The sequence below is a fragment of the Vigna angularis genome, chromosome 4 (assembly GCF_016808095.1).
Source record: "Vigna angularis cultivar LongXiaoDou No.4 chromosome 4, ASM1680809v1, whole genome shotgun sequence".
NCBI lineage: Eukaryota > Viridiplantae > Streptophyta > Magnoliopsida > Fabales > Fabaceae > Vigna > Vigna angularis.
Genome location: NC_068973.1, coordinates 33,562,865 through 33,621,165, shown reverse-complemented (window position 1 = coordinate 33,621,165; position 58,301 = coordinate 33,562,865). Strand labels below are relative to the sequence as shown.

Sequence of the window (58,301 nt, the reverse complement as noted above, 5' to 3'; positions counted from 1 at the left end):
CCAACAATACTTAACCCTTTTCTCTACGCTCACATCACTTCCCCCTTCTCGCCAAACCGACCACGCCATCAACCTCCTTCCCAATACGCCACCTATTTCTGTTCGCCCATACCGTTACCCACACTTCCAAAAGGAAGAAATCGAATCTCAGGTTCAGAAAATGTTGGCATCAGGGTTCATTACACCCAGTACTAGTCCGTTTTCTTCACCGGTCCTTCTCGTTAAAAAAAAAGGATGGCACCTGGCGTTTCTGTGTTGATTATCGGGCTCTCAACGCTGTCACCGTCAAGGACAAATTTCCCATTCCCACAGTCAACGAATTACTGGACGAACTGGGACATGCGTCTTGGTTTTCCAAGTTGGATCTCTTCTCTGGGTTTCATCAAATTTTGATGCTTCCATCTGATGCAGCAAAAACAGCATTTAGAACTCACAATGGCCATTTCGAATTCAAGGTCATGCCCTTCGGTTTGTGTAATGCTCCTTCAACCTTTCAAGCTACCATGAACGACCTTTTTCGACCACATCTTCGACGCTTCATCATCGTCTTCTTCGACGATATACTCGTCTACAGCTCCACACTGGATGATCATGTTGCTCATCTCGAGACAGCCTTCAAGCTTTTATTGGATCATTGTTTCCGCCTCAAGGGTTCTAAATGTTCAATCGGTCAACAGTCCATCCAATACTTGGGCCATGTGGTTTCCTCTACAGGGGTTTGTCCAGACCCTACTAAAATAAAGGCAGTTATCGATTGGCCCATCCCATTGAATTTGAAGTCTATCCGTGGATTTCTTGGCCTTACGGGGTTTTATCGACGCTTTGTTAAAGGATATGCCTCTATTGCCTCTACTCTCACGGATTTGTTGAAAAAGGATAATTTCATATGGTCAGATGCTGCTACCGAGGCCTTTAACAACCTCAAGCAAGCTCTCACTAATGCTCCGGTGTTGGCTTTGCCTCGTTTTGACTTAGCATTTGCTATACAAACAGATGCCTCTGGAACTGGAATGGGTGCAGTCCTCTCACAACAAGGCCACCCTATTGCTTTTTTTAGCAAACAATTCTGTCCTAAATTGAGGAATTCTTCTACTTACATCAGGGAATTGTGTGCCATCACCTCTGCGGTACAAAAATGGCGTCAATACTTGTTGGGTCATCATTTCATCATTTATACTGATCAACAATCCATCAGGGACTTGCTCTCCCAAGCGGTCCTCACTCCAGATCAACAATCATATTTGGCAAAGTTGCTTGGATATGATTTTGAAATTCACTATAAACCGGGCAAAACCAATATCGTTGCTGATGCACTCTCTAGAGTACCTCCAACTCCCTCTACTCATGCCCTTTCCCTGTTTATTATTTCCATCACACAATTGGATTTTTTACAAGATCTCAAGTCTTCTCTTAGTGCAGATAAAGATTTCTTAGATTTCAAAGGGAAGCTTCTGACATCACCACTATCTTTCCCTGGGTGTTCCTTGCACGAGGATTTTATACTCTTCAAAGGGAAACTATGGTTGCCTCAATCTTGTAGTATGATTCCCTTGTTGTTACATGAATTTCATTCTACTCCTTTAGCAGGCCATCCAGGGATCACTCGCACACTATCCAAACTTCAAGCAAATTTTCACTGGGAACACATGAGGAAGGATGTGCAGGCTTTTGTGAACCAATGTATCACATGCCAGCAGACTAAGATACCCACTCAACGTCCACCAGGGTTGCTACAACCAATTCCTCCACCTTCTCGTTGCTGGGAGGATTTATCCTTGGATTTTATTATCGGTCTGCCACCCTATCAAGGACAGAGTACCATCCTAGTGGTTGTCGATCACTTCTCTAAAGGAGCACATTTCGGCACATTACCACGTTCATTCTCCGCTGTCAAAGTTGCTGAATTGTTTGTACACATGGTTGGCAAGTTACACGGTCTTCCTCGTAGCATGATCTCTGATCGCGACACCATTTTTTTGAGCCAATTCTGGAGGGAGTTATTTCGCCTTAGTGGGACCAAACTGAGAATGTCCACCACTTACCACCCTCAAACTGACGGTCAAACCGAGGTTGCCAACAAAGTATTGCAGCAATATTTACGTTGCTTTGTGCACCATCGTCCTTCCTCTTGGGGCAAGTTCCTTCCTTGGGCAGAATGGTGTTTTAACACCACCAAAAATGCTTCAACTGGCTTTACCCCCTTTGAAGTCATGTTCGGTCATCCTCCCCCGAGCATTCCTCATCTATTGAACATTGACACTTCCAACGCGGCAGTTCAGTTTGAGATTTCATCTAGGGATGCCATTATCAAAAAACTGCATTCCAATCTGAAGAGGGCTCAAGAGGCTATGAAACGGTGGGCAGACTTGCATCGTCGGGATCTCCAATTTTCAATTGGGGAGTGGGTTTATGTGCGCCTTCGTCCACGTCGACAACACTCAGTTACAGGTCCATACCTTGGTAAATTGCAGAAAAGGTTTTTTGGACCATTCAAAATTTTGGAGAAAATAGGTGAAGTGGCCTATAAACTGGACCTCCCTGCTTCAGCATAAATTCACAATGTTTTCCATGTTAGCCTCCTCCGACCACATCATGGGCCAACTCCCTCACCATCGCCCCTGAACCTTCCTCCAGATATTGTGGACAGCCAACCCATCCTTATCCCTGCAACTATTCTGGATTGGAAGATGTCTGAGGATCAAGACAACCCCCAACAATTGGTACTCATACACTGGCAGGGATTACCTCTTGAAGAGGCTAGCTGGGAACTTTGGTCCCAAATCCAGGCTCAATTTCACCTTGAGGACAAGGTGCCTCTTCAAGAGGGAGGAGATGTTAGGCCCATTACTGATGAAGAACCTCAAGGCCCAACACAGGATCAAGAAAACGTGGACAGAGGAGAATTACCCAAAAGAATCAGAAGGAAACCCACACACCTCAACGACTACGTGACTAATTGATGATTTGGCAGTATTATGGTTCTAGAAGGATTTAGGATCATAACTAACTTTATTCCTTTTGCCATTTTTACTTTTTCGTGTAGTATGTATGCTGTTATATAGAGGTACACTAATGATTGGAAAGACAGCGAATATACAACAAAATTCTGTTTTCCTCTAGAATTCTATTATTCTCTCTGAGCATTAATCTTCTCTCTTTTCTGTTGAGATATCTTTCACATCAACTGCAATAACTATATTTCTAAGATGTCCATTTCTGAGTTCAAACTTATGTAGAACTTACAGAAGACCACACTCAACAGAAGTCCAACAATGTGTTCTCAAAGAGAAACAATGAACCAACGCACCGTAAATTCCTAGGGTTACCATCACCACCACAATGTCATCATCATCCATTGGGTCATAACCCATTCCAGATAGATCATGTGCCTAAGTGTCATGGTGAATTTCTTTCTGTATACCAGATGACGGATTCCACTGCACAAAATCATGGAACAAAAATTGTAAGAGAAGAAATCCCCTACAAGAACCTGCCAGGGATAAGTAGTTTTCATACCGGTCAAACCATGAAGGAACAGTAAAATTGGACAGTGTATGCTAGGAATCGTCACAAAGTGCTGATTCTATGTCTACACAATAAGCTTCAGAATTGTTAACTACATTTAAAAGCTTGTAGGTGGGTGCAATTGCAGCGTCAAAATGTCTTCTTGCAAATTGGGGATCGGAGATTAGAGAGAACCATGACTTGGATAAGCATTTGCAACATAACACAGATTTCGTAGGTAGCTTCAACTGAATTTCTTTCATCAAGTCCTCGTATACAGAACGCGGAGAATCAATCTTCATCTTCTCACTTTTTCTGTCAGCAGTCTTCGTCTTCTTCCTTTTTCTGCCACCAGTCTTCACCTTTGTTATCATCTCCTCCACTGTAGATTCACCACTCTTATATGAAACATATGTACAGATGAGAATGGTAGTTTTTTTATTTTCCTTTTTCAAATTGGTTTCAACTTTATATCTTAATAATCTACATCAATTTGAGGATATTATTTTTTCTTTTTAAGATAAATTTTAACAAGATTGATATGATATCTTAATCTTAATTTCTTGCTAGCAAAAATGACAATGTTAAAAGTATAATTTTTTTATTTTTATATTAAGAAATTACATGTCTTTATAATGAATAAAACACAACTTAATGTTTTAACTTAATGTTTTAACTTATTTATTTTATATTCTCCTTATACTTGAAAGTCAAAATTAGTTGATACAAAAATTGGTATCGAAAGTTTCTTAGTCTCTAAAAAATTTTCAAAAAAAAATAATAATCTCCTCTTATTTAAGAAAAGTGAGAAAGATAAGTACCAATATTTCAAGATCTATGAAATGTAAAAATCCAATTTTAACCTCTTTAAATGTATAATATCCCATTTCGCATCTCTAAACATACAAAAATTTTAATGTACTTGAATAAATATGTAAAGTTCAGTTTTAATCTCTTTAAAACTTGTAATGTGAAATCATTACGTCACATGAAACTAAATTGACATTTGAGGAACATGTCAATGTTTTGGGCATGTCAACATTCAATCTATCAAAGCTATGCAGGAGAACTGACCTGTCTTTATTTCTAAAACAAAGAACAAAACTGTCATTTAAATTATATTTAAAATATTCAAGCAAACTAATTTGAGATGTTTCTTAATAAAATGTGCAACTTATAATTTTCTCACTCTAGAACCGAGATTAGGTTCTGAATTGATCCCATATGAAGAGAATCAAAACCCTATTGGCCTTAGACGATAAATAATTATTTTGTATGATTTCCAAGTGTAAATTGTTGTCAGCTGCTGTGCAATTTTATAAATTAAGCCAATGTGTGACCATGGAGAGAGAATCCTAGAATAAAACCCTCAACCCTTCAGAAAGAACAGCACAAAACCAATTAACACAGATAAGAGAAGGATAAGACCAGCCGCGACAGCATTAATGTGGCCAGGCTTCGCACTTTTACTATTTGAACTCTCTCCTCCACCATCATGTTTGCTCTTGTTTTCCATGAGATGAATTTCTGAATTGGAGGGCATTGCCAGATCATAGAAAGATTTAGTTTTGAAAGATAGGACTTCTTTTTCTGGCTCCAAAATTGTAGAGACATCCATTGGAGCTTTCATGGATAATAACTCCATGCAATGGTCCTTAAAAACCTATAGAATGAAAATCACAAGTGAGGACTAATATTTAAGAAATAGTAGTAACAAAGAAAAATTAAAATAAAAGAACAAGTTCATAAGAACATAGCAAGTAAAGTCATTATCATATTTCTTTGCCTTCTGCGATTATGTTGTTATCGGAACATAAAATCATGTAATGCATACTCCTCAATTCAAGCGTGTACACAAATACATGCATTCTTTATGTGCAAAGCACCAGGTTATACCTTATTAATTAGACAGTTGTTCAATGTATGACCTGGTGCTTTATTTCTGACAGAAATATTCCAGAATCACTAAATTATTGATATTGACAAGACAACAATGTCTCTTTATGCACATGTTTAAGGATCAGTTCAAAATTCTTAAGCAAATAACATTTTTTTCTGCAACAATACCATAATGAATAGTTGGTCTTCAAACAAAATCACGCATGGAAATAAATAGACACAAAATCTATTATTTCCCTACAGAAATGGAACCAACCTCGACAGTTTCAGAAGGCTGCAAATAATCACACACATACACCCCTGCTAACCAAGGTGCAAAGACTCTTCTAGGAAATGGAAGACTACATCCTTTTCTGCCAAAAAAAACATATGATAGGTTTAATTAATCAAACAAACCAAAGCATAGAAGCCAAAATAACAAAAAATGTATCAATTTAATCTATGTATTGACATGATTATTACTTTTAGATGTTTATGGTGGCAAAATCTAGAATGAGTTTCAGATTATACACATCTAGGTCACGGATTTACTCTCTATGTATGTATCAACGTAAACTTTAACAATCAATATACAGAAAATGATAATGGATGATTCATTTAAGTGTCAATGTGGCATAAAATCCATTGAGTGAGTGCTTGTTCCCAGCTTCAAATCCCAATTAAGCTACTTTTCCACTGCTCAAACTACCCTCCCTCTCCCCCCACTAGGCTATAGACCTCTTTGTAACAAAAACCGAATACAAATTAATAGCCCACACACTGTAATCATTTCAAACCACCAATGGAATTAATTGAACCTTGTCATCTGGATCACAAAAAGAAAAAAACCAAGAAAATCATTGTGAAATAAAAATCTGCTTAAGTGACAAATCAGACTCCCCTGTGAACTTCAGGAACTAAGAGTATACATCTACCCTACCCAAATCCTCCACAAGGCAGAAGCTTCATGCACTGGAATGAGTACTGTACCATTATTACAAGTTACCTACCTCAATGTGGGTAACACTAGTTGGGGAATAGGCTTTTCAACCGATATTTCATGTCTTGCTTCATCATGATTGTTACCAGAGTCAGCATCTACCTCATCACAGATTATATCCAATCTACTTTGCAGACTCTTAATGATATCTCCCTACACACAGAATTGTAATCCATGACAATACAAGACAACCACGAAAAGATAATGGTGGGGGGAGTTTAATTTTATTTATTACACACAAGAACTGGGGGATCAACAAATCATATTTTAGGGTAGAGGTTTCCAAACAATTTTCAACCTAAGACAACCCTTGAAAAAAAGGACAAGTTTGATCATAAAATCATGAACAGAATGAATATATATAATTATTGACTCACCTTTATATTAGTGACGGCTTGTGAAGTTGGCTCTTTTGAATTTAGATATGCAAAAGAACATATCATACCACTAAATGAAAGAAGACCAACAACATCTCCTTGGCTGCATGCTTTACAAAATATTAACTGTCAATATTAGAAAATGAAATTTTAAAACAACAAAATAAGAATAACAATAATAATAAGAATATTTATATGAAAGCGCCGAAGGCAAACATACCTTCAATAGATCTATTGTTCAGAAATGGTAGAAGCAATTCGACTTCATGCACACCATCAGATGAATATGACTCACTCTCAACAACCTAAAAATAGAAATGAATTTCTTATAAATAATGATATCATAAGGATTTTCTACAAATTGTGATAAAAAAATAGATTGGGGCAATAAACCCAAAACACAAGTAGTATAAGGCTATGAGCCTTTCAGGACAGACTCTTTCATAAGGACTTCTAAAAGAGAAAAATAAGAAAAAAAAAATGACATGAATTTCTTCATAAGCTAAAATTAGTTTCTGCACATGTTAAAAATAAAAATTTAGATATGACCTTCTACAAATTAGCTTAAGCACAAACTAATTTTAGTCACTAATTATAACTTATAAAGAAGTTGATTTCATTTTTTTTCCTTCTATTTTTCTCTCCAAGAAGTGTTTCCAGGAAAATTTGTCCAAATAGATTTCATGTCACAAACAGCAATTTTAAGATATGGCTTAACCTAAATGTAAGCTCTGGATAGCATTTTAGGTAGACAAACATTATGGTAATATGACCGTCTTAGATAAAATGAAACTGTTAGATATATTATTTTTATCTTTTATCTTTAGTTAGTTTGTTATTATTTCTTATTTGCATTTTGAACTTTGTTCATATTTCTTCTATTATAAATAAAGTATTTTATGTGTATATTCAACACAAAGAAGATTAATCTCATACATAGTTTTCACTATATCCAACAAAAACTTTAGTCCATCTCATTCTCTACAGAATTACCAAACATCATAGAATAGAACTGCACACTTGAGCAATAAGCAACATGGAATTCATATGAAATATATTCAAGACACCATATCCTGTTGCCTGCATTTGAAAATCAAGGTAATCAATAGCCTAGAAGGTATATCTGATATACTGAAATTCCTGTTTGAAAAATCAGTTGTGCTCAACAATTATCAAACCTCCACTAAGTCCTTTATTTAAGACAGTTGCGCTCAGCAAGATCAATACAAATGATTTTAACTAAGATAGTTGTATGACACTCTACCAAAGATAACGGTACATTTAACTCAATACCATCTAGAAGCTGATACAATAGGGACTTGGGTATTGTGGGTGCCTACGTCCCACATTAAGTAGTATGAGATACTCAATGGAATATTATATTGTTTGGTTCTTACCCCTTAATAGCTAGCTTTTGAGGATTGATTTCCCAAGCACTTACGTAAAGGTGTGAAAGTGAGTCAAAATGGCTCACATAAGTTCACCACTAGTTAAGGTAAAAACGAATCAACTTAACTTGATTCACTTGTTAGTGAGTCAAAGATTTTGTATATTATGTTCACCACAAACTAGTGGATTGACTCAATTAAGTATGTTTTGTTCCTCTGACTTGTTTCATATATTTATTGCATACAGTCAAAGTAAATTGACTTGATCCACCTATTTATAATAGTACAATCAAATTTTTCACTTATTTCACCAAGTATTAACTACAATTAGAAAGTGATATTATAAAGATAATATATGAAAAATCAAAGTATCAGCATATATAATTGGACAAACGAATAAATTAATCATCCAAACCACTCAAACACAATTCAACAACTTTCAAGTCTTGAAAACACCTAAGATTAACCTACATAATTAGAAGTAGTAAACAATTATAATAAAATAAAGATGAAAAAAACGATAAAGAGTTGTTGTTAGTAGGTTACAAGTCAATCCACCTTTAACTTGACTCAAATCTCTTTAACCCACGAGTTAAGTAAATGGGATTCAGTTTGACCCATATTTAAAAAAAAAACTATATTCTTTTTAACCCGACTGTCTCAAACCCATGAAGAGTTGGGTTGCCTCATGGGTTTGAACCTATTTTGACCCCTCTAGGCTTATGTACTTGTCATTATCACATTTCAATTAATTTTTTGGCTTGTTTGGCAAATCTTGAGCGTGCCCCCATGGGTTTTCTACTTGTGTTAGTCTGAAGGTAAATATGATGTTATAATTTAAATGTACTCTATCATTCCACCGATTGGTTTTCTAATACTCTACCACTGTTGTGCCACTAAAAAAGAATTCGTATATCTCTAACAAATTGCATTGTTACTGTAACAGCTTATATTAAGAGAGCGTGAATATCAAACTGCATGGGCAGCACTGATGATACACTTGTCCAAAAATATATCAGCTAAAGTATTGTAGTCATGCTCTGGTTATGAATATCTTCAACATTTATTAACATAATTTGTTCTAGATACCATAGATCTAGTAACATACTATTAAAAAAAAGCGAGTCAAGAATCAACTTCTAAATCCTACATCATAACAAATTCTTAAAAAGTAGATTTCAAATTTAAATCAACCTCATAAGACCAGTTTGAAATGTGAGATTTATTCTAATTTATATACTATAATTTAATCATATCTCTAGTTGATGTAAGATGTCCAGCACATCCCCTTGTAACATCTCAAGCATGAGACTAAATATGTGCACATGGTCTAATAGTGGATGACACACGATAACCCAATAAACCTTGCTAGGATAAACTATGCTATCATATTAGAAAAATGAATTTTAAGCCTAACTCAATCTCATAAAATAAGTTTGAAAGATGAGATTTGCACTCACTTATACATTATAATTTGACCATATTTTTAGCTGATGTAAGATTCTCAACATAAATAATGAAGCAAATGAGAATACTTGTCCATAATCTAATTATAAAAGCTTTCATATGACTTCACCATCAACAGTCAAGCAGAATACAGTTTCAGTATTTCATCAAGGAATTTTTAGGACACCAACATCAAATTTTACATTAATTCAATGTCCAACTCAAACAAACTCTGATACAGAAACTATCTTAAACCATGTAATATCCGGTGCTGAGAGCCGCTGTACTGCAATGAAAACAATATTGTGGGAGGCAAACACAGTACAAGCAGGGAATTAAATTCTGCTACTTATAGAAACTGAAGTTTTTTCACTAAATGGGGAACCAAATTGCTTCTTACTTCTGAATAAAGTTCACTAAACATAAACAGTAGCCTGAAATTAGAAGTAATAGGCTGACGAGAAAAACAGGTAATCGAGTAGTTACCAATTTACCGTCAATCAAGGCCTTTGCACCTGTAAGCTCTTTGGCATGAACAGATATAACATGACGAAGAACGTCACTCAATGTCTGAAACTTCGATTCACTGTCACGTAGAATGGGTAACCTTGCAGGACACAACAGAATACACCATATCCAATTACTCAAATTACCAACAGATTCAGCCGATAATCTATGAATTTCACAAATTTCCGGGAAGTTACCTAATGTTGAAGTTGTAAATGCACTTGTACGTCTGTAGGGAAGTTAAGACCTTCCCCATTTTAAAATCACAAGGTCGCAAACTACTTGATGTAATATTCGAAGACAATGAACAGTTTCTACAACTCCACCTACACTAATAACAACATTCGAGCATCACATCATAAACTAAAATAATAATACAAAATGGAACAATTATTAGTATTAGGGTTACCTTCTAGGACTATAACAAATATGAAGAAGCAGTCTCTCATCCCAATCACCCTCCAAACCCCGCGCTGCGTCAGCAACACCCTTCACTGTCTACAAGACAACACATACATAGTTAATCACGAAGTCAAATACGAATGGATTAAGTAGTGACCAATTGCTAACATACTTGGCAAAGCATCATGGTAGAATTCTTGAACGCGGCATCGCTAACCCAAACGTATAGGCCCACGACCTTCATGCCACCGACGAGCATTCTAGAAACCTGGCGTGCATGTTCGGCGACCCAGTCCTTGTCGATGAACAGGGAAGAGGAATCGGCGGGCTCGGATTTGGATTTGGGCTTTGGACCCTTCTTCTTGTCGGGCTCGATGAGGGCACAGGCGGGCTCACCGGAATCGTTGAGTGGGGTGGGAACCAAATCAAAGATGAAGGCGCGGCCCAAAGCGGAGCTGAACTTGCCGATTAGAAGACCCACCTGAAAGTAAAATCGGAGGTGGTAGTTAGTTAGATAGGTATTTGGGAGAGTGAGAGTGTGACAGAGATGGCATTGGAGAATGTGCCTCCGATGGAAGTGCGGATTGGCTGAGGCGATCCTCCGCCAATTTGAGTCGGGTTTCTTCTCCGATCACTGCTTTCGCCATTGCTGATTGTTCAATTGTTACTGTCACTAACAAGTACAATACTTCATAAATCTGAAACACATAAATCACCAGTTCTATGCTTCAAATTCCGGTCACTTCAGTCCTTGAACCCTAACCGGGTTGCCTTGTTTATGCAATGCAGGTTCAGACAATGTTTTCCTCTTTTGGTAAACCCTCATATCAATTTCTAACGTTATCTATTTAACTAAGGTATAATACTTGTTTTTGTCCCAATTTTGGTTCGGAATGTTTGAAATGGTTCTAATATTTTTTTGTTGTTTGATGTAGTACTAAAGAATGTAATTTGTATTCAATTTGGTCCTTTTTGCAAAGGTCTTTTAAATCGCTAATGGCTAGATGTCCAAATGTGCAATTACAGAGTGAAATGTCATGTATTGGCTTACGTGGAGTCTTTTGTGACGTTGTAAGTTGGATTTATTATTTTTTAAATTTTATTTTATGAAACCAAATTAGGGTTTTTACTTTTGTTCTTTGAAAGCCACAATGACGTTGGATGTTATCCAATCTTCTTCCCAATCTTGGTGGTTAATGAGCCATGTCTGCTTCCCAATCTTCTTTTTCTTGTTGCAATAGTTTGGGACACCGAAGTTATCATTGTTCACATGGTGGTGGTTCAATGGGGCTAGGGATAATCCCCATTTGCAATTGTGGTGAGATGACAGTAGTAAAAATGGCTAGAACTTCAAAGAATGCGGGAATATATTTTTGGGGTTGTCGTAACTACAAGGTAATATGAATAACCCCTATGTTGTTTATGTGATAGTAATTAACATTGTGTTTAAAGTTTTTGTTGTTCATGAATAACAGAGTGGAGCTAGTAATGTGATGTGTTGCAACTATTTCAAGTGGTGCAATGAAGAAAATGTTGATGAAAGGGATGTTATTATTGGGAGGCAAAGGAGAAAGATTTATGATCTGGAAAACACAGTCAAAGCTTTGAAGAAAAGGATCCAATTATTAGTAGCAGTGGTTGGTATTGTTAGAACATAGCTATGTTCTGTGTGTTTTTAGGATGATATGTTGTGTGTATTTTGGTTCAACTGATGTTATGTTTTAGGTGGTCCCAATCTGGTTGAATGTAGTGTTTTTAGGTCAATGGAGTTGAACTGTTGTGATGTTAAGGTTGTGCCTATGTCTTTTGTAATGAATGAAGGAATGAAATTTGTGTTAGTAATTAATTGTTCAATTTAGTCCCCATTTCCGTTAATTATTTGCAAATATGGTCCCTACGATGATGATTGATGTGTCCATAAAGCAATAAACAACAATATCTTTGCAATTAAATAAAGCATAAAAACGATATCTTTGCATAAAATAAACAAAGGTCATGGTTACATGTAAGGATTTAAATTGTAAAGTACATCAAAACATATCTAGTGCCATTTCCAAATGTTTAGCACACAAGTAACCAATTCGAACAAAACAAAAGTACAACAACATTATAACATTATAAAGCACATGGTTTTTTAATTGGTAACTTGTCCCTTCTTCTTGTATGAGTTTGTTCTTCTCTGGATTCCTTGTTGGTTGTGGAGGTGCTTCAGATTGTTGTGTCATTTCCTCAGTTGGTGGTTAGGGTGGTGGTTGAGATGCCTCTGGTAGGTCTACTTCATGTTGAGGACGTAATGGGAAATTATTTCTGTTATGTCCAAGTTGACGACAAATTGCATATGCCAGAGGTAACATCTGGTCATTAGGATCTCTACCAATAGTTGTTAATAACTCTCCCTTATACTTTCCTTTCAAAAAACATCCATCCAAACCAATAAATGGCCTACAAGAGAGGAAGTTAACCTTGCAAGCTTTCAAACAAACGTAGAACCTCTGAAATGTTGTCTCACCATTGTCACTATCTACTTTAACTTTTACTGTTGATCCAGGGTTACATCTCAATAATTCATGTGCATAGTCATATATTCTTTTGAACTGATTTTTATAACTACCTTCAATTTTGCAAGATGCAATTATCTTTGCCTTACGAGCTTTAGAAATTGTGACATTAGTATTCCATTTCCTCAAAGCTTTTGAGCGTATTTCATTTATCTTCAAATTCGGATTTTCATGTAGTGAATTATCTAATGTCTCACTCAACCACTTAGAATTCATCATTTTAATGTTGAATTGCCTACTGCAAGTATGATTATCCAAAAAAATTTCTCAATTGCCATGTCCTACATCCTTCCAAATACCCACAATAAGCCATCCATGGACAACTTTTTTGGGCACCCAAACATCTCACTCGTACCCTTCTGTTATCATTCTTAATAAACTTCAAATTCCTCCCACCATGGACTGCATAACTTCTAACAACATCCATAAACTCATTTTTATCCCTAAACTTTGTTCCCACTTCCCACTTGTATTCATACATACTCTTTTGCATAACAAATGTCCCAAATGGACCACAACTTTGTCTTTCATCACCTGCATCCTCACTTCCACTTTCTTCTGGAGTGGCCAAAAAATCTGAGTCCCACTCATCATCAGACAACTCCTTGTTATATGGATTTTTCTGGCTATGTGCAATATCATCTGCATCCTCACTTCCACTTTCTTCATTTTCATTAACTTCCAATGATATAGCCTCTTCTATATCGTCCAAAAGTACTTCATCAACATTTACATCAACATCCACTAGTCCTTCATCCCCTTCTCCTTCATCAACATCTGTTGTCCTTCATGCCCTTGTCCTTCATCACCATGCACCTCCCCTGCATCATTATACACACTTGAAGTAAAATCTTCAACGTGTACTTCTTCCTCCACATGCATGTGCTGTTCATCCATGTCCTCCGCCTCTATTTCTTCCTCCCTCTGCACCTGTTGTTCATCCTCCACCTTTACTTCCTCCTCCTTTCCCTGTACTTCATCATCCAAACCATGCACCTCCACTTCATCATCCAAACCCCGTACCTCCACTTCATCCAAACCCTCCACTTCATCCAAACCATGCACCTCCACTTCATTCAAACCTTGCACCTCCACTTCATTCAAACCCTGCACCTCCACTTCATCCTCATCCCCACCTACATGGCTATCTTCTCCACTGTCTAAACTTCCATGACAGAGCAAAAGAACTTGTTCACTTACTTCATTTTCAACCACCTCTGGCTCATCATCCACATCGTGGACCACAAACAGGTGAACTTCCCCAAAATACTTAGCAACGTTTACCATGTTCATTGCACCTCTGTCATCAATCAACTTATGCAGAATATTTTTAACGCAATAAAATATGTGAGTCACTTTAATATACCCCAATTCCTTAATAGCATCTACCACTTCGAAATAACTTCATTTGTCAGGGTCCACACTCCAATATGTCATTTCCCCACCAATATATTCAAAAGGAAAATCATTTACTAGGGTCCCACTATGGTGGACCACAACATTAAACCTCTCCTCAGACATCCCAAACGCAAGCCTACAAAATGAACTTTATGGGCATGGGACCACTATATAAACACTAAAAGTAGCTGCTAACAGGTATGGGAAACCAAAACCAAAGACAAAAAAGCGATAATGACCTCCACACAACCAATTATAATTCGTTACACGCAATAATGCCCTAAACAATTTACACAAATGTTAAAAAAAAATTAACTTTTCCAAAATCTAACACTCACAAACCAAGAATTTTCCAGCTTTTACAGTGTTGAACAAAAATGATAGATATGAATGCCAAAAAGCAAAGATTACGAACGCAAACCTGATTTTCCCAAAGATGAATGCTTCCAATTCGAACAACACATAACTGGTATTCTCTCCCAAACCTGTTCTTCCCAAAATCGCAGATTTCCCTCCCAAACCACGACCAAAACTTTACAACTAAATACCTTTAATTTATTTTTCAAAAGAACAACCCTGATAAAAGAAATACAATTTAGAAAATAATAAATCAAACTCACAACTCCACAAAGCACTCCACGTAAGCCAATACATGACATTTCACTCTGTAATTGCACATCTGGACATCTGGTCGTTAACGATTTAAACGGCGTTTGCAAAAAAGACCAAATTGAACACAAATTACATTCTTTAGAACTACATTAAACAGCAAAACAAAATTGTGACCATTTCGAACATTCCCAACCAAAATTGGGACCAAAATAAGTATTATACCTTTTAAGAACTACTGTACACTACGACAAATACAATTTTTAATCTATAAATTATATTTTTAAATTACAATATTCAACTTAAAATATAATGTTGACAAAATGATCATTTGACCCGGTTGATGTAAGTTAAATGGATTGACTCACTTGATTATAAGTTTTTTTTAAATCCAAAAAATTACAATTTTTTTTAATTCAAATTTAAATAATTTCACTCTAAAATAATGTTAAACTCTAAAAACAATTCAAAATAACAAATTAACATACAACTTAAATATAATTCAAAAGCAAACCCAAAAAATGAATAAATAATTTTATAATATTAATAATTTGTGTCACTTATCCATTTATATGATTAATAAATTTATAATATTTTGCGCTCTTTAAACATTTTTTCTTTATTCTCATTTACAATACAATAAAAAAATGCTAACTAATAATATTAAAACACAAAATAATAAATAATTAAATTAAACTAAATGGGTTGGTGATTCAACCCAGTTCACCTCGGGTTCAATCATGGTGAACCGTGTTCTAAATGAGCTGGGTTAAAAATTGACTCGTATAAAAAAATTTCAGTTTTTTCAAACCCAACCCTGCTTAAACTCGTGATGAGCCAAGTTGACCTGTGAGTTCTAACCCATTTTGACAGCACTGTAATATAGTATACAAATAACATTTATTTTTTCGAAAAAATTATTGAATTTAATTTTAGAGATTGAGATGTGATAAAAATTAAATAAACAAGAAAAAAAAATGTATTATGACAATGTGTTCCTTTGTGAGCATATATAAAAAAAATCCTAAAAGTTAATATTTGTTTTCAAATTTATTTTTCATTATATTTTTAAAAAAAGTTTAAGAGTGTAATAATTTTTTACATATTTTAATTTTTTTCACAAACTTTGATTTTACATGAGTTAGTTTCTATTAACTTTTTTTCTTTTACCGAGCATTCGTTAACTATAAGGTTGTATTCGTTTACATGAAATGTATTATTTATGCTAATTGGTGATGAGCGATTTGTGAGATTTATCACCTTCATTTTTGTGATTAAAAGCGAGTAATCAAGATGAGGAATTACAACATATGTGCATCCCTGAATCTTAACTTGGATTTGCAATGATTGTCAATGAAATAATTAAATGCCTCTCATATCTATGTTCATTTACTTAACAAATGCAAATAATAATAATATAATTTTTGTCTATCCATTAAATTACATTTTTTATCTGTTATATAGATTAAATTTTACATTAATTTTTATAAACTTTTCTTTCAAATAAACTTTTATTCACTTTTAAATCCCTTAAAAACTACACCAATCAATTTATTCTCAAATATTCTTAAATTTGTCCACTTTCTCTTTCCCAAATTCATCTTTCAAAACCAACACACCCTAAAGGAAATTGATTTATTATAATATTAAGGATTAAATATCAAGCATTAAAGTAAATTTGTTCACTGGTTTTGGCATAAAATTTGTAAGCGAACGAGTTAATGAAAGATTTATTTATTTACGTTTAAGTCTTTCAAGAATGTTTGATATAATAAATTTTGTTATTAATTATGATAGTAAAACTGAAATGCCTTAAATTTAAAAAACTTTGATAAATTTTAGTTATTAAACTTTGATTTGAAATAGTTCTGACTATAGTCTCTGATAAACATTTTCAACCTAACATGAGCTTGGCAGCTCGACATCATCAGAATGTAAAAATAAAAAAATTTCAATGACGGTAGAAAAAAAAAAATACAAACCACAAACCCTCGAGCCAGACCAGTCCCTTTTTAGCGAATTAATATCAAATTGGCTTAAACGAGCCAAATTGATCCTTTAGACAAGAATATATATTCACGTTTCTTAAAAATAAAGTAGAAAACGGGATTATTTTTCATAAACTAAATGCAAACATTATTGTAATAAAAAGAAAGTTTAATGTTTTGATAGGTTTCTTCCTTTCCTTCAGAATTTCAACTAGATCCTTTATTTGTTATTTATTAAAGAAATTAAGAAAAAATAATTAAATTGAATTGTTTATGTAGGGATTAGAGATTTTTCTCGAGAATTGTAAGGTTAATCAAACGTTCATTAATGGTGAAAGAGGAAGTTGATGCTCGCGGTAAGAGTTCATTGGCGGTGGACTGGCGTTGACGGCGGTGCTGGCAACGGACATTGGCGGCGGTGTTGCCTCTTCCCATACGGTGGTGCTGCCTTCTCGAGTAGAAAAATATCGAGATTTTATCTCAAAACAAATCATATTGGATAAACTTACATATAATTCCAATAAAAATATCAAACTTTTCTTCCAAAATACTCATGATTTCAATCTATTTAAATTTAGGTATATCAGAACATATGTAAGATTAATACTAATTTATCTTTCATGTAAGATACAACTAATAACAGTGCTAGAATTTGAGGCCTCACAGTTTCAAGAGAATCAACACCTAAATCTGAAAATTTAGTTTGTAGAGTCAAAGTGGTTTCGTCAATAGAAAGTTGCTTTGCAATTGTGCATTCAACAATTTGCAGAGTTTTTGGATGAGCCTTCGGCTAGTAAAGGGAACACATAAAAGAAGCCATTGTTGATAGTTTCTTCAAGCACATGTCGCTAGTCACCGTCAACTCACTCCTTCCCGTCAATGAAACCCCCAAAAAGGTTCCAAACCAATTTCACTCAAATTTCTTTTCAATAAATGAAAATAAAAACGAAGGATATGGATGATGAGAAGAGATCCAGTAGCATCTGTCGTCAGTGAGCGGATCCCGGTGTCTTCTCCGAGAGCGAACGGTCAAATAACGGTAACTCTCGCGGCGTCGGTACTGGCGTCGTCGAATAGTTTGGCATTAGCGCTTCCGATTCAACAGTCGTCGAAGGGTAACAGTGGGGGACGAGACGGCGGAGGAAGGGAGGATTGTTGGAACGAAGGCACGACGGCGGTAGTGATCCACTTGTGGGATCTGGACGAACTCAGATTCCAAAAGAACCTTAATTTGAGAAAGTATTCATATTTCTTTAATCCCTAATTTTCATAAACAATTCATTTTAATTAACTTTTCTCAATTTTTTTTATTTATAAAAAACAAAAATCAATGTTAGATTAACTTAATCCTTGCCACGTCATTCAAAACTGCAATATAACGATGTTTATTCAATTTAATGACTTTGTTTCAATTTTTGAAAAATAAAAATTTAATTGAAACATCCAATAAGTAGAGGACCTGATTGATATTTTTGAGGAAAAAAAGACACCATTAAACCTAAAAGAACGTCTAAGTAAGTTGGCAATTCAAATTGCAATTCCCACTCGAGTGTGTGACGTCACTTGCAAAGAAACGATGAACTGTGTGAACGAGCCGAAAAACTAGGTTTAGTGCCGGTAACCACACTTAATAATTGGACGAGGTGGGGTAATCACCTACACCCGTGTCTACGGAAACTGCTCCCCAAAATACTTTATTCGGCAATTCTTTCATTTTCCATCGTCCGCGCCACACACAATCATTCCCTCTCACCCTTTTGCTTACTCACCGCTTTGTCATAAGTCCACCATGCTTTCTCCGTCTCTAATCACAAACAAAAATTTAAAAAAAAAATTCAAACATTTTTTCACTTCTTTTCAAATTTCCTTCTTCATTTTCTCTTTCCACACACTAATTTTCTTTTCTCCTATTTCCATTTGAGAAAAATCTCCGATTTCCCGAAACGACTACCCTTTTTATGACCAACCAACCAATAAACCTTCCTTCATTGTCATACTCTCTTTCCGTTTCTATTTACTTTTTGTTTAATTTCAAAGAGTGAGGTTGGTCTCTTTCAGTATTTCTAATTTCTTGCTAAGAAGGAACTTAATAAAGTAATAAATATTAAGTTAAAAATTGGAAAAGTGCGAAGCTTGTGATTAACGTTTGATTCGTGAAACGCTTTTGGGGTTTGAAGAGTGTGCAATGCAAAAGCTGAGATTGGTGCAGTGAGAAAGAGAGAGAGATGGTGCTGAGGAAAGTGGGGAAGTATGAGATTGGGAGGACGATTGGGGAGGGAACTTTTGCGAAGGTGAAATTCGCTCAGAACACAGAAACTGGAGAGAGCGTGGCCATGAAAGTGCTCGACCGCAGCGCCATCATCAAGCACAAGATGGTCGACCAGGTACCACTCTCGATTAATTTATAAGCTTAACTTTCCTTTCGCTGAAAAATGTTTCATTATCGGTTTGTTTCTATTATTGTGCAGATCAAGAGGGAGATTTCCATTATGAAGCTTGTTAGGCATCCTTATGTTGTTCGCCTGTACGAGGCATGTGATAATTCCTTTCTGTTTTTGTAATTAAGGGTCTGTTTCGGTTCTTTTCAAAGTTGTCATCCAATTTGGAATCATGATTGAATTATGGAATCTGGTGTCAATTAAGGTTTCAGAAGTATTTTCGAGCAAGTAAAAAGAAAACCTGAGTCACGGATTTATGTTTTATTTGTTATTGTTTGGAAATTGGAGTGAGGAACAGTTGTGGAAGTATATTTTGAGAATCTTACTTACGTTAATGAGAGCTTTTCTAAAAGAATAGACATGCTAACTCAATATTTTCTCTGATAAGCCATTGTTGATGTTTTTCTTGTTTTGTCGCCACTCTCAGGCACTTTGTTATGCTGAAAAATATGGTTTTCTTCAGGTTCTTGCGACCCGTACTAAGATTTACATCATACTGGAGTTCATCACGGGTGGTGAATTGTTCGATAAAATTGTGAGTATCTCAAGATGAAACCTTTTATTGTAGGTTTTACTAATCACCATTCAAGATATTAGCGATGTTCATGATGAATAATATAATTGTGCAGATACACCATGGTCGTCTTAGTGAAGCTGATTCTAGAAAATATTTTCAACAGCTTATTGATGGTGTAGATTATTGCCACAGTAAGGGAGTTTATCACAGAGATTTAAAGGTTTGCATTGAGTGAGATATGAAAATTTGTCTGTTATCCTTATCACGACTTCTTCTAATTTTATTCTTTGCCTTGTGCAGCCTGAAAATCTCTTACTTGATTCTCTGGGAAATATAAAGATTTCCGATTTTGGTTTGAGTGCATTGCCTGAACAGGTGAGCTTGTTGCAAAAGTAGTTTTTTATATATGATTTTGATTCATGTAAGATACAACGATACCGAAGGGCCTCAAACTTATTGAACATTCTCACAGGGAGTGAGTATCCTTCGAACTACTTGTGGGACCCCAAACTATGTAGCTCCTGAGGTAAATACTAGTTTTCATTGATCCGCAAATGCAAAATACTGACTATTCTAATGCTGACATCTTCATTTTTTCTTTTGACTTTGTGGATTTAGGTACTCAGTCATAAGGGTTACAACGGTGCTGTGGCAGATGTTTGGTCCTGTGGGGTTATCCTCTATGTCCTACTGGCTGGATATCTTCCCTTTGATGAGCTTGATCTAACCACCTTATATAGTAAGGCATGAATTTAAGCATGTCAAATAAATAGTTACTGTATTATATATTGCATTGCAAATAAAAATATTTATCTTGCATATATAGAAATGCATCAATTATTATTTATGAGCCATTTGACATGATAATAAGTAGTAAAAAAATTGCAGTTATGGGGTCAAAATTTATCCATTTTTTTGTGAAAGAGTGTCCAAAGTAGCAAATTGACTCGGAATGACAGAGAATTGGAAATGGAAGTTTTCATCAGTAGTCTCTTGCATCTCTCAATAGATGCAGGTTGTTGTTCTGGCAAGCTATGAGTTCTCGTGTTAGCACTCCTCTATTCTGTGTTGAAAGGCTCAAGAAATATTGCATTATCTGAGGGTTGCGTTGCTAGTGTAGATTGTTTTCATCAAAGTGGAATTTGGATTGTTATTAATGTTGATAATTTTTCATTGTTATTTTTTTGTTTCTTTCTTTCAGATTGAGAGAGCAGAATTTTCATGCCCTCCATGGTTTCCTGTGGGAGCAAAAATCTTGATAAATAGAATTTTGGACCCAAATCCTGAAACTGTAAGTATTTGCATTACACAACAGGAGTTGAGGCACAACCTTTTTCAGCCAATTTAAAATTAATGCTCTATGGCCATAGAATCAGAAAATGACTTGGGTCTTTTGATGATATGTTGTGATACAAAGATATCTAAAAAAACTTAAGAGTGTGTGATGGCATATAGTTCTGGTTCATGATTGGGAACTATGTGAACATTTTTGCTTTAGAATTTACGTATTAAATACAAGAATTTAGCAGGTGTATCAATAACTGCCATCGAAACTGCAAAAGAAACTTGAAATATTTGTTTCGATATCGAAATGGAGAAAAATAATAAGAGCAAAACATGCTACAACTGAATATTAAATTCTTTATATATATATTTGTTTCGATATCGAAATGGAGAAAAATAATAAGAGCAAAACATGCTACAACTGATATTGATACACCTGCTAAATTCTTGTATTTAATACGTAAATTGAGTTGCCTGCTGTAAAAGATTTTGTACTTCATACAGAAGTGGTTGGAGAGTCTAGTCCCATAACATGTCCCCTAACAGAATGAGCCCTTTAGGCTGGACATGCATAGCTGGTTTGCTTTGTGCTGAAATTTAATTTAATTTGGAAAATGGGAGTGCCAGATACCAACTTCCCTCAATACTTAAGTTTTTATGCTGAGCTCGTTAATGGTTTTATTTCTCTATCAAGATCAATAAAATAAAATAATATAGCACATTCTTTTGATGTGGTATGACAAATCTTAATGAAACTTACGGAAAAATATCCTTCACACTTGAATTACTTATAAAATGTTGATAGTTATTATCGTACCTAAATTGTACCTGTGGAGCACATATGTTCTGTATTTCATCCTGCTAAACTTGAATTAAACTGTGCTTCATCCTGTAGTTCTTGATCATTGTTTCCAATACTGGCTCCACATTTATGGACGAAGAATTTAACTAGCACGAATTATATTTGAAGCTCAGGGATTTTTTCCATTATATGAATTGGACCTCATTTTTGTTCATGTGTAATGATGTACTGATACCAGTTTTTTTTATAGATTTAAATATTACTTCTTCATCCTCATTCTTTCTGACTAGTTTCCTTCTCTTGTTTGGATGCATGTTTGCAGCGTATAACCATTGAACAGATAAGAAATGATGAATGGTTTCAGAGGAGCTACGTTCCTGTCAGTCTTCTTGAGTATGAAGATGTAAATCTTGATGATATAAATGCTGCTTTTGATGAAACCGAGGTATTTTACATCTGAGTGTGTGTGCTCACACGGTTATCAGCTATATGTGTGTGTAAAAAATATCTGGTGTTTGAGCTAATCTGCCTCCATTTTCTGGTCTACCTATTCAATTTCATATTGTTAGAATGAATCTGAGATAGATTGAACACACTGTTTCAGGATTTTAATTTTAAAATTAGGGTTTTGACTTTGAAGTATTTGTTATCATTATTAGGCAGGGGACTTTATTCTTTTTTTGGATTATTCATTCTAAATTAGAATAGGATAATCTTATCCGAGTTTTGGTTATACTCGGTATGTGGATATATTCTCAGATTTGACATTTGTGATGCTTTTGATAACTGTAGTGAACTTAATATTTCCTTTATTTGGAGAATATTTAAAACATGAGACGGAGTAGCACTTTAGGATTGTTTATCAGGCGAGTAATTTGCCAAGAAAAGCACTTCTGGTTCCTGCCCTACATCAGAATCATATATAATGAGTGCCGTGTTGATCACTCCACAATTCTATTTGATAAACAAGCATATCAAAGAACCATAAACAATACTAATATTAGTAAAAGATATTTTGAATTATCTTATTCCTGGAAAAGCCATTTCATTACTGGTATAATTGAGTTCAATATAGTTGAACATAATGCAAATTAAGTTGTCATTTTATACAATTGGTGTCCCTTCTCTTCAGTGAAATAGGCCTGTTATCTCTTGTGGCATTCGTCTACTAATTATCTTCCATGTTTTGCTTGCTTACTGATTATTTTATCGCTGAAGGAACAGAGGGCTGATCAACAATGTGATAACGAGGACATGGGTCCCTTAATTCTTAATGCATTTGATTTGATAATTCTCTCTCAAGGTTTAAATCTTGGAACAATCTTTGATCGTGGACAGGTATTTAATTCTTACATTGCGTCGCGATGTGGCTCGGTCAGTAATCATATCTAAATGGTCAAATAACAGCCCCATGTACTATCCTGAAGTAAACTATATATGTAATCTTTACCATGTACAGGGGTCCCTGTGATATAAAATATATGACAACACTCACTTACAATGTTCTGTCATTTAAAGGTCTAATTTTCTTAAATATTTTCCATGATTAGCTTTAAGATATTTGATTTGTCGCTCTAATATCCTTGCAGGACTCTGTAAAGTACCAAACCCGCTTTGTCACTCAAAAGCCAGCAAAGGTGGTTTTATCAAGTATGGAAGTCGTGGCACAATCAATGGGATTTAAAACACATATTCGCAACTACAAGGTCTATTTACAGTTACATGTTTGATTTACTTGCTTTCACTGCTTTTGTTACTCTGGTTTCTTTTGCATCATAATTTTCTCCATTCACATACAGTTTTCAAATCTTTTTATCATCCGATGTCATTTTTTACATGAGACAAAGTTGGTCATCATCTGAAGTGATATTTGTATGAATTTTCAGATGAGGGTAGAGGGTGTTTCAGCAAATAAAACATCGTATTTTTCGGTCATCATGGAAGTAAGTTTCTATCCCTCTCCCAGAATTTCGACTGCTCCATGATATTATGGCTAAAAGAATAATTCTTATTTATCTACTTGAAGATTTTCGAAGTGGCTCCCACATTTTACATGGTGGACATTCAGAAAGCAGCTGGAGATACTGGTGAATACCTCAAGGTATGTTTTTGAAAACCCCAGTTTTACCCATGTCGATTGCTTTTACTTTTGATTTATGACGAAAGATGCACTCCATATTGTTGCAGTTTTATAAGAACTTTTGTAGCAATCTTGAGGATATAATCTGGAAACCCCCTCATGAAGCAACCAAATCAAGGATCTCCAAGACCAAAAGCAAAAGGCGATAGATTCATTACTCGTGATATGTGACTTGGTTGAAATAAAAAAAGGAAAAAAAAAAGAAGCAAAACAGAAGAAAACAATGTGGAAGACAAAATTGAAGACATGACCCAGCATGTCAAGGTTTTATAAATACGGTTTGTCTAGGTTTTTTCTTTTTTCTTACACTAATACTGTTTTTTTCTTTTTTATAAATTCTGCAAATACCACATCGGAAGGTACTAATTTTAGGCACTATGAAAGTCGATTTCTCCCTTCTCGACTTTCCAATGAGAGTTTTTTTTAACGAGATTGGTAATTCCAAAGTCTCACCATGTTACCTTATTACCATTATTATTTTGTTATTGTCAAAAGTTAGTTAATGTGAAAACGTGTCTCAATTAAATTGTTATTGTCAATATGTTTTTCTTAAGTTTATGATATTTAAATTTTCTTTCAAGCATTTTTTTTAAACAGTATATTTAATCAAATTTAAATATATAAACCAATTTATAGTATTCGTATTTAAAAAATATGATGTGACTATAAATTTTATTTCACTAATATTATAATTAGAATTGCGTAAGAAACTAATTATCAAGGATGGTGGTGGCTTATTGCTACGTATAGGATGATCGATTCGTTATGATGTTTCGTTTGTTGTCCACGGTATTAGTAATTCATTCTATGGACGAATAAAGTATACTAATATTATATTTAAAAAGAAAAACAATATGTAGTGACAGATTTAAAATCTTTTTGAAATAAAGTTGTGTGTGGGTTAATGTGATTGACTATAACTAGATATGATTAGGTATGAAAAAAATATACGGGTATATGTATTTGTGAATAAAATTGAATTGATAGATTGATAGTTAGTATTCGTTAGTATTTATTATATTTATTATATGTGAATAGTAAATAAGATGTATTTTAATATCGGTTTATAAATAGGTGAGTGTGAGTATTACATTATTTGTCTGTTCATAAAAAATAAAAATAAAAATTTAATTTATATTTTATTAAATTTAATTTAATTATAATTAAAATTAATTTATATTTTATCAGGTTAAATTTAATTAAAATTAAATTTTAATTTATATTTAGTTCAATTTATATTATATTTACATATATTTTTGTAAGTTTATTTAAATTTTATTTTAAAATTTATAGAATATATTTTTTTAAATATTTGTAACCTGTGAATTTTAAAATACTCTTGAGTATTTTTTAAATAAGTACCCATGCGAATAGTAGATGAATAACGAATAAATTTTTTTGTCACGCGAATCAGGTAACGAGTAGACACTATCAGTGTCTAACCTAATTCGTTGTCATCTGAATAATTTTAGTTAAGAATAGTGTTATAAGCTAATTACGAATCTCTTTAAATTTAACTTTTTGTACCAATTTATTTATTTTTGAACTTTCTTCCGTTTTGAAATGATTTTCTTAAAATGTAAAAGAAAAAAGATTTAAGAAATCATTCTAGAACGAATGAGGGGTGATTCAAAAAATACGTGGATTTTTTAAAGAATCTTCTTACATATAAAGTACTCATATGTACAGGACATTATCGTTTTTAGATATTTTTAGGGTTTAAAAATAATCTATACTGTATATTGTACTATATGTATAAATGGATCATACTTATCAAAATGAAATAATCGATGGTCCAAACATGGAAGAGATTAATCAATCTCAATCAAAATCAAGTAATCATTTAATTAATTTAAACAAATCAATAATTAAATTTGAACGGAATTGAATCGTGACTATGATTATGGTCGTTTTGGTCAATTTTATATAATAGAAAGAGAAAATTGTTTTGAGAGAATAATGATCACTTTAGTTAATGTTAGACAAGAGAAAGAGGAGCCCTTGCCCCCAATGCTCTTTTTTCTTCATTTGGGTAAGCTATTTTTTAACCAATTGGAAATATCTATTAAAGATGTTGTGAAGTTAAAGTTAATTTGAATTTAATGGGTTAAACAATAAATGATGTAATAAATGCGTACTAAAAGTTTAAATAATCATATTTTTAACATGTATTTCTCTATAAACTTTTAATTAAGGCTTAATAGCTTATTTTGTCTCTAGTTTTTCTGGATTGTGTCAATTAGGTCTCTCTTTTTAAAAGAGTGTCGAATTGGTCTTCATTTAGTAAATTTTGCATCAACGTCGTCCCTTCCGTTAAATAGAAGCAAACAGAGTTAAGGATTGATGATCTGACAGAAGACGTGTTATTTTGTAGATATATTTATACTATCGTGTTAGTGAATGTGTGCAAAGATGGAATTTAGGGGTGCACTTGGTATTTTCTAGGCTAGGCCCAAACCCTCTTTTATCTAAGGTTTATTTTTTTCTTTTTCAGAAACGAATGTCTCTTCTCCACCTTCATTAGCGGCAACTCTGCCCTCCGCATGACCAACGCCACCGTGCCTCCCTCTGCCCGGCCAAATTTGTCGTCGGCGGCACCGATCGTTGCCAAAGACACTGTCAGCCACTACGACGTTCCTCCTTCGTATTGGGCATTGTGAGGGTTGTAGGACGAAACAACGTCGTGTGGATGGAAGGTGTTTTGAGTGTGTTGTGATTGGTGTGGCATGTGAGTGTGGGGGAGAGAGGGTTTGGTTCCGTGATCGCGAATGAGCTATAACATGCGTTGGTCGTCAGAGAAATTGACAAGGTGGGTGTTGTTTTTGTGGATTCGGAGTCTCAAGAAATTATGAAAATTAGGGTTGGCGGGGGTGTAAGAAAGATGGGTTTTGTGGGGGTGGTGATAGGGTGGGGAAGGCGGAGTGGGACAGAAGGGGAAGGCGGAGCAGGGCAGAAGGGGAAGTGGGAGAGGGAGTAAGTGAGGCAGATATTCGGTGGAGGAGTGGGACGCCATTGCTGATTATCCATTGCTAACTACAACAATGTGTTTTAGAAGAAGAAGAAGATTTTATCTGAGGCTTCCTTCCTTTCTCTTCTCTGCCAATGTGAAAAATCAGAGACTAACCCTTTAGTAAAACCCACAATTTATGCTCCCTGCCCTTCTTCTGCCTCGCGACGGGGGAGAACGGCGCGACAAAGTGAAAGGTGTAGAGGTAGGGGATGGTTATTTCTGGGATGTTGACGAATGTCACATTGCTCCAGTTCCCGGTGGACAAGTACGAAATTGTGTCATTAAAGACGAGCTCAAACTGGCCGTAGAAGGTTCGCAGGGTGGAAAGCCCAGGGGAACACAATACTTTCCACGTCAACCTTTACTTTCACAGTCAACTTCTAATTCACTAACACGTCAGCACAATACATCTATAAAATCACTGTCTTCTGTCAGATCATCAATCCATTAACTTCGTTGTTTTTATTTAACGAAAGGGACGACGTTGACACAAAATTTACTAAACGAGAACCAATTTAACACTCTTTTAAAAGAAGGGACCTAATTGACACAATCCAACAAAACTTGAGACAAAATAAGCTATTAAGCTTTTAATTAAAGTCGAACTAATCACAGTTTAATTTACTAACAAAAATACCATTTAAACTTAATTACTAATATGTTTAAATTAACTAAATGATTAGTTGATTTTGATAAAGATCGGTCGGTCTCTTCCATATTTAGACAATCAATATATCATTTCAATATGTATATGTTCTATTCGATGCATATACTATATATATATATTTTAGTATTACTTTTGAAAACCTTTATGAATTTTTGAAATCCATGAATTTTCAATTTCTATTTGAACTTCCTTATTTTGTAAAATTGCTAATTAAAGTTTAATAACTAAATAATTATGATATCATAATTCACTCAAAGTTAATCTTAAACTAATATATCTGGGTTGGCATCACAAGCCTCAACCTCGTTACTATCAAAGTTCTTGCTACTAAAGAATTAACAAAGATGTTATTTTGAATAATAAAATGCATGTATATGGAATTCAATAAGATTTCATTTGTTTGGAACATGACGTTACAAACAATAAATGAATGTGATGTTGAAATTTCATTTGTTGCAAACACTGTTTCAAAAATATAGGTCAGACCGAAAGGAGGAGTTGCGATTACAAATAATTCTGATCCTTGTCATTAAGGAACAAAACGTGCCTCCAAAAAATTTTCAAACAAGAGAAAAAGGATATATTAAAATTGTAGAGAGAACAAAAGAAGAGAAAAAATTAGTCTTGGTTTGAACCTTTTTTTTCTTTTTCTTATTTGTATTTTATCTTCTTGTTGGATACAAAAAAAGTCCCTACATCAAATAAAATAAGAGATGAATATGATTTTATATACACATAAGATACCTGCATTGGCAAGAGGCCTTTTGGAGTGGTATCAAAAGCAAATCCGTGAGTACTTAGTCCAAAACGGACAATATATTATTAGTATGGAGATCTATGTGTGTGTTGAACCTTCATACATTTCTTTATCCAACCAACCATTATGATTTACCTGGTTAATAATGCAATTAGAAAACATGAATCTAAATCTGTTTAGACAATAGTGAATATGTTTGGACAACTTAATTGTTTCTGTTATTAAAAATGTCATTGAATATATTGTATTGGAAGTCATTGTCATGTTAAAATTAAATATTTATCCTCTCTAATAAATACCAATTAAGCTCAATATCTATTAAATGTTTACATGAAATCTCATGATTTTCGCAGCTTAAATTTAACAATTTAATTATCTAGTATTATTACAGTTACAGTTAAAGTCAACCATATTTTAAATTGTTTTTCCTTTGAAATTTTTTTTCCAATAAAATAAATAATTTAATTTAAATATATTCAATAAAAACATTGTTATAAATTTTGAAGTCAAAAAATCATTTGATCCACTCTACATTCTAATTAATATTAGTATTTTTAATACTCGTAACATTTTAGGTTGCATCGAAAATTAAAAAACACACTCAAATTAATAAACTAGGAATTGTGTTTGAATAAGATGTATAAAAGACGGTGTGCTGATTTAACATTTATAAAAAAAACATCCATAACTTAAAATAATGATATTTTAGTTATATTTATTTTATTTTTAATATAAATTCGAATACACATTATTATATTATTAACTTAAGTAATGTTATTTTTACGACGTGAAACTATTATTTTTGTAAAAAAACTCAACAAGCAAGAGTGAGTATAAAAAGTGATTCAAATATACAAGTGTTTTAGAAACATGTATCTATTTTGTTCCTAATTATAAAATATCATTTTTAAATTTTATTATTATTATTTAATTACTCTTTGTGTGTGCTTTATTTTTTATCAGATTTAATTAGAGCATTTGAGTTACTGAAACAGTGAATGTTATGATTTGTCTCTTTCTCTTTATATATTAATTATTTAATAAATCCTTAACCCGCCATTACGTTATTTGCACTGTTAACCAACGATGTGGATATAAATCCTTAGAATCACGGCCAAAAAAACAAATCTATTGGTGGTTCAAATGCACCAGCCGTAATACGTGTAAGGATCTTCCCGTTTCAAACTTTCTTCTGATCAATTTTAACACCAGTGAGCGACTCAGAGGGCGGCGCGTGAGTTTATCAGTATGGCCACCGTGGAGATAGAACGCGAGCGGGCGGAGAGTCCGAAAGAAGCAAAAGGCGACGATGACGTTTCGCCGATAGAGGAGGTTCGGATGGTTGTGTCGAACGAAGACAATCCGAACGAGCCGGTCTGGACGTTCCGCATGTGGTTCCTGGGGATCATGGCGGTGGTGTTGCTCTCGTTCCTGAACACATTTTTCGGTTACCGTAGCCAGCCGCTGACGGTGACGATGATATCGGTTCAGGTGGCGACGCTTCCCATCGGGCGCTTCATGGCGAAGGTTCTCCCGAGAAGGAAGGTTCGGATAAGAGGGAGAGAATTTTCACTGAATCCTGGCCCCTTCAACAGAAAGGAGCACGTGCTGATATCCATATTCGCGAATGCGGGTGCCGCTTTTGGAAGCGGTTCTGCTTATGCTGTTGGCATTGTGGATATAATACGCGCGTTTTATGGGAGGAAGATTACCTTCTTGGCTAGCTGGCTCCTGGTCTTGACCACACAGGTAATGTTAAACGTGTAAGAGCTGAGTGTGTGAGAGTAGTTTGAAGATTGAAACGAATTGCGTTATTTCGTTGAAATGGTGAAGGATTAGCTATGGTGATGGACGCAGGTGTTAGGGTATGGATGGGCGGGGATAATGAAGAAGTACGTGGTGGAGCCCGCACAGATGTGGTGGCCCGGTACTCTGGTCCAAGTCTCTCTCTTCAGGTAAACTAATCGTCTTCCCCATAATTTTCACTTTTGCTTTTTCATCCATTTCCATTCTATATTCTATTATTTTAATATTACAATTTCAGTTAAATCTTATGAATATTGTTAGTAACACCTTTAACGTTTTTTATGATATTTATTATTGGCGTTGTATATGAATGTCATGATTTTTCCAAAATTCACTTCCTACTATTGTTGATTTATTGAATGTACATCACTTTAATTACATTGATTATATATAGCTTATCATTTTTAATTATATTTTTAGTATCGTGCCTGATATAGCTTACATTTGATGTTAAATAGAAGAATCTTTCGTCCGTTGGGCATAACATTAAGGAGCAAATTCTTATTACAGGATTATATTAAAATCTTGTCTTCTCCTATTCGTTAACTTATTGCGTGTCTTTACCAAATACTGAATTATATAGTATTTAATTAATATTTCAAAATAAAAAAATAAAAAAATTAAACATCGAGAACGCCGAGATATAAAGATTTTTTTCTTCTTCTCTATTTCTACTTAAAAGGGTGTTGATCGTGCTTTTATATTTATTTTTTAAATAACGTGTTGTTTTAGTATCTCAATTATTTTGTTCTCTATATTTAAATATAATTAAGTCATTTCATTGTTTTTATTTGCATAAACCATCAACTTCTTGTTTTATTTAGGTTAAATTGTAGAAAAATAGAGTGATTGGGATTCAATTAAGGGAAAATGTGATTGTTTTGGAATATTTTTACGGTATATTTAAATGTTTTCTAACATTTATAAACATTTTTTAAATTTTTTAGTAGAAGAATAAAAAATAATTATCTGAATTCCCTCAAAAATAAACTTTTTAATTTTTTTTTCCATTTTAATCTTTTCCTTTTTTTTAATTACTTCTCCTTTAGCTTATTTACCCAATTATTATCATTCTTCTATTTCGAATGAATATTTTTACATTTATAAATAGTTCTTTTCGTGATATATATTTGAAAAGAAAAGAAAATTAGAGTTTTATTGAAAGATTTGATTCTAATATTTTTTAAAATATAAAATTTTATATTTTAACAATTAAGACCAAATTTTATATTAAATATATCTGTGAGGTAGTCTTATTTGTCTTAAATTTGTAGGTACTACATCATTTTTTAAAAAATTATAAAAAAAACAATCTACTTAATTTAATTCTTTTTTTTGTTGTTTTTCTTTACTGAAATACATTATTATTGACAAATATAGTTAAGTAACTAGACTTTTTTTTTCTTTAATAACAGTCCTATTTAAGCAACTTACAAGCAAAGATTGCAAATATACTTATAAATTAGGATTATGATATGTTAATATTTTTAACAATGTGATAATATTTTATTGGTTCGTATATTTAAAATGGACTAATCATAAACCATCACATAAATATTATAAAAAAGTTGTTAAAAAAACATTTTTCTTATACATTATTGGAACATATCAACATAGTATAATTATTAAATTATTAAAGTTGCTATATAGGAGCAAAGGTACATGCATATGTAATTATTATATCATTGGAATAACATTTCTCTTTCGAGAAATGTATTTTGAGAGCAAAATTTGATATATTTTTATATGCATTTATGTAAAATAAAACGAACCATATAAAATGTCATGTATTTAGTTATGACGATGAAACTCTTCCTCTTTTGAATGTGTACATTCGGCAGAGCTTTGCATGAGAAAGAAGGGAAGCGCATGTCAAAAGAGAAATTTTTTATCATCGCACTTACTTGCAGCTTCGCGTGGTACGTGGTCCCTGGCTACCTATTTCCGACGTTGTCGATTATTTCGTGGGTGTGCTGGATATTTCCACACTCAGTTACTGCTCATCAACTTGGGTCCGGCAAGAATGGACTTGGTTTGGGTTCTTTTTCTCTTGACTGGACCACCATTGCTTCATTCCTTGGCAATCCCCTTGTCACTCCTTTCTTTGCAATAGCAAACGTCTTAGCGGGTTACATTTTATTCATCTACCTCATCATACCCATTGCATATTGGGGACTTAATCTTTACAGTGCCAACAACTTTCCCATATACTCTTCTAATCTATTCACTTCCCATGGAGACGATTATAATGTTACGGTCATTGTCAATCAAAAGTTTGAGATAGACATGCAAGCATACCAGAAACAAGGTCTAGTCAACTTGAGTGTCTTCTTTGCTGTTAGTTATGGCTTTGGTTTTGCTGCCATTGCCGCATCCCTCACTCATGTTGCCATATTTAACGGAAGGTACGTAGGTAACTACTACTCTAAAACCACTACTCAGTTTTATTTGTGTATCTTCACAAGATACTTGGGATTATCAATATTTATTTTATATAAACACAAAAATTTGTAAAGTGTCAAAATATATTAAAATTAAAAGTTAAACTTTTATTTATATGCAATGGCTCATTTTGTACTTCTTGATTATATAAAACGTTAAAACTAAATTAATATTGTCGGGTTAAACAGGGAGATATATGAACAATTCCGATCTTCACGATCTGGAAAGGAAGACATTCACACAAGACTGATGAAGAAATACAAGCCAATACCTAATTGGTGGTTTCATGTGACGCTTTTAATTTCCTTTGTACTTGCACTTTTACTGTGTACTGTCATGAAAGATCAGGTACAAATGCCATGGTGGGGTCTCATCTTTGCAGCTGGCCTTGCACTTACTTTTACTCTCCCCATTAGCATCATAACGGCCACCACGAATCAGGTTTCAAGAAACTACTACTACTTGGACCATCTGTTTCTCCCGAGTGGGAAATTGCAATTCTTCTTTTTTAATTCAACTAATTAAGAGATACTTCACATTTTTTTCATTCATTAAATGGAGAGATATAGTAAGTATGCTATTTGCCCTCCTATATATTGTTTTTACTGTATTCTTTACTCTTTCATTTTCAGAGTCCAGGATTGAATATCATTACTGAGTACATCATGGGTGTGATCTTACCGGGAGAACCAATAGCAAACGTTTGTTTTAAGACATATGGGTACATAAGTATGTCACAGGCTGTTTCCTTTCTATCTGATTTCAAACTAGGACATTATATGAAGATTCCGCCTCGGTCCATGTTCATCGTTCAGGTATATGTTCTGTTACGCATATAGGTTTTTAGTGAGAAAAATAAAAATTGTCTTGAGAGAATATACACATCTAATTCAATGTTTCTATTCATAGATTATAGGGACTCTGATAGCAGGAACCGTGGATGTTGGTGTGGCTTGGTGGTTGCTAGGTTCAATAAAGAATATATGCAAACAAGATTTACTGCCCGAAAACAGTCCATGGACGTGCCCTGGTGATCATGTTTTCTTTGATGCATCTGTGATCTGGGGTTTGGTTGGTCCAAGGAGGATTTTCGGTACTCTAGGGAAATACCAAAAGCTGAATTGGTTCTTCTTTATAGGAGCAGTGGGACCAGTTGTTATATGGGCACTCCGGAAAGTGTTTCCCAAACAACATTGGATATCCTTAATTCACCTCCCTGTACTTCTTGGAGCAACTGCAAACATGCCACCGGCTAGCACAGTGAACTTCAATTCATGGATTATTGTTGGCACAATCTTTAATTATTTTGTGTTCAAATATAGGAAGAATTGGTGGGAGCGGTATAATTATGTGCTAGCTGCAGCTTTGGATGCCGGATTGGCTTTCATGACAGTTCTTATATACTTTGCAGTTACGATGGAGGGTAAAGGCATTCAATGGTGGGGAACTGATGAGCACTGTCCACTGGCGGAATGTCCAACAGCAAAAGGTCTAATTGCTGAAGGCTGTCCTGTCTTTTGATTTCCAATTACCTGTTAATTGTTGGTTAAGATGACGAAGGAGGAAATTTATATTCATGGATTAATATTTCTTCTGTAAATACAAGGTGAATTAGATGCTTAACCTTTCGGATTGCTTGCCGTGCCAATGAATAATAAGTTTCCTTCTCTTACTTGTTTACAGGAAAATGATTCTTTTATTAGTTGTTCTAAATAACACTGATAACCTCTTTAATAATAAATTTTTACAATGATATAATTTTTTTAAAAAGTAAAATGATAATATAAATACTTTTCCTCATTATATACAAATATAAATTATAAAATTATTTTTCTCTTTATTTTTATTGTCTTTCCATCTTATTATTAAAAAATACTAATACAATACAGTGAGTGTATAACGTCATGCTTTTAACGTTTAATCACTGAATAATCAACTTTAGAAATGACGGGTAGTATTTTTGTAAATAAATGCAATTATTAGACTTCGTTTAGAATTGTAATCCGACGTCGAATAATATTGAGAAGTCCGACGTCCTATTGGGTAAATTTTACGAAATTGCTTGGCGTGAAGGTGAAAATGTACTTACATTAAACGTTGAAAGATTATAAAACGTTGAATGCCCTAGAGTTAGACGTCAAAAGATTAATGAATTCAATAAAAATTTGAGCGGGAGGTTGAAAATTCATTCACTTTGTCCTAGCAAGACCCTCTTCTCTGCTCAAACTTTTTTTAAACGAAATTTTACGATCATCACATATAATCTTTCTTTCATTTGATACAAATGCATGTTGATTAACTACTTTAGGTATGATTTTCGTTTGTTTTGACCGATTATTTTCGTATTCTTGTCCTTCATAGGCACATTCTGCTTTATATCTCATTGGTGGCAACACTTTATTCTGACGAAACCACCTTTTGAATGTTAATTTTGGTTTTTATTTTGAAGAACTTATTTGTTAAATTGTTTGTTCTTGTCGTTTGGTTGAACTTGTTTATTATTGTTGTTTGGTTAAACTTGTTTGTTGTTTCTTGTTGTTGTTTGTTGTTGATAGTACACTACACATTCATAGTTCATGCTTTATAAAACTAAAATTTGTTTTCGACGTCAATTAAGGTTAATTGACGTCGAACATAAACCAATGTTCCGACGTCAATTTACTTTATTGGGGACATCGGATTGTTCTTTGTCTAACTTTAATTAACATAAATTAACGTTAAATTTTTTGAATTCAACATCAATTTAACATCTTTCTGTATGACGTTAGCCTCATATTTGACATAAAAGATTGAAAAACACAAATATTATACGATGTTTTTGTACCAATAAAATATAAAATATAAATTATAAAAATACTTTTATCTTTAATTTTTTCTACTTCCCTTTCATTCGAGTTTGGAAAATAATATTAAAGAAATATAAGTATTCTCGTATAATATCTTGTAATAAATATGAGACTATAATGCCATGAATATCACTAAGCTATATGAAGATATTAAATTATTCTACCAATTAATTTTATCTGAATAATTAATTACTTCTTTATTATATTATTCTACCAATTAATTTTATCTAACAATAACTTTTACATTTTTCCATTATGGTATACACTTAATTTTTCTCATACTCATTTTATAAATTGATATATTTTATATTGTTGTATTTAATTTTTTCTTTTGTTCAATATGTGATCAATTTTTTACTTCATCTATTATTATAGGACCACATAGTTTTACATTTTTCCACTTTTATTATCTAAAAAATTAAAATAATTAGGAAATGACAAATATAATATTCATATTCTATTGCAATTAATAATTTAAAAACAATTAAAAATACATTTAGGTGTAATTATCAAAGAAAAAAAAAATTTAAGTATAACTAAAAAATTTATAAAAGATAACAAAAGAAAACAATGTTTATTTAAAGAAAAAAAATACATTTACGTATAATTTCTATCTTTTTAATAAAAGTAAAAAAATTAAGAAACTATTTCGGAATTTGATTTTCCAACATCTGAATTCCTATTTCGGTAATCATATACCAAAACGACAGGTAGAATTTGGCTTCATAATAACTGATTTTTGATCTGTAACTAAAATCGTACTATTCGTGTAAATATGACATAGAATAAGTTATCTACATAGATTTAAACACACATGTAAAGTAAAAAATCATCGATGGTTGCAAACTGTTTTATATAATTGAAAAACTAAGTCATTAGATTCTGCTGGAACAGAGGAATACATAGGCTGATCAACCAGCATCAAAGTTAGGAATTGTTTACCTAACTTGGAAACTTAAATGTATAAAATAGATTATTCAAGTGTTATGTACTATTATATTAGTTTTTGAAAATTAAAAAAAATAAATAAAAAGTTTTAAGATATAAATAAGTGTTTAAACTTGATTGCTATTATTTTAATCTTTGAACACAGTATATAATATTAAAGTATGTTATATCCTTTTTATTTTACAACATCAGTAAACAATTCCAATACTAGTATTAAATTCACAGAAGAGCTTGAAGATACTAATTTCCTTTCATGTAACCAACAATATCTATGAGTGTTGAATACAAACTGATAACACACATGTACAGTGCAGTCTGTTCTATTTGCTGCATCAGACATGATAAATGATTGTACATACCTATGTGTATTTAAAGGCTTTAGAACCTTAAATATCATTGCTTGAGCAATTTATGCGAGGAAGGTGCTGCATATCTAGCAGAAAATCCACGATGCAACGATTCTTCATCGTCCTCCACCAATCCGTCGTCAAAGTTCTGAGCATAGCTTAAAGGGTCATACTTAAAACCACCAACTGGTTTACAAGAGCTTGTTCTCTTCGTCCATGGAAGCTTTATTTTAAGACAACCCCAGCATGAAAGCCACCCTCCGTTTGATTTGCTTCTAGAAAATGAACTTTTTTCCATCACTTCGTCAACCAAACTTCACTCTAGCTTCCAGTGTTTGTGCCTTTTGGGGTGCTATTATCTTGTTCTGGATTTTAAGTGTGTGGTAGAGAATAATAATAATAATAATAATAATAATTTAAGAGAAATAAAAAAAAGCCTTTTTGGGTTTGTAATAGATAACGTAAGAATCGAAGAATCTAGTTTTGTCCTTTTTATATCGACTGTGTGCTGATATGAAGAGAATATCAGAATGGCAGTGGTGCGTTTAGATTTTTATTCTCCTAGTAAAATCGAGAGTGGAAGACAATTTCTTCATTTATCTGAAAGTAGAAACAACATAATTCAGTAGCCCTAGGTCAGTAATTTAGTGGAGAATCATAATTCCCATCACAGTCTGCTTTTGAATTTTCTTTCTATCTAATCATCATAAAGTGAAAAGTCATACTACTGTTTAAATGGAACTTGGCACAATGGTTATCACTATATTAGCTTAATGTTGGGAATCCTCTTATAAGGTTATCAAATCCTTTTATAATTTATCTTTAAAATAAAAGTTGTATCAAAAAATTTTAAAAAAAGTATATATATTTAAATTATTTTATTTCTAAATGATATAAAACTGTTGAATGTAAGAATATATATTTTTCTAATCATTCCAAAACCTAAATCTTTTGTCTTATAGAAAGCTTGTGAGTTTAAATTATTTTTGGTGAAAGTTACTTATAAAAATATAAAAATAATATTTTAATATATATAAATATTTTACGTTCATATGATATTATTACTTTTTGTTTTTTTTAAATATAAAAGATCGTTTTTTTATGATATTTTACTGTTACAATATATATTAAATAAATATAAATGCATTTCACCTTATCATTACTGATAAAAATTTTTTGTTAATCATAATTACTAATCATGATTAATTCGATAATTCTAAGGTTTATTTAACTGGGACCCGCATTTTTTACAACAAATTAAAAAAAGCCCATTTAGACCAAGATTCTTTAGATACATAGTCTTTTTAACAAAAAGAGGAAGAAGACGATAACATCTTAGGAATCATGACATTCTCTTTTAACTTTTTTGGTTAGATGTGATGTGTTTGGTAAAATTACGTAAGATTTCAATCACGAACGTTCAAATGAAACGATGTGTTTGGTAAAATATATTAGTTGTTTCGTGTCAGATGAAACGATGGAAGAATCAAATCTCACCATTATTTCCTTTTCCTTATAACTTCTTCTATCGTATACATACCCAACCAAACAAAGCATTATATAGAGAAAGGAAAATGTATTATTGAATAAAATCATGCATCTAGCTAGAATTCTTCTTACGAATAATAACATTTCTTGTCATAATTGATTATTTTTCTTGTTGATGTGTTATTCTTAATTTAGTAAACGTGTTTTAATATTTACATCAAATTTAAAAAAGAAAACAATGATTACTATCGATGGCTTCTATCTCTACACAAATCCATTCAAGCAAGCAGGGTTGATATACAATCAAAGATGGTTAAATAAATGAGATATTCTTTGTTATGCTTTGAATAATGTAAAAAACAACCTTGAATTATGTATAGTTTCAATTTAATTGTTCATGAATAAACTCCATACACTCATATATATTTTATATTATTAAATTCATATAGTCATTTTTTAACTAATTTCCAATTTTACAAAATAAATAAATGAACAAACAAAAACATGTTAAATAATTAGGATCTTATACCGCATCATGTTAAATTTAAAATTAAATAATGTTTTATCGAGTCGAGTCCTGTAAACAAGAAGTTAGCAAGTCTTAAAAATACTAACATGTGTTTACCAGTCTGTTTAATGTTTATTGAAAACTTATTCAGATTCAAGGTTCTGAAATTTATATGATTTTATAAATTGTACCAGGTTTCCGTGATAATAAACGCTATGATAGAATTTAATTGCTATTAGAAAAGCTATTTCAACAATAGTTAATTCGATTATATTACAAAATGGTAAGGCAGTTTCTTTTTTTATATTCCATAAGCTTGATTTAATAAACTACATTTTTTTTCAAACAGAAATGGATTGAAAAGCAGCAATGTTGTGGAACATTCGTGAAGGAATTTTTTGTGCTGATTTTCTTGCCAGAGGAAGGAAAAGTCAGCTGAGGAGTTTATGAGCATTGCAGAGCCACCTGTGTGGAGTTGATTGTTCTGCCCCACGCGGATGAGGCTGAAATGTCTTTTGTTAGGCATTAGTTTGTGTTTTATTCTCTTTTTTTTTTGTTTTTTTTTGCTCTTTTCTACAAAAAAAAAAAGTTTCTCTTATGCATCACTGTCAAAGCAAATGCATTGGAAAGAATATTAAAAGAGTATCAATAAAGGGCGTGGCAATAACAGTGGTCTATTTTATAAGAATTGAAAAACAAAATTAAGGATAGAGATTAAATATTCTATCTCCTTCCAACTGCAGGTCATCTTCATCCATGGCCTATCCTTTCTAATCACTTGATATAAAAACAAAAAAACCATAACGGGGTTGTCATGTTTGATTTTGCCACAGTGAAAAGCAACAGCTGGCACAATAATGTTCAAATTAATGGTCAGATTGGCAACCTTGCTCCCACCCATTTCGTAAATGTAATATTATAAGTGGTGCATGACAGATGAAAGATCCAAAAAAAGAATCTGCTCTAATCCAAGGAAATACACTGAATACAACTATACTAATAATATCTGCAGGTAAAGAGAAACATATTATACACACTCACCATTGGTGCATGGTTTAGACTGGCTTGGAGTGACTTCTGAGCAAGAGCCAACTTCAAGGAGTTCACACTCTTCAGAAGCCTCCTTCAAAGGTATGGTGAAAACTTTGATGGGTACTTGATATATTTTGTATTTGTGTGTGTGAGCAATATAAATCCGTCAAAGGTAGGGCAGCCAACAAAGGAACGGTCAATCATGGACATTGTTCGAAAGGATTAAGAAAGGGGAGAAAGAAGCACCCCTGATATTGTTTGAATTGTCTTTACTTTTGAGTGACCATCGATAATCGATGAATCAATCACCCAATGCCATGAGAAAGTCACACCCAATGCCTCTAGTGGCCTAGGGTTAATCAAAGAGCTACAATAATTGTAAAAATACCACGCAAATAGTCTCCCTGCCACTGGTATTTCTCTTGTATCATTCAGTACAGCAAGCAGAAAAATAACTGTCCAATTTTTCTATTAATTCTGGTCCAGTTTCATTTTATGAAATATTAAGACGCCAATTATGTTGGCTTGTATCAATTTGGTTGGTAACACTAATACACTGATGAAACTCAGACCCATTGATAAAGCACGTTACTTCATTTTGCAATCGACTATACTCGTATCCATATGCTGAAAAAGAAATTGCTCTAGGAAAAATAAGATATAGAAATTGATCTTTAAATCAATCATATCACAATCTTCAGCCAAGGAATTACCATTCTAGTCAAATATCTTGCATGATGAGATTAAAAAACTGTCACCATGGATGCTGTAGCAGGATGGGGAAACAATATTAGTCTATATTAATTCCCAGGCAGTACATAAATAATATAACTTCGAATTAAATATGTCTGGACTGAATTACAATGACCTGCTAACAAAATTGACACGCATTTCGCCAGCCCCTCTCCCTCTTCAAAATAAAAATCCAAAATCCAGAACAAGTAACTTACATGAGGGGTTTAACAAAATCTATGTGCACAAAAATGTTACTTAGCCATCTGAGTTACGACGTAAAAATGCATTTTATCCTACATCTTGACTGCTACCTGTTCAGCAGAACTTTTCTTCACAAATCCTCTGGAGCACAACACATTTAACAACTCCAAAGCTTCCTCAGCTAATCCTTCATCAGCAATGCCTTCTATAAGAATGGTATATGTTACTTCGGTAGGTCTGCATCCTTGCTCTACCATATAAGCCAGAAAATCAATAGCACGACTAGTTTGCTGAGCCTTACAAAGTCCAAACATAATAGAATTGTAAGTGATAGCATTGGGCTTAATATTTAATCCTTCCATGTCACGGAAAATTTTTATAGCCTTATCAACCTTTCCTTCACGGCCAAGTCCACGGAGCAGTGAAGAGTACGTAATTATATCAGGTTTAAGACCCTTTCTGCGCATCTCTTCCAAGAGTTCCACAGCAGACTCTGTTTTTCCCACCTTTGCAAGACCATCAATAACTGTATTATAAGTAACTAAGACAGGAGAGCATCCCTTGCTACTCAGTTGATTCAGTATTTCAATTGCAGCATCCACCTTCCCGTCCTTGCATAGTGCTGTAAGCAAAGTGTTATAGGTCACTATATCCGGGTAACAACCCCTTGACACCATTATTTCCAAATACTCAATTGCTCTATCCATCTTTTTCTCTTGACAAAACCCATGAAGCAATGGATTGTAACTCAAGGAATTTGGCACACAACCATGCTTTGGCATTTTTTCCAAGACATCAATAGCTCTTCCCAATAACCGTTTCCGGCACAAGAAGTTAATCAAGATATTGAAAGTAACAACACTAGGGGAACAACCCTTCCTCAGCATGTCAGCTAACAGCCTCTCAGCATCCATCCATCTCCCAGTGCTACACATGCTACGCAGAATAATGTTATGAGTTATCACATTCGGTTGACAACCGTATGAAGTCATGTTATTCAGAAACTTGATAGCCTCATCCAACCGACCCTCCTTGCAAATACCATTGATAAGAACATTGTATGTGACCACATCAGGTTTGCATCCTTTCTTCCTCATCTCATCCAACAGCTTCATCGCCTGACCAACGCCACTTTCATTACAAGTCGCTTCAATCAAAATCGTGTAAGTAATCACATCAGGATAACACTCCCTCTGCAGCTGCCTGTCGAGAACCTCCATTGCCTCCTTCAGTTTCCCACTGCTACACAAACTACGCAAAATGGTGTTATACGTAACAACATCCGGAGCAACACTCATTCTTTCCAAAACCTGCAGGGCTTTATCTATATCTCCTGATTTGCAATAACCACCAATCAAAACATTGTAAGTTATGACATCAGGAACAGCACCCGAATTCTCCAAAATTTCCATCACTCTCGTTGCCTTTTTAGTCCGTCCACCCTTGCAAAACCCGCGAATTAAGCTGGTGCAAGCAATGACATCAGGGATATCCCCCTGGTAAATCATGCGCTCCAGAAACTTAAGCCCTTCCTCCAATTCCCCGTTTCTAACCAACTTCCGCAGATGAATGTTGCTCGCAAACTCCTCAAAATTCCGGGAACCGTTCACCCCGCTGGCCGAAGATTCCATAGCTATGCCATTCAAGTCCCCGTTTGGGGTGCTCACAATTTGTTGCAGTCTACCGTTCAAACCAGAGGATTCGAATTTCGAAACAGCGAAAAGGCGACTGTCTGAACGCTTTCTAGACCTAGCGACTTTCAATTTTGTAAAGTGACTAACAGTATCAGCAGATAGAATAAAAGGGCGCGAAACGGTGTTATCCGAAACCCTAGCTCTGATCACATGGAAGCGGTGAAATGAACAAAATTGTTCGGGTGGTACCACTAAATCCATTGCTTTCTCCACACTTGCAAAAGCGTTGCCACTGAAACTGTAATGATAGGTAGAAAAAGAGAATTAGAGGAATGAGAAGTGATTTTTGTTTACCTCTAAAGTTGAGAGGTTCCACAGCAATGGTGAGAAGGCGCGGTGGCTGATATGTTAGGGACGAGAAAACCAGGTACTTATCCTCTACTTCTTGCTTCTCCTTCTTACAAAACGCAGATTTATGCTTTTGTCCTCACAGTAAATGTGGCTGGGTTGGGCTTTCATTTTTCTCACAACCTCTTGATCATTGGCCCATCAAATTACTCTTTGCAACTTCATTTTATATCTTTTGAAAATTTAAATAATTGTTAAATTCACACTTATTAATTTTAAAAAAGAAATAAAATTTTATTTTTATCCTCTAATTTTTATAAAAAAATTAATTTGATCTTTAATTTTTATTTGGTTCAATTTAACTTTTTAGTTTTAAAAGAGATTCAATTAGGTCAATTTCATATTAAATTTTTATTAGAATCTATACATTAAATTTATAACTTTTTGGTTAGATCATTTGAAGGTTTTTTCTTTCTTTTTCTATCCTTACAATTTATTTGCCCTACCCTCAACTTTTAAAGTGATTTTTTTTATATCTTTTGTGAAAGTGATTCTTAAATTACTTATTTTAAAAAATTTCTAAAACAATTTTCTTGAATTTTTTACTACATGATTTCTAAAACAAAATGTTAGAAATACGATTTCTAGAAATAGAAATTTCAGAACGAGATTAATAGAACGCATAAAATATATTTGACGACTCATCCTCTCTCTCTTATTCTTTCTACCTACATAAGTTTATTATTATCTATTTGTGTGGAGATGCATTTAGTAATGAGGGGTGCATAAAGCAAAAGGCTGATTTAAATTGTACTGACCAACAAGCCCATACGGCCCAACACGATGAAAAGGGTAGGTTGTTGATGGCTCCCTTGTCTTAATGGCGCGTAAGGTAAATGGCAGCTACTTTCTCAGTCATCATCTATTTTAATGGCCGATGGTTCCGAAAAGTCTCCCCAAATAAGAGTGGTTCAACAAGAGCAATTCTCCATTTTGTTTATTTTGCCCAAATTTTCCTTAATAATAACCTAACCCTCTTCTTCCTTCCGCCCTATTCTATATCTCTACTTTTGTAATCTCTCTCCCTCACATGTATTTAATTTAATTTGGTTTCTATTTTTGTTTTCTTGTTTCTTATACTTATTAAATGTCTTTCCTTTTTAATTCCTTCGTTAAGATCTGGTCCTAGAACGAGGTTGCTTGTTTCGACGACATGGCAGCGGTGTCCGATCAGACCACTAGTATATGCACTCACTGGTAAACACTTCCCTCCCAATTTATGAATGGTGTACGATGAAATGATCGATTTTTTTAATATTTGTTAAATTCGGGAACTAGGTTCAGTGATTTACTCTCCTGACAGTTCTAAGCTTAAAATTGTGGATAATCGGCCTTATTTGTTTCGTGGGTAAAATGAATTTTACTCGTTGTTACTGGTATCGCATTTGACTCAGAACTGCTTCAAGGCGATGAAAACCGGGATGATGTGATTTTTTTTTTTTTTTTTTTGCCATTTAGGGTGATACTTTGTTCATATTGAATTCCTAAATCACGTGTTTATGATTTAGCGTCAGGAGCTTTGATCATGATTCTTTCTCGTCATGTTTTTCTTTCTTTTCTTAGTGATCGGGCTATCCCTTCTGCAAATATTGATTTGCATTATGCTCATTGCTCTCGGAACCTTGAAAGATGCAAAATTTGTTGCGATATGGTTCCGAAAACGCTTGCCGAGGAGCACTATTTGAACACACATGCCCCGGTATGGAAACTTTTGTCTTGTTTTGTTTGATAAACAGACTACTTGAGAAGTTCTGTACTTGATGATAAAGAAAATTAGAGAATAAATACAAAATATTATGAGTTTATTTTGAATATTTTTTAGGGTCTAAATTGATGTTTCAGTGACAATTGGTTTGACAATTTTAGTGGTGGAAAATGATATCATTCAATCAAACTCATCAAGTTATGACAATAGATATTATGAGTGGAATTGTTTAGATCTTTTGGATCAATAGTGGTAATTGGTCTAACTAGGATATATTAGACGCAGGTTGAGTCAGTGAGAGAATTGCGTAACTGAATCTTGAGATTGTCCCATGAGTCACTCGGTGCCTCTTGCTAGCTGTAATCATATGGCTGCAGATATTTTGGACTAATTGAATCTGCGAGCTCTGAAAACTGAAACTCAATCAACATTGTCAATCTTCTTGCTCTTGTTACCCCTTATCTATCTCTAAAAGTTACCTTATAATGGGTCCTCATGTTAGAATTTTATCACTTGCGTCTTGTTTTCGTTATATTTAGTTCATTTATATATTCCGTCAGCTTTGTTTTTGAAACCTGTTATAAAAAAAATGTTCAAATCAATATAACAAAAAATTATTTATAATTTAATTAAATAACTACTTTATGATTTCTGGTTTTCAAATTTACATATTAATAAAAGTATAATTTACATATTGTAGCTTTGAGAAAATAGTTTCCATTTTCTTTTTCCCTCAAATTTCTCCCATGCTTTCCAACTGAAAATGACAACATTGAACTGAACATTGACTAAATATAAATTTGAAAAAACCTAATAGAAACACAAGTCAATTTAAATTTGAACAAAAATGATTACTCAACCGTCTCTGTAATTTTTAAGTTACAAATAGTAATTTTGTGTATCCTGAATTGTTAAACAGGAGAACGGCAGAGTTATAATCCCATAGATATATTGAAATTAGAAAACAAAATAATAGATGGATTGGATATACATCAAATTTTATGGATGGGTTGGAGTTGGTTTGATTGATATCTTTCTTAGCATGGCTTTTGATCATTGTTGCTTTAGTTCTTATATTTGGGACTTATGGATGGAGTGTTGGTTCTATATTAATGGTGCTTTCATAAAAAAAAGAAGATAATGGTTCTTAAGAGGGAATACATATTGGATGGTGAGGGTTTACTTTCTTAAAGGATTTTTCGTACTTTGATATAGATATTACTTAGTTAAGCAGCTCTTTCAATTTGATATACTCAGTTGGCTTTAATATTTTAGCAATCACGAATGGAAAGGGGAAGCAGTAACAGGTGCAATTTTTTTTGAACCAGTCCTAGTTTTACTATGTCCAGTATGTGATATGGAAGTGCCTGTCATGTCATAGAGTGTGGAAACTTGGAGTGTCAACTCCATATGCTAAAGGAGGCTAGCTGGCTACATGGCCATCGGTTCTTTGCTGTGGCCCTCCCTTCCCCTTTTCCCAAAGGCTGCTTCTTAGCATATTAATAACAGAGTTCATGAAATCAGATTTAAAATTCACTTTTGCTATGGTTATTCAAAAGAAAATGGTAATTTGTGCAGGTTGCCTGTTCGCTGTGCAGTGAAACTATGGAACGTGATATTTTAGATATTCATAGAGATGAAAATTGTCCTAGAAGGATGGTCACCTGTGAGTTCTGTGAGTTTCCCTTGCCAGCCATTGATCTGGTTGAGCATCAGGTAGTGTTTGTAAAGGACTTTTTGTATTTGAGAAGTTTACATCAATCAATGTACTCGGGTACTAATTTCAGTTTGATTTTTAAACAGGAAGTATGCGGGAATCGAACAGAACTTTGTCACCTTTGTAACAAGTATGTTAGACTGCGTGAAAGATACAACCATGAAGATAGTTGCAACAGAATTCAAGAGAATTCTTCAAGGCCTTCAAGGTAGGAAATGCTATCATTTGATTGCATTATGCATTTCAATTAGATTATTTTGTTCTTGAAACAGCTTCAATCCATATCTTCAGAGTTTTGGGAGGAAAAAAAATGTGTTTATTTTCCACAAAATATAAAAAACAATTATATTTTTTAGCAAGTGTTAGTTGTTAGTTTTTGTTAGTGGGGGGAGTTGAACTCAACCTCTCCCACTCTCCCTTCCAAACCCTTCAAATCAACCTTATATAAAAAGCAAAATGCATTTGCCAAAGATTATTTCTTGATGCAACTTATAGATGTCACGAGATTTTGGGATGGATTTGTTTCTTAGAATTTTTTCTCATCCTGTGCTAGTCTTGAATGCATTTTTGTGCTCTCTTTCTAAGATGCTTGGTGCCTGTTAGCTGTAAACGGTGTGACTTCCCTATAAGTAGCACGAATATTTATGGTTGCTTCATATATTTTTATAATTTTTTTTGTGCTGAATTGTACATTCTGCAGGAGAGTGGCAAAGAACTGTTATTTAAAAAATATATAACAATTATTAGAATGTAGGTGGTATGAGAATCGTTGGCAGATCGTACATTAGGTGTAGATGGTAAAATAACAATTCACATACTGTTAACCACAGGCAAGTTCCATGAAATTTTGAACAATGAATTATCTTGAGCAGTATCTCCTGTTTTTCTAAAGTTATTTAATTGTTGAAGGTATTGTTTGGCTTAGTTTGTTTTTGTTCCACTTAAAAGAAGTTCCTTCCAATTGTCTCTTATTGAAGCTCTTTTTCTGTGACTTGCTTCATAAAACGGTTTTAAGAGATGCCATAAAGTGGCCCTTTTTCCTAGCTACATATGACATCAACATGGAATTATTCTGATGTTTACATTAAATCTTAAGAGGACTGGTTCATTTTATCTTGGAAGACCAAACTGATGTCAAGAGTTTCTTCATAGCACTTCAACGATAGTTTAATCAATTTATATGTATATATTTTTATTTACAAAAAATGTCTTAACTTATTAGGGTAAACCTAACTGTCTCACACCACACACTCACACAATAGCACCCAAATGGTAAGAAAAGAATGAAAATATGTATTCACATCAACCAATGTCATGTACAACCAGTAACTGGGAGCATAATCCCCCTCCACAGGATCAAGGTTCCTGTCTATACAATTGATATCAAAAACTCCCCTCTACCAGACCCCCCCTTGCCTTCTTATAAAGGCAGCCCACTTCTAACTACCCAACAACAATTAATTCCTAAACTGAACAATTAATTCTTCAACTGTTTTCTCTCTCCTGCACACCTATTACCCATTATAACCTATCATATTAAATCCTATCATTACACCCTGCTGCAAAACAACCTTGTCCTCAAGGTTGGTACAGTAATGCTTGTTCTCATGGCTCATCTTCATCATAGGAAGGGAACCCACTGGCTGCTGCCTCCAATTCAGGTCTGGAGGCCTGGGTGGTGGTCTATATGAAAGAATTGTTGACTCCTTTAAGAGTTGCTTTTTTTCCAGAATTCCCATGGACCCTATGATTCTTCTATATTGCCTTCTGACCTGGTGACCACTTACATGGGCCTGGATTTTAACTCTTTTCTGATGAATGATCAAGAATTCTTTTCTCTTCTTCCACCCCCAAAACCTTTTTTGTATTTTTATAGCAGCAGTACTGGCGAAGCCCTCTCCTTGCCCAAATTTGTTCATCCTAGAAGCTAAAAAGGAAAGAACTTGTTGATCTGACCATCCAATTCCTTAATCATCATCATGTTGAGCTAACTGTTTCCTCTGAATGTTAAATTGCAGCCCTGCAAAGAAATATCTCTGCCATTGGTCTTCTAGTGTTTTATATGTTTCTGACAACCATATTTTTTCCCCACTCAAGACAGCTGCATCTTCTACTTTATTTCCAGCCATCATAGTCACCCTGTTCCCACCATATTCTGCTTTCTTTCCTCTGTCTTCACCCTTCTTCACTGTTTTATCATACACATCACAACCTACCCCACTATCTCTCCTAGAAACGGCAGCTTCTGCCACTTCCTGGGCAGCAACACAAACAATGCCTCCATCACAGTTTTTGTCTTCTGCACTGATATCTCTTTCTCTTTCCTTCCCAGAAAGAGCAGCTTTTGCCACTCCCTGGGTAGCAACACCAACAACTTTCTCATCAGCAGCTTCAGTGATTTTTGCAGTTTGGCCTAACTTTTCAAAAACAAAACCTCTATCTCTTTCTCCGAACCCCATTATCAATGCCTCTTTCAGCCCTTTCCAAGAAAGGTTCTTGGTTTTATTTTTCCAGGCCCTGAACCAATAAATTGTGCCTCCCTCCATGCAGCTGTAAGCCAACCTGAGCCTCTCCTTCTCTGTGATATTTTGGGTGTCAAAAAACTTCTCAACTTGAGAGATCCATCCCAACGGGTCCAACCCCTCAAACCTGGGCAATTCTACCCGCTGCCTCCAATTCTGCTGCCCTTTGCCCCTGTCTTCCTCCAGCTCTTCCTCTGAACCATCTTTCTTTCCTCTCATGATAGCTTTCTCACTTCTTTCTGAGCCCATTATGTGAATCTTGATTTCCTGCAACATTTCTTTTATTTCTTGGATATCTCTCCTCCATTCTGCCATCCCCATTTTCTGTTCACTGACCCTTCTCTCCAAGGTATTGTCTCTTCCTTCCATGCTTCCACCCTTTCTTGATCACTTCTTAATCCCTTCTTGATCCGGCAGTCCCCTCCTAAGCGGAGCAGCTTCTTGATCCTTCACCCCCACTTTGATCCGGCATGTCGGACCAAATTGTTAGGTTTCTGGGTATGAAACCTAACTGTCTCACAGCACACACTCACACAATAGCATCCAAATGGTAAGAAAAGAATGAAAATATGTATTCACATCAACCAATGTCATGTACAACCAGTAACTGGGAGCATAATCCCCCTCCACAGGATCAAGGTTCCTGTCTATACAATTGATATCAAAAACTCCCCTCTACCAGACCCTCCCTTGCCTTCTTATAAAGGCAGTCCACTTCTAACTACCCAACAACAATTAATTCCTAAACTGAACAATTAATTCTTCAACTGTTTTCTCTCTCCTGCACACCTATTATCCATTATAACCTATCATATTAAATCCTATCATTAACCCTGTTGGTCATTATATGCATTTGTTATTTTTCGTGATTGAATATTTACTTTTAATTTTCTTGTGAAGGTACGTGAGACCAGTTGAAAGAGACGAAGGTCCTCGAAGAAGGCCGCAGAATGATTTCCCAAGAAAGCGTGTTTTTTTCACAATAGCAATCACCGGTATTGCTGTTATTCTCGGGTCTATTTTTTTCCAGAGAAAGACAGATCTCAGCAATTTGCAATAACAGGGGAGAGAATACGTGTTACTGTAAATTTGCTTGATCTGTATAATTTATTTGCATATAACAGAAGCTCGAATGAGATAATTATGGGATATCCTTCACCTGCTGATAAAACAGATTGTCATTGTCATTGAATTATTATTGTGGTATTCTATTTGATAGTGAAAACTGCCAAGTAGCAAGAGATAAATGAGTCATTCGTTACCAATATTGCTATTTGTTTGTTATTCGTCTGTTATCTGAGAACTGCAATATCGTTTCTGGATAAAATTTGTGGATTTTTTGTTTGGTTTTGTGAGACATTTGGGATTTGTGATTCTGTGTGACCACTCAAGTTACTTTTAATAAATTTTAGCTAATATTAAGCAAATTTTGATATATAATAACGTATACAGATGAAGGTGAGTATTTTGCAGATTTTGAAATGCTTTTTTTTGTCCTGATAAAGAGAACCCCTGATATTACTCTTTTTTAACAGGGATTACTCAATTCAAAATTTTCCTGTGTCTATTTAAGGAAAAAGCATCTCGTAAAGTGGTAGATGAATTTAAGTTCAGATAAATAGACAAATCCATACCTAATCGTTACACCTGATGTTTGGCTGATGATACCTAAGTGCACTATGCGATGGACAGAGGATCTTTCGAAAATACAATATTAATAATAAAATACTAATAAAATCTGAACTTATTATATAAAGAATTGACACTATTTTTAATTAAAAAGTAAATTTTTAAGTTCTTATCTTTATATAATATTTAATTTTTAGATTAAAATCACTTATCTTTTAATAAGAATAATTTGGGTGAGTAAATCCAACCTTAGATGATACAAGGATTCCGATGGACTATTCAAAACAGTGATCTTATTGATCTTCCTCTTGAAGGATACCGGTATATCTGGTTATAAAAGCAAGGAACGATGAAGACAAATTAATTACTTGAATGACACTGTCTATGTGTTAGTCACCAAATGTTTTGGAATGTTCCATCCTGTATCCGCACGTGCTTACTATTTTTCATCTCTTTTCTTTTTTCTGTAAATTTGACTAATGTCCTCCCAGTATGTAGAGATCATTAAAATAAATTTTATTTTCAAAAATTAATATAATGTATAATTAGAGAATCAAATTCTTGTCAATATGCTTAAGAAAATCAATTCCCTACCAACTGTTGAATTCTATTAGTCCTTTTCATGAGTTAGAGGTTTTCAAATAAAATATTGAAATTCTTTTTTATTTGATTCATAAATATTTGTTTACATTTCCCTTCCCTTCTCTCGTTTTTGTGAGCATTTTAAGTTGGTTTATACTATTTATATAATATTTTTCCTATCACAACTTATCTTGAAGATTATAACGTAGATTAATAAAACATGATATAAATAAAATTTATAAGGTTTAAACCCTCGGTTAGTCCTCGTATTTATATGGAAATCTCAAATGGATCATTGTTTTTTTTTCCGGTCTCAATTGGGTCATATTTTTTGTAAAAATGAGCAAATTTTACCCTAACCGTTAAGTTGTTCCAAACGGCGTTAAATTAGGTTGAGCTGTATTTTTTGCATTGATGGCGTGACATTATGTATTTAATTGAATTTAATTGAATGGGTGATGTGTTTTAAAATCATCAAATCTCCGTGGCTACCGTGCTTCTTCTTCCTCCAACCACTGATCACCTTTCACCTCTTCCGCTCCTCTGCCCAAGCTGCTTCATTCCCACTCCTACCTTCAAACCCTCATTGAGGTGCTTCGACTAAACTTGAGGTGACATCCAGCTATCTTCACGCACCCAGCAGCAGCGTCAACCCACGCGGACAGCAAGTGTCACGGTCTTGGTCCAAGGCAGCAACAACGGAGGGTAGCGTCAAAAAGAAAAAAAAGGGGCTTTTGGCTGGAAAAAAACGAGCACGCAGCAGACGCCAGGAAAAAAAAACAATTCATTTCTCCATTTATGAAGAGCACACGGACGAGGTGATGAGTGAGCAGTCCAGCAAGGATTGAGGAAAGAAAGGGGTAATTGAAAGAGAAGGGTCCAGCCGCCACTGGGGGGCTTCACGGGTGTTTTCATTTTTTTTGGAGAAAAACATGGATTGAGTAGAAGAGTGCACGATGCCTGGGAGGCATCTTCTTCATTTTAAGGGTTGCTCCAGCTGCCACGGATAAGAGGATTACATTCGGAAGAAAGACAGATACATCATAGAAACTGCATCAGTTGACAGCCTAGAGCATCCCCGACCAACATCGAAGGCAGAAGTAGAAGGCCAGACATCGGCGATGGCGGCGGAATCCTTGTGCGTCCACGGGAGGAGTCTCTTGGAGGAATCCTTGTCCGAACAACGGCGTTTCTGTTCCAGATTGGGGTTTCTGTTCTCCCATGACGACAACGTTTTTGAGAGGAAGAAAGGGTGTGTCTGGGGAGTGAGGGTTAGAGGGTGGGAGTGGGAAGAAAACAACTTGGGCGGAGGAGCGAAAAAGATGAAAGGTGATCAGTGATTGGAGGAAGAAGAAGCACTGTAGCCACGGAGATCTGATGATTTTAAAACACATCACCCATTCAATTAAATTCAATTAAATGCATAATGCCACGTCATCAAAGCAAAAAATACAACTCAACCTAATTTAACGCTGTTTGGAACAACTTAACGGTTAGGGTAAAATTGGCTCATTTTTACAAAAAATATGACCCACTTGAGACCGAAAAAAAAACGATGACCCATTTGAGATTCCCATATAAATACGAGGACCAACCGAGGGTTTAAACCAATTTATAACCAATTTACTATATTTCGTACAGGGTTAAATATGTTTTTAGTCCCTAAACTATCAAGCGATTTTGGTTTTAGTCCCTCTTTCAAAGTAAGGTACATTTTAGTCCTCCTCCTTAAGGAAACTTTGATTTTAGTCCTCCAAACCCAACGGCGTTAAAAAAAGGCCGAGGTGGCTAACGGTGAAATTGCACGATTTTTTTTTTCTGACATTGAGTCAGTCTTTCTCAGCTTTTCTCTCTCCCTCTCCCTCGTCTCCTTCCATCTTCCACTCCCTTCATCATCTTCACCAAATCCTTCGAGATGGCCGCCAAATTTTGTTACGGCGTCAAGATCGACCTCTCCCCATCCAATGTGGCCTTGCTCCGATGTGTCGGCGAGTTTCTCGAAATGACCGAAGATTTCTCCGAAGACAACCTCGTTTCCAAGACCGAGAGGTTCCTCTCGCAGCATGTGCTCAAGAGCCTCAAGGACTCCGTCAAAACCCTAAAATCTTGTGACTCCTTGATGCCTATGTCTGAAACGCTCGGAATCACGCAGAGGTGCGTTGATTATGTGGTTTCCAGAGCTTCGTCCGCGGATCCTGCATTGTTCGGATGGCCGGTGAGTGACGCCACTACTGCTTCCGAACAAGTCCTTTGGGATGGAATTGATGGTGCAGGAAGAAGAAAGGTCGGCGCCGGTCACATCGATTATTGGTTTGAAGATCTGGCGCTGAGAAGGAGCTTCTAGAGGGTTTTTGATATGTAGGGTACCATGCTACAGACATCCAACTAACTGGCAATAAATCACAACTTCTCAATGACTTGAGGTTAGGATAGTGCTGTGCAAGATCAAGTATCTTGTCAGTCAATGGTTCACGACTATAAGGAGGATCGTGATCAAAATACTCAAAAAGAAGATCTTGAGAATTCCCAGTTTCACTGTCATTGCTAGAAAATCCCTCTTGCACTTTATTGTGCTTATCGTGTACATATAGCCTGCTCATTTGAAGCGAAATGTCACCTTTATAATATTGACCATTTCCTTGCGCTATAAACAGTTCAGTCCTTTTTTCCAAATTCACTGTCACTGCTTCCATCACTACTTGAATCTCTGTAATAATCACCATCGTTGTCTTCACTGGTGTACCTTGACTTAGTATTTGACTTCCTGTTTGATTGACCATATAGCTGAATAGCCGACAAATAAGGAACATAGTATTGGACAACAGATTGTCTTTGATCAAGTACCAGAGGGACTCCTGCTCCATATGCACTCCACTCCTTAAACGATTCCTAGAGATCATTTAGGGCAAAGTAAGATTGATACTCTACGTCACAAGTGTTCCAACCTCTCATTGTTGTCTTAGCTAAATATTGAGCTAGGACTAAAGGAGTTGTGGACCCCAGAAACCGATCAATGTTGCTAGCAGGCTCTACAAAAGAGCAAGAAGATGGTTTGCTCAACAAGTATGAAGACTCGTTGGGATTCCCATTCTTAGAAGATATAAGTTCCCTCTCTGAAATTGAATCAACACTCTCAGTTTCACCACCCTTCTCTCTTTGAACTAGTTTACGTTGATTCTGGTTCTTCCTTGGAAACGAGGTTGTCTTCGGAGAAATCTTCGGTCATTTCGAGAAACTCGCCGACACATCGGAGCACGACCACATTGGACGGGGAGAGGTCGATCTTGACGCCGTAACAGAATTTGGCGGCCATTTCGAAGGATTTGGTGAAGATGATGAAAGGAGTGGAAGAGGGAAGGAGACGAGGGAGAGGGAGAGAGAAAAGCTGAGAAAGACTGACTCAATGTGAGAAAAAAAAAAATCGTGCAATTTCACCGTTACTCACCTCGGCCTTTTTTTAACGTCGTTGGATTTGGATGACTAAAATTAAAGTTTCCTTAAGGAAGAAGACTAAAATGTACTTTACTTTCAAAGAGGGACTAAAATCAAAATCGCTTGATAATTTAGGGACTAAAAATATATTTAACCATTTCGTATAATTTGTAAAAATATTAAAATAGTTCAAAACATACACTTATTATTTGGTGACACTTGGATCAACCCAATTGCTGCAATTACAATGTATAGTGTTCTGTTCTAAAACCAAAACTCTGTTTCCCATTATGCACTTTCGATACAGTTGTTGTTCATGATAAGGCGATTTTCACACTCTGGAGGTATGCGATCCGTGTCTCTTGATCCGTCGTATTCCATCGTCGTCCACCGATATAATACGTCTCCCCGGTTACCCCACCATTCATCCTCGTCGATTGCAATTCATGAAATATATGATTTCTCGATATATATTTTTATTTTAAATATATTCTTGAAATTTCCCTCACTGTGTATATTTGGTTGTGAATCACCCTATTTGATCGCTTCTGAAGAAGCTAAACGATTATTTCATTTTCATCAATTTGTCTTGTTTGTAATTAAGATGTTTACTTTTTTGTTGACACAGGAAACTAAGGTATCGGAAATGTAGACCTAATTAGAAGTTCAAGCATTATAACTGGTTGCAACTGTTTTTACATTTCATAGAAATGTAAAGTAATTGAAAATTTGAAATTGATACGATCAGGTTCTGTTTCCCTAAGTCATTCCATTTCTTTTAAACTTTGTTGATGGAATTCTTAACTAGATTCCTCTGTTATCTGCAAGCTAGCTAAAACAAAAACAAGGGTTCACCATGTCCGGCCCAGGGGTACGGTTGCACATCCAAGATCACCATGTAAGTTTGACGCATGTGCATTTTTTTCTGCCTATTTCTCTTAGTTGTGCTTCTACCACAAAGCCGTGAAAAGACTTTTTATGTTTGAGTTTGTGCAACGTGCCTAGACTTCAGCATCTAAGTTAAATTACTGTATGTTTCTCTTTTCTTGTAGCTTAAGTTTGAATGTAGGATGTGCATTAGTGAAACTTTGACAGCGTTACGTATAGCCACACTCTCAGTTAAGTTTTAGTTTCTTGTTATTGTTTAATGTCTTGGCATGTGCAGGTGGTGATGGATAATGGCATAGTCCAGGTTACGCTATCAAATCCAGGTGGGATTGTCACCGGGATACGATATAATGGTGTTGACAATTTGCTTGAAGTTCTAAACAAGGAGTCTAATAGAGGGTATGCGCCCCTAGCGATGAATAATTCTTATCTTTCTCTTCCTCACATCCACACACACTTCGGTTGACAGATTTGTCTTGGGGAGAACCGTATGTTTTACACCTTATTATTAAGAAAGACAAAAATATTCTTCTTACTCATTGTGGAGAAATCTTAGGAAGCTCTTATTTTTTGAAGCCGTGAGCTGATTCTGTCTTTCAATTGAATGTTTAGGTACTGGGACCTTGTTTGGAGTCCTCCAGGAAGCAAAGGGATCTTTGATGTGTATGACAATACTACTTTCTTTTGTAAATTCATGGTGTCTTTAATATTATTCCAACAATTCAATTTCTCAATAAAGATTTATTCAAATGCATTCCCTGATTTGAGTTTGATATTATATTAGGAGTGGTTGAGTCACACTTGATCAGAAATAAACTGGTTGTCAACGAATTTGCAATTAAACTAGGAGAGGTTTTTTATGTCACACAAGCATAAGTAAAACAGTTGTCGAACCCTCTATTTTGGTTACATGGTCTACTTGCAATCTTACCATTTCCACTTGTTAGTAGTGGGTTTTAAGCCTAACTCAACCTCACAAAACCGGCTTATCTCTAGTCGATGTGGGACTTCCAACACACCCCCTTCACGCCGAGGTATAGACATCTCGTGCGTGATAGTAGAAATTGGGTGGTCCGATAGTGGCCCGATTGCGGGTGGAAGAGAAGAATAGAATGCCCACTTAGAACTCGCTAGGATAGGCTCTAACCATGGCTCTGATACCATGTTAGTAGTGGGTTTTAAGCCTAACTCAACCCCACAAAACCGGCTTGTAAGGTGAGGTTTGCACCTCACTTGTATATTATCATTTGGCCTTATCTCTAGTCGATGTGGGACTTCCAACACCACTATTGTTCGAAGGATAATATTTTAAGCACATGCAAACTCAAGCTGTTATGGTTCAGGATTCAAGGAACTTGTTTTAAAGTTATAGTTCAAAATGAGGAACAGGTGGAGCTTTCTTTCACAAGAATGTGGGATCCTTCTCTAGAGGGAAAATTTGTCCCCTTAAATATTGACAAAAGGTCCTTGGCTCTAATTTTGCGTATCAGTTGGCTTCTTTTACTGATAGCTATAGGATTAATATTTGTGGATTGTCAATTTCAGATTTATAATGCTCCGCGGTTCATCTGGCTTCTACTCTTACGGAATTTATGAGCACTTAAATGGATGGCCAGATTTTGATCTCGGTGAAACGAGGATTACTTTCAAGCTAAGAAAAGACAAGTAAATTTTATCATTTTGACAAAAAAGTTTGATTACGTTTGTCATTCTTTTGTACTTGTTAATTGTATTTGCATATTTAACACGAAATTTGTAGAACCCTTTTGGGTGAAAATGATAATTACTAAATAATTTGATAGGACTTACATATAATTTTGTTATATCCCAAATGTCAGTTTCTTTCACAAATATAGCCATATCAGTTGAGATTATAAATAGGAACGGTTAATTCTTTTTAGGATTTTCATCCTCTTTAACAATGAAGTATGTAGGTTTCAATACATGGCTATGGCAGACAACAGGCGAAGAATTCTTCCTTATCCAGAAGATCGGTTACCTGGAAGATGCCAAACCTTGGGCTACGCAGAAGCTGTCCTACTAACCAATCCCAAAGACCCACATTTGCAAGGAGAGGTATCTGTTGCAAATGTTTCCTGAAATTGTTTTTATTTTTTTCAAAGCTTCCAGTTGTATTTTACCGTAGTAGTCTTTGCTTCTTCAGATGGCTTCAATGTTACTTCCCGCTCATATGGTACAAAAGTTTACAATATATCCCTACTTGCGTAATTAAATATTATTTTACATTATGGTTAAACTTAATTTCCCTCATGTGGTTTGGCAAGTGTTACTTCACCAACATGTGGTTTACACTGTCACTGTGATTTCCTATGCATGCATTTTGTATGAACTCTTTCACTGGGTTTTTATTTGAATTCAATCTAATCCACAGGTGGATGACAAGTATCAGTATTCATGTGCAAACAAGGATAATCGAGTTCATGGGTGGATATCTTTCAGTCCACCAGTAGGCTTCTGGCAGATCACACCTAGTGATGAGTTTCGTTCTGGTGGACCCCTCAAACAAAATTTGACCTCACACGTAGGCCCCACCACACTTGCAGTAAGTGAATGAATTTAAATTTTAGACCAAGATAAGAATTTCCTACAAGGCTATCATAATATGTTATCTTGTTGACATGGTTATTAAATTGGCATCATCAGATGTTTCTTAGTGCTCACTATGCGGGACAAGATTTGGTGCCTAAAATTAGAGGTGGTGAATCATGGAAGAAGGTTTTCGGTCCTGTATATATTTATC

The 58,301-nt window shown here is 34.6% G+C and overlaps 7 protein-coding genes across 14 annotated transcripts in view; 5 read left to right on the top strand and 2 right to left on the bottom strand.

The window, feature by feature from the left end:
- Positions 1-4,583: 4,583 nt before the first annotated feature.
- On the bottom strand, positions 4,584-11,338 carry LOC108330475 (uncharacterized). The gene is made up of 10 exons (XM_052875763.1): positions 11,069-11,338; positions 10,675-10,983; positions 10,510-10,598; positions 10,298-10,426; positions 10,080-10,200; positions 6,980-7,064; positions 6,760-6,869; positions 6,393-6,535; positions 5,660-5,756; positions 4,584-5,167 (listed from the first exon to the last, which is right to left on the bottom strand). The coding sequence occupies exons 1-10, from the start codon at positions 11,147-11,149 to the stop codon at positions 4,874-4,876; spliced, it is 1,458 nt and encodes a 485-aa protein (XP_052731723.1). The 5' UTR covers positions 11,150-11,338; the 3' UTR covers positions 4,584-4,873.
- Positions 11,339-11,633: 295 nt separating this feature from the next.
- LOC128196095 (uncharacterized) lies at positions 11,634-12,318 on the top strand. Its single transcript, XM_052875762.1, has 2 exons — positions 11,634-11,897; positions 11,978-12,318. The coding sequence occupies exons 1-2, from the start codon at positions 11,706-11,708 to the stop codon at positions 12,158-12,160; spliced, it is 375 nt and encodes a 124-aa protein (XP_052731722.1). The 5' UTR covers positions 11,634-11,705; the 3' UTR covers positions 12,161-12,318.
- A 6,462-nt stretch (positions 12,319-18,780) lies between these two features.
- Positions 18,781-24,681, top strand: LOC108331714 (CBL-interacting serine/threonine-protein kinase 8). Of its 5 annotated transcripts, none has more exons than XM_017566597.2 (14): positions 18,786-19,439; positions 19,524-19,586; positions 19,921-20,028; positions 20,123-20,230; positions 20,311-20,385; positions 20,483-20,536; positions 20,629-20,754; positions 21,212-21,301; positions 22,419-22,541; positions 23,321-23,434; positions 23,686-23,802; positions 23,983-24,039; positions 24,123-24,197; positions 24,284-24,681. In XM_017566597.2, the coding sequence occupies exons 1-14, from the start codon at positions 19,281-19,283 to the stop codon at positions 24,383-24,385; spliced, it is 1,371 nt and encodes a 456-aa protein (XP_017422086.1). In that variant the 5' UTR covers positions 18,786-19,280; the 3' UTR covers positions 24,386-24,681. The 5 variants fall into 5 exon arrangements, 4 of the variants coding, with proteins under 4 accessions (XP_017422086.1, XP_052731721.1, XP_017422085.1 ...); XM_017566596.2 differs by having other exon boundaries at positions 18,787-19,439; positions 23,315-23,434; XM_017566598.2 differs by having other exon boundaries at positions 18,789-19,439; positions 19,957-20,028; positions 23,315-23,434.
- Positions 24,682-29,821: 5,140 nt separating this feature from the next.
- LOC108330473 (oligopeptide transporter 2-like) lies at positions 29,822-34,439 on the top strand. The gene is made up of 6 exons (XM_017564957.2): positions 29,822-30,419; positions 30,528-30,625; positions 32,318-32,881; positions 33,107-33,359; positions 33,551-33,733; positions 33,828-34,439. Exons 1-6 carry the CDS (start codon positions 29,919-29,921, stop codon positions 34,437-34,439), a joined length of 2,211 nt encoding a protein of 736 aa, XP_017420446.1. The 5' UTR covers positions 29,822-29,918.
- A 5,605-nt stretch (positions 34,440-40,044) lies between these two features.
- Positions 40,045-50,274, top strand: LOC108331911 (uncharacterized). 2 transcript variants are annotated; one of them, XM_052875760.1, is made up of 6 exons: positions 40,045-40,186; positions 44,183-44,262; positions 44,629-44,764; positions 46,349-46,486; positions 46,574-46,695; positions 49,910-50,274. In XM_052875760.1, the coding sequence occupies exons 2-6, from the start codon at positions 44,219-44,221 to the stop codon at positions 50,067-50,069; spliced, it is 600 nt and encodes a 199-aa protein (XP_052731720.1). In that variant the 5' UTR covers positions 40,045-40,186; positions 44,183-44,218; the 3' UTR covers positions 50,070-50,274. The 2 variants fall into 2 exon arrangements, with proteins under 2 accessions (XP_052731720.1, XP_017422405.1); XM_017566916.2 differs by lacking the exon at positions 40,045-40,186 and adding an exon at positions 43,893-44,077.
- LOC108331978 (pentatricopeptide repeat-containing protein At1g09900) lies at positions 40,865-43,109 on the bottom strand. The gene is made up of 2 exons (XM_052875759.1): positions 43,012-43,109; positions 40,865-42,931 (listed from the first exon to the last, which is right to left on the bottom strand). Exon 2 carries the CDS (start codon positions 42,916-42,918, stop codon positions 41,116-41,118), a length of 1,803 nt encoding a protein of 600 aa, XP_052731719.1. The 5' UTR covers positions 42,919-42,931; positions 43,012-43,109; the 3' UTR covers positions 40,865-41,115.
- Positions 50,275-54,921: 4,647 nt separating the features above from the next.
- The window catches only part of LOC108331846 (probable rhamnogalacturonate lyase B), a 5,821-nt gene continuing 2,441 nt past the window's right edge, over positions 54,922-58,301 (top strand). Inside the window, exons 1-9 of one of the 3 annotated variants that reach the window (XM_017566814.2) lie at positions 54,922-55,063; positions 55,281-55,550; positions 55,818-55,939; positions 56,153-56,203; positions 56,884-57,003; positions 57,086-57,205; positions 57,475-57,616; positions 57,933-58,103; positions 58,205-58,301. The exon at positions 58,205-58,301 is cut by the window's right edge and continues 59 nt beyond it. In XM_017566814.2, coding sequence (XP_017422303.1) covers positions 55,509-55,550; positions 55,818-55,939; positions 56,153-56,203; positions 56,884-57,003; positions 57,086-57,205; positions 57,475-57,616; positions 57,933-58,103; positions 58,205-58,301 — 865 coding nt within the window. In that variant the 5' untranslated portion in view covers positions 54,922-55,063; positions 55,281-55,508. Of the gene's footprint in view, positions 55,064-55,280; positions 55,551-55,817; positions 55,940-56,152; positions 57,004-57,085; positions 57,206-57,474; positions 57,617-57,932; positions 58,104-58,204 lie in introns of all 3 variants that reach the window. The other 2 variants (XM_052875758.1, XM_052875757.1) reach the window with 2 other exon arrangements.

Excerpts from the sequence above, each read along its gene's own strand:
- LOC108331714 (XM_017566596.2), top strand. The coding sequence starts at position 19,281 with ATGGTGCTGAGGAAAGTGGGGAAGTATGAGATTGGGAGGACGATTGGG. Across the intron at positions 19,440-19,523 it reads AGCACAAGATGGTCGACCAG|ATCAAGAGGGAGATTTCCAT; the intron begins GTACCACTCTCG and ends ATTATTGTGCAG. Across the intron at positions 20,755-21,211 it reads TAACCACCTTATATAGTAAG|ATTGAGAGAGCAGAATTTTC; the intron begins GCATGAATTTAA and ends TCTTTCTTTCAG.
- LOC108330473 (XM_017564957.2), top strand. The coding sequence starts at position 29,919 with ATGGCCACCGTGGAGATAGAACGCGAGCGGGCGGAGAGTCCGAAAGAA. Across the intron at positions 32,882-33,106 it reads GTTGCCATATTTAACGGAAG|GGAGATATATGAACAATTCC; the intron begins GTACGTAGGTAA and ends CGGGTTAAACAG. Across the intron at positions 33,360-33,550 it reads TAACGGCCACCACGAATCAG|AGTCCAGGATTGAATATCAT; the intron begins GTTTCAAGAAAC and ends TTTCATTTTCAG.
- LOC128196095 (XM_052875762.1), top strand. The coding sequence starts at position 11,706 with ATGTCTGCTTCCCAATCTTCTTTTTCTTGTTGCAATAGTTTGGGACAC. Across the intron at positions 11,898-11,977 it reads GGGGTTGTCGTAACTACAAG|AGTGGAGCTAGTAATGTGAT; the intron begins GTAATATGAATA and ends CATGAATAACAG.
- LOC108330475 (XM_052875763.1), bottom strand. The coding sequence starts at position 11,149 with ATGGCGAAAGCAGTGATCGGAGAAGAAACCCGACTCAAATTGGCGGAG. Across the intron at positions 10,599-10,674 it reads CTACCATGATGCTTTGCCAA|ACAGTGAAGGGTGTTGCTGA; the intron begins GTATGTTAGCAA and ends GTTGTCTTGTAG. Across the intron at positions 10,201-10,297 it reads ATTTACAACTTCAACATTAG|GTTACCCATTCTACGTGACA; the intron begins GTAACTTCCCGG and ends GTGTCCTGCAAG.
- LOC108331911 (XM_052875760.1), top strand. The coding sequence starts at position 44,219 with ATGGCAGCGGTGTCCGATCAGACCACTAGTATATGCACTCACTG. Across the intron at positions 46,487-46,573 it reads TTGATCTGGTTGAGCATCAG|GAAGTATGCGGGAATCGAAC; the intron begins GTAGTGTTTGTA and ends ATTTTTAAACAG. Across the intron at positions 46,696-49,909 it reads AATTCTTCAAGGCCTTCAAG|GTACGTGAGACCAGTTGAAA; the intron begins GTAGGAAATGCT and ends TTTCTTGTGAAG.
- LOC108331978 (XM_052875759.1), bottom strand. The coding sequence starts at position 42,918 with ATGGATTTAGTGGTACCACCCGAACAATTTTGTTCATTTCACCGCTTC.